This window comes from Etheostoma cragini, chromosome 4, assembly GCF_013103735.1.
Source record: "Etheostoma cragini isolate CJK2018 chromosome 4, CSU_Ecrag_1.0, whole genome shotgun sequence".
Classification (NCBI taxonomy): Eukaryota; Metazoa; Chordata; class Actinopteri; order Perciformes; family Percidae; genus Etheostoma; species Etheostoma cragini.
In genome coordinates, this window is record NC_048410.1 from 26,406,277 (window position 1) to 26,469,928 (window position 63,652).

The 63,652-nt window shown below is 39.7% G+C and overlaps 5 protein-coding genes and 1 pseudogene across 5 annotated transcripts in view; 1 reads left to right on the forward strand and 5 right to left on the reverse strand.

Moving 5' to 3' along the window:
• The window catches only part of stmn3 (stathmin-like 3), a 16,333-nt gene extending 7,540 nt beyond the window's left edge, over window positions 1–8,793 (reverse strand). The window contains exon 1 of the mRNA XM_034868895.1: window positions 8,528–8,793. Coding sequence (XP_034724786.1) covers window positions 8,528–8,558 — 31 coding nt within the window. The 5' untranslated portion in view covers window positions 8,559–8,793. The remainder of the gene's footprint in view (window positions 1–8,527) is intronic.
• A 3,864-nt stretch (window positions 8,794–12,657) lies between these two features.
• On the reverse strand, window positions 12,658–18,189 carry arfrp1 (ADP-ribosylation factor related protein 1). Its single transcript, XM_034868297.1, has 7 exons — window positions 17,811–18,189; window positions 17,380–17,467; window positions 16,444–16,526; window positions 15,209–15,290; window positions 14,923–14,993; window positions 14,220–14,320; window positions 12,658–13,247 (listed from the first exon to the last, which is right to left on the reverse strand). Exons 1-7 carry the CDS (start codon window positions 17,901–17,903, stop codon window positions 13,160–13,162), a joined length of 606 nt encoding a protein of 201 aa, XP_034724188.1. The 5' UTR covers window positions 17,904–18,189; the 3' UTR covers window positions 12,658–13,159.
• A 5,090-nt stretch (window positions 18,190–23,279) lies between these two features.
• On the reverse strand, window positions 23,280–34,685 carry LOC117942674 (acidic mammalian chitinase-like). Its single transcript, XM_034868274.1, has 12 exons — window positions 34,681–34,685; window positions 28,538–28,579; window positions 28,067–28,093; window positions 27,751–27,955; window positions 27,375–27,431; window positions 25,825–25,990; window positions 25,609–25,733; window positions 25,383–25,506; window positions 25,112–25,294; window positions 24,867–24,983; window positions 24,635–24,767; window positions 23,280–23,601 (listed from the first exon to the last, which is right to left on the reverse strand). Exons 2-12 carry the CDS (start codon window positions 28,560–28,562, stop codon window positions 23,351–23,353), a joined length of 1,413 nt encoding a protein of 470 aa, XP_034724165.1. The 5' UTR covers window positions 28,563–28,579; window positions 34,681–34,685; the 3' UTR covers window positions 23,280–23,350.
• A 19-nt stretch (window positions 34,686–34,704) lies between these two features.
• Window positions 34,705–35,724, reverse strand: LOC117943445 (annotated as a pseudogene).
• A 10,359-nt stretch (window positions 35,725–46,083) lies between these two features.
• On the reverse strand, window positions 46,084–55,256 carry chia.1 (chitinase, acidic.1). The gene is made up of 12 exons (XM_034868276.1): window positions 55,192–55,256; window positions 54,777–54,830; window positions 52,750–52,779; window positions 52,415–52,619; window positions 50,916–50,972; window positions 50,643–50,808; window positions 48,990–49,114; window positions 48,746–48,869; window positions 47,620–47,802; window positions 47,002–47,118; window positions 46,658–46,784; window positions 46,084–46,413 (listed from the first exon to the last, which is right to left on the reverse strand). The coding sequence occupies exons 2-12, from the start codon at window positions 54,793–54,795 to the stop codon at window positions 46,205–46,207; spliced, it is 1,362 nt and encodes a 453-aa protein (XP_034724167.1). The 5' UTR covers window positions 54,796–54,830; window positions 55,192–55,256; the 3' UTR covers window positions 46,084–46,204.
• Window positions 55,257–56,342: 1,086 nt separating this feature from the next.
• LOC117943446 lies at window positions 56,343–57,587 on the forward strand. Its single transcript, XM_034869586.1, has 2 exons — window positions 56,343–56,622; window positions 56,856–57,587. Exons 1-2 carry the CDS (start codon window positions 56,493–56,495, stop codon window positions 57,494–57,496), a joined length of 771 nt encoding a protein of 256 aa, XP_034725477.1. The 5' UTR covers window positions 56,343–56,492; the 3' UTR covers window positions 57,497–57,587.
• The last annotated feature ends 6,065 nt before the right edge of the window (window positions 57,588–63,652 follow it).

A 63,652-nucleotide genomic window follows, 5' to 3' on the forward strand; every position in this document is an offset into this window, starting at 1 on the left:
GTTGAAAATCGGCAACTTTCTCTCTTCAGCGTTTAGCTTAGCGAGGCACCATTTAAACCATTAACACCGCTGGCTCAGACATCCTTGCCAACTCCCCCCTTTTGTCTAAATATGGTCACTTCCGGCTCCAAGGCGACGGCAAAAATGCAAACTTCTGGTTTCAAAAACTCTACAAACCAATGGATGACATCACCGATGTTATGTTTATTATTTATTTTTATAGAATATGAGCAGTGTGTGCAGTTGTCATCCAAATGTGGTGGAAAACAGTATTCTTATGACTGCTGAAGTCACGTAATATTTCTATACTGTGTTTATCTACAGCAGCAGCCTGTTAGCTGATTCCAAATAACGTTAGCATTGTTGTTGCTATTGCTAACAGGAGTTAACAAGTTCTATTTGGTGGCAGTTGTTGAGCTTGCTAACTTAAGAGAGGAGTATGGTGAACACCACTGTCATGAAAAGTGGAATGAAATTAAAGTGTTAGGGAAAATGCCAGAACGGAACAAAAACAGACTCACAAAAAGAGCATTTTGGAAAATAATAAATAAATAATGATTTTATAAAATCAAATTCTGTTATTATGAAAGTTAAAGTGACAATATGTAACTCTTAAATGTTTCTGAAACATTCTGTTGTTTTTCATCTGATAATCATGAATGATCATGATGGCCTCTAACAACAAACGTGACTAATAGTGAAAAGAACGCTATTTTTGTTTAGTTTTGCTGGCCTGGTCTGATTTTTCCTGGGAAATCAAAAATGACTTTTGGCAGGTAGAGAGGACTACAGAGCACACATTCAGATGGGTCACAGATTTTGGGGTAACACATGAAAAGACTGCGGTGCAAATTGAAGGTAATCTTTTTTTTTAATCATTTAACATACATGGCTCACATCAACATCACTGATAAAATGTCATGCTGATCTGTACGCAGATGACACAGTGCTGTATTATGCACGTTCCTTTAACATTCTGCAAGAGTTGCTTAAAGACCTAAGACTTAGTATTAAAAGTGGATAAAACAACAAGGTTTATGCTATTTTTCAGAACCATAACTATAGATTAGACTAAACTACATATTTCCACTATGAACAGTCACAGAATACAAATATCTCGGCATCTAGATTGACTAAAAGCTTTCATTCAACTGTTATGTTGAGAATCTGTTTTGCCAACTCAGGCAATAAGTTGGCTATTTCTACAGAAATAAAAACATCTTTCCCACGATTTGTACGTTAAGGGTTATTGAGGCAGTTTTCATGTAATTTTTAGACTACAGTGATGTGATTTATAGAATCTTCATGCTATTTAACTCTTAAAGGAGAGGAAATTAACATGTAACACTGTTACAAATTAACAGCAGCCAATTACAGCACAGTGAAACAATCCTTTTAATGCCAGGAAGCTTTTATAGCATGACACAAACTACAGCAAATTACAGGGCATTTCAGGAAAAGTTGTTATTTTTTCGGATGATTCTGAATTATTCACACTTCAAATTCCCTTTCTGGCTGCACAACCTACTGGTGCTTGCTGCTGTCAGTAAAAGTGTTATTGTGCCCCTGAACCTTTTTAAAGCACCAGCATTCATTATAGGATCATGAGGAAATAATAATACCTGTATAGAATCACTCATATTTCATTCTGCTTAAAACAACCCATCTGATGAAATAAATAATCTGCACAGATTCAGATGCTGTTTGCATAGAGCTCATTTTATGTTCACATCCAAATACTGTATTTACATTTAGTTATGTCCCCTTTTGAAATAATAAGATAATCTGATGGGTGATCCAATTGATTAAAAACATTCATTATTAGAATATCTTGCCCTTAAAAGCTGCCTTAATTACAATATGACACAGACTGTTTTCATGAATCATACGGACATACCATACAGCTAAGAAAAGCTGAAGGAAAATTAACTTTTGTCGGCTAAACTCAACTGCAACGGCTGCGATAACACCCGTAACCTCATGGTGCTCTATACATGGCTGCCAGTGACAGCTAAACCTTACAATTCAGTATATAAGAATGTCCTGCATACTATCTACTACTATCTTTTTTAACACAGCTTACCACCTTAAATGGCAGGGTCCAATAAATATTGCAACACCCCTTCTTCTAATTGTTAATGAAGAAAACAATACTTTCTCAATATTACCTCTTGTAACTTCAAACGTTCTATGCAATCAAGATAGGTTTCTTCCACCAGTGCCATATCTATTTATTTTCTTCTTTGAGAAGGTGGAACCTCATGAACCAATGGTGTATTCAAAGTACAGACCTGACTCTTATTTACCATTTGCATTTTTTTTTAAACCAATCACAATCGTCATGGGCAGCACTAAATTCTGCATGACGCTGCTGCAAAAAAGCCTTGGGAAGGAACTTGTTTTGTTGGAACAGCTGTACGTTCAAAATTTGCATGAGAAAACTCAGATTGGACAGATAGTCTAGTTAGCTGTCTGGATTAACCCGGCAGAGATCTGAGGAGCAGTTAACCATAGTCCCCATAAATCCACTGGAGTTTAGAACGCAAACAAAAAGAAAGTGGAAGGAAACGGACGTTAGCAAAAATACATGCATCCGGTGGAATTTCCTGCAGCATCGGAGCAATTCTGGAAGTGGAACGTTGAGGATATAAACTAATATGCACCTGACTTCTTCCACAGAGGCAGCCCTGCATGTCCCGGCTGACTATAACATGGGTTATTATGCACTCATTTATATAGGTACAGGTATAAAGAAATGAATGAGAAGAGCCTGAAAAATGTTAGAAAAGAAAGTGCAGCAAGATAAAGTTAATCAGGTGTAGACTGTACAGCCAGCTGACACAACACCTTAAACATGCTCAGTATTCATTCATACTCTCCAAGGAACTCAGTGGATTATCTCATTACAAGTACAAAATGTTCCTGTGGTGTCCAGGGCTGTGGCATAGGCAAAAAAGATCTCAAAGTCATTCAACAGGATGATAGTCAGATGCAACAGGCAAGGTCACGGCATGAAGTCCAACCTGTTTGGGAAGAAAAGCTTCGAAAGCTATTTGCATACAGCACCAACAGGAAATGATTGTGTGTTGATAACAGGGCAAAAGACTGATAAAACAACTGAACCCGAGGAAGTTAACTTCTCAAGTATCTAACTTCCGCAAGCCACTGTGAATATTTGAACCAACAAACAAGCTCCAATGAATTTTTGTCATCTAAGAAACAGGCATGGCAGGTAAACACAGTGAAAACAGCTTCACGATCAAAATCTGTTTGTCTAACACTGTTCGCCTCGTCAGCGGCGGGGTGGTGGGGGTGCACGCAGGACAGCTGCTTTGCCTAGCTTGTTTCTCCGATAATGATCCAGATGTCCAATGTAGTGTTTAATGGGGCTTAAAACTGGATATAAAGCCAATCTATGACAGCTTTTGGCAGACAAGCAACGCTGACATATGCACAAAGGGTATGTGATGCCATCAACGGACAACCACATATAGGTCTAATTTTTATTTTATGCACATCTTTAACAATGTCCATATTAATAATTATTACCATTTTCAAGTTTCTCACAACCGAGCAGGACATTTCCAACTAATAGTTTGTGTTATTGTTTTTTTATTTATAACAAATGAAAAACTAAGCTAATCTACCTCATTACGACTGTGTTGGATGATTTTGATTCACAGTGACCAAAGTCAGACACCAAAGTCTCAGCAGATTTTGGATTCAAATATAGTTGAATCTGGAGGGTGCATGGGAGGATGTGAGAACACCTTTTTTTCTAACTTACCCCGCTCACGTCAAACCAGTTGGAAGAGCACAGAGAAAAAGGAACTGTGTCAGTAGGATCCTATTATTCTTAGTAAGAAACTGCCTGAGCAAATCGGTTCATTAGCCTTCTTGTGCATGAACAATGAAAGGGTTTACATAAGCACTTATTTTAGGTATATTTAAACAACCTGTCCACTAAACGTGCAAAGGGTGTGTGTGTGTGTGTGTGTGTGTGTGTGTGTGTGTGTGTGTGTGTGTGTGCCTTGCTGATAAACCTGCAATAACAGCCAGTCATGCTCCCAATGGGTGTTACCAGGGTGATACCATTGAAGTGTAAGTAATTGGTCTACCTCTCAACACCTCAAATAAAATCCATTAGGTGAGGGATTTTTTTCAATATGTGGTCCGGGTCCAACCCTGCAAGTCACAAAGAGGATTCCAGAGGTACCCCAAAAAACAATGATTATTATTATAATTTAATTCTGGTTTAATCAAATGTAAAGGATCTCCATGACAAAAATAAGTATGACCGTTATAATCTTCATCACACACACTATTCCAGTTGAAACCGTTTACTCAGACAGTTTCCTGTGTGGTTCAATGGGTGTCAGTCTGAAGGTCTGTGACATTAAATGTTTCAATTAGAGACACAGTAACATCCATTATACATTCCACATACAATCAGGTGCCAGTTTATAAGGTGCACATAGTAGTCCTACAATTTATTCTACCTTCATGAAGGTTGGAATGTTCAATTGTGTTCAAGCTGTTTTAGAGAGGTGATGATTCTACTGTTGGATCATTTTGGAGGCTACAAGTGCTGGTGAATTGTAACAGCAACACTTCTCTGTATAATCCAAAACAGTAACTGACAACCAAGTGAACATTACACGTAAACATTGCTCCAGGCCGAAAGTTTACTTGCACCACATTTGATGTGGAAACACACCCTCTGCTGTTCATAAAGGCATGTACCGATTGGTTGGAACATGTCATTGACTTATTCTGTACTGTTCAAATCAACTTAATTTATATAGCACCTTTTGTGCAAACTTGCAGCTCAGAATGTTTCACAGAACAAAATAATTGGAGGAATTGTTGGGCCTCTGTATACTATGGAGACCAACTCTATCTGTAAAGTGTCCTGAGATGACTCCTGTTGTGATTTGACGCTATAAATAAAATTGAATTAAAAAATAATGAAGTGCCAAGTGCAAAGTGCTTAGTTGCTAAGATGGATGTTTTCCAAATGAGAGATACATTTGTTGAGAAAACATTGACTTTTCCACATGCAGGTCAAATTTAGTCATGAATGATGCAGTCTGGACCAACGGAAGTACATTTCCAGGACATTACACACTGAAAATGGCAAGTTTGGAATATTTTGATAGCCTGCTTGGTTCTTTTGGGGAATGATTGTAAAGATTTACAAAGAATATGTTTACACATTCCCTCTCTAACTGGGATGTTTAGGGACCGATTGGTGGGATTAAAACAATTTAAAAAGTGGTTGTATCGCACTGAAAGCTAATATTTTGTCAATAGCAACCTACACCTGTCATCTGTCAAATACACTTGCATTTTCAGCTTTGAACAAAACCGTTTAAGCCATATGAACTTCCCACAACTTTAATATTTTACTATATATTATGAATGGTTTTAGATGGATTGTTACAGGGTATACATCTTTGTAAATGTCTGTTAACAACTAATTGCCGTCATCCTGAAGCGCGAATGAAGCGGTTTTTGAAATATCATGCTCTGTGGTTGAGTCGGCCATTTTTATAGCTAGAACGTTAGCTTTTTTCATTTGTATCATGTTTCTATTGTGGAAAATGTCGTTTCACTAGGTTTTTACATGGGTTATACCACTGGACATCAGAATAATGCCACCCGACCCTTCAGTTTCTATAGGATAACATGAGAAAACTTCTGGGAAAAGTCTGGGATTGTAGAGAACACTAAATGGTCTACAGAACAAGAGTGCAGTCAAACCTTTAAATTTAAAACACTCATTAACAATTGAAAAAATGTGACCGCTAATGAAGTTTACTTTTGACAACCAAAACTTGTTTATTGGCTGTAAATCCGCAATAAAAGGAAATAACAGAAAGATATCTGGCTAATAGGAGGAGGTTAAAATGCTCTATGTGTTGACCAAAGGAAGTCTGTCTATCATCATCACAATCGGAGAAAACTGGAATCCGTCCCGCGTTTCAATTGTCCCGGCTCTTCCCTACACACGAAGATACACTGGTTAGAGCAAATTAGATTTAATCATATCTCAGCTAATTTAAATAACTCATGTTCAGTGCTGGGAAATATACATTCAGAACGTATTCCGTTACAGAATACAGTATACATGCCCAAAAATGTAATTTGTAACGTATTTGCATCTATCCATCTGAGCAACATATTCTGAAAATAATGCTTACTAAACATGCCTATTCTGTTCTTCTGTTTTAACTTGCTGAAAAGGCTATGGCCTACTACAAAAATCTAACCACAGTTTTTTAATTCTGCACCAATGCTGAATTTCAGGAAAGAGACTTCAGGCATGGTGTTAGGGGACCACTGAGGTCTATATAAAAGCATCTAAAGAGTACCATGTCACCTTTGAAGAAATACAAGCAACCAAGAGCGTAATTTTCTCCTATCCCAAAATGTATGTGTGGTGTAGCCAGATCTTATCCTGCAGTGCTGTAAAGATAGGTCTGGCAATGGAAGGAAGAGCAATCACCACAGGGTTATTTATTATTGAGATGCTCATCAGGATGGATTTTATAGTCCCTCTCAGTGTCCCAACCATGTGGTTCATTATGGAATTCTTTTCTCCTAGACACAGAGCATCATTACACAGAGGAAGAATTTCTTCTTCATAGAAACACTTCTATATGAAATAGTGTCTCCAAATCTGCTGCAGTCAGCAGTCTATTCCTTTCCACCCAGAGAGTAATCATCTGGGTGAAGCAACCACATCATTAAATAGTTATATTATTATTTTATACAAGCTTTGCCCCGCCTTTGAAACAGCTGAAGACTTTTGTTGTCCGATGTGGTTAAATTGTCTAGTAGAATAGCCTAGTCTGTATCCACGACAAACTTTAATAGTCCTTATGTAAACAATTCTATTTCAAAATCTTTAGGATGCACTAATAGCGGAATCTAGAGTTATTGAACTGGGCATTATGAACGGACATATAAATGCGAGCACACCCACAGGACTGCACTGCAGGCTCAAATGACGGTTCTCCCAAATTCCTGTAGCTCTAATAACAAATATTATGACTGTAATTTATCATTTGCAGTATATTATCTTTGTATTATCTTATAATACATCTTAGGGCTGTATGCTGTAATGACTGTAACGTGGATGTTAGGTTAAAAACGTCTCTGTTCCCTAACTGCCGGCTATTGGCTTATAGCTAACGTTAGCGGTAGCTAGTAGCATGACACTATGAATGTGAGCAGACCCACAGGACAGCACAAGGCTCCCATGAAGGTTCTTCCAACTTCCTGTAGCTGTATAATAGATATAAAGGCTGTAGTTAATCATTTGTATTAACCCTATAGTACATTGTACTACTACGTACTGTACTGATCCATTCTGCACATGAGCGTAGATGGTTTAGGTTAGGCATTGACTTTGAATGTTAGGGTCAAGGCCACTCACAGGAGTGTATCAACATTTGGATTACTTGATTTTCTTTCACTGTCATTTTTCGTAGAGACTTTAGTGATATTTTAAATTTGACAACAAAATGTCCACTGCCCCCTCATGGCCTTATTACTGTTGCATTTGTCAGCCCTAACATTCCCAAAGTTGGTTGAAATCCAAATTAGCATTGACGAGTTATGAACTGTTATATGCATCAAGCCACACCTTAAAAAAGTATAGTAACCAATTACAGCCAAATGGAAAGAAACACCCCAAAACAAACCCATGTTCTGTTAAGAGTCATCTAAATATGGTTTGTATTGCTGAAGATCAGATGGAATGTATGCCAATAGAAGCAAAAGATAAGAACTTTAGAGGCGGAATGGGCGTGGCCTATACTAGTAGAATCAGCATCATCCAATGGACACACCGTTCAAAGAGTTTGATACGCCTCAAAGTTCATAAGGCTAAGGTCGAAAGGTAAAACACATAATAACTCACCATATGATGGAGATATTGCCATATTGCCATGATAAAACCATGTTTTAACACGTTTAAAACATTTCTAGATAACGCAGCTGTCCATAAAGTATAAATACTTGTATAGTGGCACTTTTAGTTGAGATTTCAGCTTTTAAACATTACTCCCAAAGATTTCATTTATAAATTGAATTGTTTTACCAAATTATATAATATCACTGATACATGCTGCATAAAGTCTCTAGAATAGTACTGATAATAATGCTCGGTCCGTCGACAGTCTCAGTGTGAATCTTTGTTTAGTTTGTTGTGTTTTCAGCTGTGGTTGTATGCTACTGGAGAGGAATGATAGATAACCTGCTGTTTCTGGAAGAATCTGGCTGCGCCTACATGCGTATGAGACTATGGGAGGGTCCATTATCTACATCAGAGCCCCAGCGCAATGAGAAGAAAACCCCAGTTGCCATGACAATTACACAGATACACAGACCCGTTTGGCTCTCGGCATTATCAAATAGACTTACAGAAATAAATAGGCAGAACATCCCCCTTCCACTTGCGCATAATAATAATAAACAATTTCAACTAATCAATGAGCTGGTGTGGAGCATGTCCTCTTACCTGATACTGTGCTGGCCATTGTTGCTGACATGACTGTGGAGAAAGAGGAGAGGGCCGGATGATGCTGCTGGAGGGAGGAGAGGAGAGAATGTGAAGGATTTAGACAGGAGGATCAAGAAAGAGGAGGAGGAGGAGGAGGGGTGACAGAGGGAGAGAGGGAGAGGGAGAGGGAGAGAGAGAGAGAGAGACAGCGCCAAGATGGGCTTGAGTCTATAATCTATATGGTGCAGTGCACAAGTCTATGTGAACAATGGACAACCAGTGGGAATTGTGTGTGTGTGTGTGTGTGTGTGTGTTTGTGTGTGTGTGTGTGTGTGTGTGTGTGGGCGGCATCTTTTCTGTGCCTGAAAAGTGAAGCATTCTATCTCATTTCCAGCATGCTTTATTAACATCCAGCATGGGGCGACTCCTTTGCCAAACTCAAAGGTGTTTGATATTATCCTAAGTTTTAAGTCTTAGTAGTGATATTATATATAGATGTAAAAGAGTTAGTCTGTGTCTTTAGATGGTGTCAGACGTTAGTCTTTTCAGAGTCTTCTAGTGGATGGTAGGCATAACTTTTACAGTGAGTGACATGTCATGCAAGGAATAAAGTGGTTATAATTAGCACACAATTGAACAGTCAAACTTTTATAAAAGGCAAGTCAATGGCAAATGAATACTCAAAATTGTCCTAACTTTGGCAGTGTATATACAGTATAGCCACTTCAATATATTAGTTTGTGATTTTTGACACCACAGAGGAACATTTGTAGATCCCTGTACGCAATATTTTAGAGTTTAATGCACCATGGTGACAATGGGGAATAATTAATAATGTAGTACAAACTGAGAAAACACTGGAGTCTAAAAAGTAATACACATAATGTATTTATTTCATTTTTTATTTTTCTTATTTGTTTATTTCATTAAGAGGCTATTAAGTAACTTTTCTGGTGTTAGCTGAGCATTACTAAACAGCCTCTAACTGAACTTGACAACGTTGTTGTGACATGAGCAACCTGTCTGACAGTTGTAAGTTTTCTAGTAGCTGTGCCAAGAGAAATCTCAATCATTCCCAATCTTGCAGAGATGGAAAGCGTATGTTAGGAGATAACATAGGCGCAGGCTAATTATTGCTAACTAAAATGCTAGTTAACATTAGTAACTAAACTTAAACACCTAAAAAAGTCGAAACTGGCTGCAAGCTTCTCGTGTCTGTACGGTAATTTGTTGACTATGCAACAGCAAGTCGGTGGTTATGACACAATTGTTAGCCAATTTTTACAGAAACGTCTGCTACGGAGACAAAATGTGAGCTACAAGGTAAAGGAGGCGTTTACAAATTGTTGTGTTTCTTTAGAAATAAACAGTGGACAAAGAGAGTCTTTCAACACTTCAGATGTAAAGTTATTTACTGTCAAAGTAACAGCAAAATGAATGGCAGTCTCCAGAATGCTAACGGCAGGTGATGGCTTCTTAGCATCAAAATGGCGCTATAGGAGGTACGCTTTGAGGAGACTTGCAACAACCTTGGTCACAACCGCCTCCGATTGGCCAACCCTTTCGTCGACTGGGTTACAGGTGGATAGCATCGGCTACAGACACAACAAAATATTAAACCTTTTTCAAACCCTTTGAACCTGTAAAAGTTCACAAACTCTAACTTGAAGCTCTGAATTTGATTTAAAAAAAAAATATATATAATTATAATTTGAGCTGATAACTTGAGCCCCCAATAAAAAGGGTCTTAAATTGCCATTGTGCTGATTGTTGAAAGGACTGTTTATGTCAAATTTGCTAGATAAAGGATCCTAGCTATGGAGCCAAAATGTTTATATTGAATAATACTGGGAATCAACAGGACATTATGAGCAACACATATGGATAAAATAACCAAAAAGAACTTTGACAATGGTTTGAAAAAATATAGGTTCAGCTCATAATTATAAAATATGTCCTCCTGTTTCTTTTCACAGAATTCAATGCAGGTCATTTTTCCATTGACTTATTTGTGGATGTCACAAATATTTGTCTTGATTTAAGGTTTGTATGGGTGTCTTTCATCATGGTTCTTCACATTAACTAAAGTCACATTCCAGCCTGTACTCTCACCCACTCTGTTTAATTGGAGCAAACCAAACCATCACTACCCAAATTATCTTTAACATTCTGTAATGTGATGGTGGTTGTAAGAGAAAGTGCACTTGTCTTTATGTGTAGCTATATCTGTTATTTCAACACTTTTCTTTTGTTGTTTTAAATTTTCTTTAATCTTTTTGTGAGTTTCAAAGTGCCCATTTTATGAAAAAAATCTGGGATTTGGGGTGTTATTTTGTGTCTCTGGTGCTTCCAAACGCATACAAACTTGGGAAAAAACTATCCATGCTGTTTTGAGTGAGATACAGTTTCTGAACGTCCTCTGTCTTCAGTCTCCGGGTGAGCTGTTCTAAATCTCCACAGCTTTCTACGTCACTAGCCGAGACGGGGTGGCTAACCTGTAGCATGCTAGCAGTAGCATTCTAGCTCATTCTCAATGGCAAAACACTGCTACAACACACACTAGTTCACCATAATCACCAAAAGAACTACTTCCATGTCCCTGTTCTGCCGGTATTCCACAAATGCCCCTTGTTTAGAAGAAGTCTCCCAGCTAATCCTGCTTTGGACTGAACAAACCTGGAGAAAGAGTTATCTAGCTGATGTGATCTTACCTTGCTACTGCACTGGTGTGACTCCCAACAAAGATGGTATAGAAATGAGATGTCTCATTCTGTAGCTAAAAAAAGAGACCTCAACACACAGGGTGAAAACAGGATTTGCAGCAATGTGCAGTATTACAAAAAAATGTTGTTTTTTGAAATGAAACCATGTAAACCTATTCTGGTACAACCTCAAAATACAATTATGAACCTAAAAATGAACATTATATGGGCGCTTTAAGTGTGTCCTGGTTTTGTGATGGGCTGTTTAAATTTAGTACGGTATGACGCCCAATTTCCACCTCACATGACCATGTTTCAAAAATTAAGACTAAAAAAAAAGATTGCAAAAGTTTTTAGCTCTTTGACATTTTCCCACTGCTGATACAGACATGCATTAACTGTTGCTCCCATTTATGACCCTTGATCATTCACACAATTCTAATGTTACTCTTCAAATTCTTTAGGAGAGCAACATTTTATGATAATCTGGTTTATTGCTGGCTAAAACCAAAAGCAAGAGGCACAATGTCTATTTCTGCTAGGGGTTGACATGACCTTGAATGGAATCATGACAGGTGACTGAACACACATTTCCAGAAATGCAAAAATTCATATATATAATTAATTATATAGATAATTATATGTTCCTTTATGTCATCAATGGGTTTATATTCTCCCTATCATCATCATTCAGGCATTAAAACAATAAGTACAAAATAATGTCAACAACCAAATAGCTGTGCATAATGACAATAGATTATGTTGTGTTTTGGAGAGTCGAATATAATGACATCTTACATTTAAACTCACTGATTGCAGTAGTAAAGTAAAAAATGTACGAAATAGAATATAATCAGCTGTCACAGCCTGATACAATCCTGAGTGAGTTGTGACAGCAGGACACATTAGTCAAACTAAAAGATGACAGAGTTTGTTTCTTTAAAATCAGAGATTTATTTTTATCATCTTCCATATATGTGACTGACATGAGGACGTCAGCTTTGTTTTGTTAATCTTCACTTCATACATCCCAAGTTGACCTACTCGTATAAAGTGATTCTGCAGAGGTCAGAAAGATTTCTCAGTTTTCAGCACACTATGTGCATGTAGTTGTTACACATATAGTGTCCAGTTACATAGCTCAAATGTCTTTGCCAATTATGGACATTAACATTTCCAAAGTCAATAAAAAAAGTTTGCTTTAAACAAACTATAAATGTTTTACAGACACCCAAAGGATATACAGATAACATAAAAGAAACCTAAAAAAACAGTTTAGTGGCCATTGGATCATATGTGTACCACACACACAAGTGTGTAAAGCCTGTTGCTGTTTTGGCTGCTGCAAGAGTCTGTATGGAGAGCCACGGAGGACTAGGAGCAAAATGATGCTAAACAATAGATCAATAAACACTGGAAAGTATAGAACTGATAGAGTAGTTATTCTCTCAACATGCCCTGATTCTACTACACTGGATTCTTTGTAGAACAAACAGCAGTGACGATGCAGGAGTTTGACAGTGATAATGCACATGATTGAAAGAAAGTTATATAATATGTATGTATAAACACTATATACTGTATGTCATGTAAGAAATAATGCTCCAGGGAAGTCAGTCAGTGAAGCTCTACGCAGAAAGTCACAGCGAGTCCAGCCAGCACCCGAGACTGCTGCTCACACACGAAGCAGAAGAAATCACAACACTGCTTCAAAAAGTGAAACACGGGAAAGAGTCCATTCAAAGCACATCGGAAATTATGCTTGGTGATAAAAACATACTGTCACACTCTGTCTGGAACAAACTCCTAAAAGCAGATATCCAGACCAATGTCCAATGTCGCAGCAAACACAAGGAGAGAGAAGAGTTACAGACTCCAGGGCTTACATGGAATGTCCTTCAGGGGAAACTCACAGCCCAACATAAGCGTGAAGACTGCTGGTAACTTCTTACGTGATGTCCTTCTGTCTGGGTGGCCTGTGAATGTTTCGGACCACACATTTCACCATCCACTCGATGCCTTCGTTGACTCCATCCCTGAACCAAAACAAGTATGTAATTTAATTACATTTTTCATTTCTTCTGATGGGGGGTGGGGTGGGGGGTCCCCAGTGGTGAAATCTGAGTTCTCCACTGAGATCCATCAGCCTCCAGACAAACTCATATTAAACACAAATCATTTTCATCTGTAAAACAAGGAAATGTGTCCACTACACTGTCCCCGTAGTGCCATATTCTATTGAGAGGTTAGCAATGTGCTTAAAAATGAGTTTGGTTTTGATTTTGCGGGACATATTTCAGGAAGGCAACATGAGGTGTGTTATATTAAGGGACTGACACAACGAGCAGACGGCACACAACTAGTGACAACAAAGACCGATTGTGAAGTTGCCTTTCGACCAAAATGAGGCCAAACATTTTCACTCAAAAATAGAACAACGGGAAACCGGATATATAAAACAAGTAAATGGTCCCCTGCTTGACTTCCCGTTGGGAAGACTTGTTTAAGTCCCCCGTACGGAGTGTGGATTTGTAGCTGAAGAGATGCTACTTCAGGCACAAACAGGTGCACTGCCAGGTGGTCTTGAGCAAGGCACCGTACCCCTCCAAACCCCTCAGGACTCCAGCACTGGCAGCCCACTCACTTTGACATCTCTCCATTAGTGCATAAATAGGTCCTGAGCATGTGTGTATTTCAGGCCTGTGTGTAGTGGTTATTAACAAAAAACAGAGTGTAAATTGTAATTTCCCCACTAGGGATCAATAAACAGTATACATTATTATTATTAAAAAAAACAAAATAAAGAGCCAAACAAAATTCATCTGGCGATAGCAAGCAGCTTTTCAACGATGTGACACAAGAGTGTGAATAAAAAAGTTATCTCTTGTTGTACATTTGCACTTCTATGAACATTATGTGTGAGAATAGACATTCCAAAAGCAACACACTCTAAAAGAAGGCCACGAAATCCTGGAGGAACGGACCATTGAACACAGTAGCAGTCTTACCCTGTTAGGGCCGTACAAGGCTGGACTAAACAATCCCTCTTGCCGATCTTCGGGGCAGAGTCACTGAAGGCTGTTTTAATGTCTGCCACTGACAAACAGTCCTGAGAATAGAGCAGAAACAAGACATGACTAGACAGAACTCCACACCAACCATGCTTATCATAATCTCTTATAATAGTTTAGTATATTCCGGAGAAGACTTAGGCACGAAGCCTTCTAATTGCTTGTACAGTCCAACCAACAGTTCTAAACTTAAAGATTTTACATTTCCAATTAAATTAAATAAGCAAGAAGCAGCAAATGTTTACATTGGACAAGCTTAGTGTGAACAGACGTCCCGAAATCAACGCAGTTGTCCCGAATCCTGAATCCTTCCTAAATTGTCCCGAATGCTAGCAGCCAGCTACATACTGTATAACAGCACAACTGTACAGACCAACACTTTGTGTTTGTTTTAGCTGTTTCATACTGACACGGAGTTCATGATTTTATTATTTGTATTATTGGGTTAACATGACAGACAGTTAAATTCCTGCATAAAAATTAAAAAATAATTTCAGTGCAGAGTTTTGAATTTCCTGAAACAACACATTGGGTTAGTGTGAATGGAAGGTCAAACCGCAGACAATAATCAGTTTTGGCTTTTAATAATTCTGCATTAACCTGAACACCGCCTCAGTGAGTCAAAGAGATCATACAGTACCGGTACGTCCTGCTTGTTGGCCAGCACGAGGAGTGGGACACCTTCTAACACCTCACTGCTGATCATTTTCTCTGTAAGGGGACAAGAGTTACATTATTGATTTAAAATTTAGCAAACATAACACACAAAAAAAGCAGTTTGTGTTGGTTTGCACTAAAACACTGCTGCTACTGTTTTCACTGAAGGTTGAACTGTCAAACTAGCCAGTCAACCACAATATCATTATTTAAGTAGAAAAAAGTTGCAGAACATTTTATTCACTGGACAACAGACAAGCGTTACTCACCGAAGGCCTCCTTTGATTCTGACAGGCGCTCTTCATCAGTTGAATCTATCACATAGATGACTCCATGGGACTCAGCATAGTACTAAATATAAACATGAAGAATATCAGAGCAGACTCCTGGGCTGAAATAACAACAGCATAGCAATGCTAGCCTCATGGTACAATTGCTGAAGGAGGAAATACAAGTTAATCCGTAGTATTAAAGCCACAGGGAGGGAAAAGTCTGATTTGCAACTTTTAATTCATAACGTAATGAGAAAAAAATGTAAAAGTCTCAATATTTTACGAAAAGTCATCCATTTCTTTGGCAATAAAGATGAAATATCAGAAGGAAAAAATCACAGTATTGCAAGAAAATGGTTGCAATTAGAACTAAATTACACATTATAATAGGATAGGGTACAGGACCACTTACAGTTTGTGACATCAGAGGCGGACAGTAATTTACTCTTGGAGGTGACGTTAATAATTACAGTAAACAAATGCAATGTTTGGCAGTAAGTCAGAGTTTACCATGTATGTGTTTAATACTGTTGCAAGGCAGCCTGCCTTCCTTTACATCTGCTCTCTTCTTCTTACTTATTCACAGGTGTGGATTGGACCAGATTCAGTACTTACGCATCTCTAACGTGCCCCATTAAATGGGCACTGAAATCTCTGATTCAATATCCTAAGTCTACGATGATGACGTGTTCAATCGTTGATGTGTTTGTCATGTGCATGAAACAGACTGTTAAAACAAACTTCCTCCAAGGGACATTTAATATCTATCCATCTATCTTACTGGTGAAACTTCGGGTCATCCCCATTCCTAATTTGACAAATGAAAGCTGACAGCTTGCTCTCACCTGGTTAAATTCTCAAAGACTTTGTTCTTAAAATATTGGGCTTTTTTCTTGCAATACTTCCAATTAATTCTCAATATCTGATCATCATTTTCACCCAACTGTGGCTTTTCTACCCATTAGCATTAACATATAACTCATCTGAGTCCAAATAAAAATGTGGATTACTGGACATCAGGGCTTTGGTTTGATTTGGATTTGGGCAGTTACACAAAAAGAAGAACAGAGGATTTCAAAAAGAGTGTGTGTGTGAGTGTGTGTGTGTGTGTGTGTGTGTGTGTGTGTGTGTGTGTGTGTGTGTGAAAGAGAGTGAGTGTGAGTCTGTGTGTCAGTATGAGGCTGGGGAAGATTCCACCTCAGGATTTTATTGGTGTTGAATTCCTCACTCACTTTGTCCCACAGAGACTGGAGCTCCTCCTGACCTCCCAGATCCCAGAACATTAGACGAGCCTTGCCCACATCAATTGTACCAACTGGGAAGTAAAGGGAGATATTAATGAGAAATGTTAAACTGCAGAACAGCGGGAGGAATAGGGCTGGGCAACATATCAATATTAATAAATATTGTGATAGGAGACTAGATATAATCTTAGATTTTGAATTTTTTAATATGACAAGTATTCTCTTTTCCTGGTTTTACAGGCTGCATTACACTAAAGTAAAGTAATTTTTTAACCTTACTTACTTACTGTTATGGCAGTTCTATTATTTGCCTTTAACCACGTAGTCATTATATCCAGATTAGCAATATATAACAATATATATTTGGCCACATATATTGTGTTATTTGATTTTCTCAATATCGCCCAGCCCTGTGAAGGAATTAAACACCTATTGTTAATTATAAGACAAGCAGTATCAAGGGATTATAGACTGAAGAGGTGAAGTAAAATTAAGACTGAGTTTGTCTTTTCAGAAATAAACTACACACTAATATACTGCTCCATAGAAATAATTCGTAGCAAATCAGAATTATTGTAGTTAACCATTGAAAATAAACCAGTTTAAATATTACAATTCCATTGAGTTTGGCCGCAAGTAGTCATTGTCCACTCGGCTTAGGGCTGCATGGTTAATCAAATTTTAGCAAAATCGCAATATAGACTGGTGCAATTTCCAAATTGCAGACGGGGTCTTGCCAATAATGATACAAAAATTTGAATTCCCACCAATATCGTGAATCGTATTGCTATCACAACATCAGTCAAAAATCAAAATTAGATATTTTCCTCATATCTTTTAGCCCCAACTCAGCTGACAACAGCTGTAACTGAAGGGGATCCACCGGGGCAGTCAGCCTAAAGACATACTGGAACATCCACTTACTGTTCAAGCCAACCGTGGTTGTGATCTTTGATAAATTCATTCCTTTATAGTTCTTACTGAACTTTGTTTTGGTTTGTTCCAGAAAGGTCTGCAAAAGGGAGACAACAGTAAAATCAATAAACAGCTAAACACATTTATATTTAATGATTCATGACATATAACGTTAGGCTACCACCAGGCAAGTATAGCTACACACTTAGTAGGTATGGGACGAAGGTTTGAACGAAGGTGCATCAATTAATGACAATTTTTTATTTATTAAATTTCACTTTTCACAAAACAATGTGGGCATTTATGGCCCAGACTGACAGACGCCAAAGCCACATAGGGATGAATGCAGCACAACATAAAATAACACAATCGACAATACGAACCAGTTAACGTTAACGCTAAACATATTAATTTAAATTATATATGTATATGTTACTTACTGTTTTCCCAGCGTTGTCCAGTCCCAGGATCAAAACACAGAACTCGTCCTTCTGAAACATGTACTTATATAATCCAGATAGTAAAGTATACATCTTGACACAAATTTGTAAACAACAAAAGTAATGCTAGTTGCTAACTAGTGTTGCCTAAATTAGCTTGCTATCATAGCTTAGCCTAGCTACATATGAGGCAAACAGCTGCATTATCACCAGATTAATAAACACGTCTATAGATGCAAGTAACCGACAGTCGTACATTTAGCAAACAACTCAGTAAAAGTCGACGTTTCTTGTTAATTTCCTAATTTAAAGCTCTCTTACGCCACGGACGCGACGTGTAATCTAACAGGAAGTACGACTTTCTTCTTCTAAGTGTAAATGTTGGCAGTTTAGACGCCACTAGGCGTTTTACTGCCCTCCTCTGGAAATCACTTTAACGAACTGTAATTCAGATTTTCACAATAAACCGTGTCGTGTAAGAATTGTAAAACTAGGCTACTTTTGTGAATAAGTGATGGTTGTAGTTTTGTCCCAATAAAGATTTTATTAACCTTTATTGCATTGACCTACTAACAAACACATATTAACGGAAGAGTTTATTGAAACATTGTATAGTTTGAGTCTTTTTTCAACAATCACAAAACCAACCATAATAATGTGTCATGGTGCCACTCTGATATATACTATTTTTTACAAACAGTGTGGAAAGAAACTGGTTAAGTGGAATAATACTTAATGACATAAGAGACCACCTGCCAATCTTAGTGACTCACAATTGTAATTAAAGTGGGAAAAGGAGTGCAATGCGATTAAATTCAGGAGAATAAGAACCAAAGAAACTATTTCTTTATTTAGAATTGGAAGGAAGTTAGCAAGGTAGCTGACCTTAACCTTAGCAATAACAACATTATTTTGTAACCTTTTTCAAAAAGATTATCATGGATAATGTTGGATAGATAATATGGATGTTCTATGGACCTGCTGTTTTGGACACCTTAAGTTTATGGATTTTTTTGTTGTTAAATAAAGGTAATTTCTTTTCCTATTGTTTCTGCATTTGGGTTCAACCTTCACGAACACAACAAAAGGATCTGACCTAAGATGGACCCACCAGAGTTCAAGCTTCTCCATTACCCCATGGACTCAGATGGTAAGCGGATGACTTATTTTTGTGGTCCTTTCACAAGGAGGATCCCTCCTTTGCCAGGTACCTCATGGGGGTTCGCTTGCCTACTTCCCAGTCTGCTAACACCTTGACTGGTGCATTGTTTGTTGCCACGCCTGCCCCTTTGCCTGCTTTCCCAGAACTTTTGTTAGACTGCCCTACTGCCGACGGGTCAGCAAAACCCCCCGACCAACAGCAGTCCTTTGAGGGTACCTGCCTGGCTATTTTTTTGGAGAACCATGAAGGCCGCAAGAGGGGATGTGGTCGATATGGGTCCCGGCGCCATGCACAACCTCTATCCATCCCAAAGTCCTCGCTGTTCAGCGAGCCAGAACACGTGTTGTCCAGTGGACCGGAGCACGTGCTGTGCAACTGTCCAAAACCTCTGCTGAAGTGCAGCCTTCCAGAACCTCCGCTGACGTGCAGCCATCCAGAAACTCCACTAACGTGCACCTTTACTGAGCCACAGCTGACATGCAGCTTCCCAGAGTCCTAGCTGACATGGAGCTTCCCAGAGTCCCAGCTGACGTGCAGCTTCCCAGAGTCCCAGCTGACACGCAGCTTCCCAGAGTCCCAGCTGACACGCAGCTTCCCAGAGTCCCAGCTGACACGCAGCTTCCCAGAGTCCCAGCTGACACGCAGCTTTCCAGAGTCCCAGGTGACACGCAGCTTCCCAGAGTCCCATCTGACGTGCAGCTTTTACAGAGCCAGAGCGGACCAGTGTTCTTTGCTAACCATAATCCCGAGCTGATCATTGTTCCCAAGCTAACCAGTGTTTCAGAGCAAGAGCTGACCAGTGTTCCTGAGCTGACCAGTGTTCCAGAGCCACAGCTGACCTGAGTTCCGGAGTCTCAGCTGTTGTACAGTCGTCCAGAGAAACAGCTGACGTCCAGCTGTCCAGAACCTTAGCTGATGTACAGCCGTCCTTAATCCCAGCTGATTTCCGGCCGTCCAGAACCTTAGCTGAGTCTATGCTAACAGCTCTCAGAGTCTACGCTGACAGCTCTCCCGGAGTCTACGCTACCAGCTCTCCCAGAGTCGGACCGGCCTCCTAGAGTCTATGCTGACCAGTCTTCTAGAGCATCAGCTGAACAGTTTCCTGGTGCTTTTGTTGACCATTATCCCAGACCAGCGTCAGAGCTCGACACCTCTGAGACTGTGACGTTGCTCGGCATTTCAGAAACTGTGCCGCTGCCTGGCACCTCAGAGACAGTTGCAGTTGTCCAGGACCGCCCACACGGCCGCCCTCCCTCTATCCCAGAGTTCCCCCATCCCTGACACCCACTGTCCTAAGTCCCTTATCCCCAGGTTCCATGGTCCTCAGTTCCTCATTCCCTGTGTTCCTCTGCCCTGGGTTCCCCAATTCCCAAGTTTTTTTTGCCCTCCCTGGGTTGACTTTGTTTGTCCCTCCTCGGTCCCCCTCCGCTCTACCTAGATTTAATTTTTTGGGACATCTGGAACCCGTCCTTTAAGTGGGGGATGATTGTGTTTGTGCACTGTTCTGTTTCCTGTTTTTTGTCGTAGTCCGTGTTTCCTCCCTTGTTGTCTGGTTATACTTCCTGTCTTGTGTTTGTCCCGTCAGTGTCTGAATGCTCTAATTCCTGTTTTATTTTTGATAGTCTGTTTTAAGTCTAAGTCTAAGTTTAAGTTTGGTTTTATTACCTGCCTCGTGTTTTCCAGCCTCGGCCCCAGTCCTTCTTGTCTCGTTGTTTTTTTACCAGCTATTTTTGGACACTTTCTGTTCTATGGACCTGCTGTTTTTGACCTGCTGTTTTTGTACAACTTACGTTTTATGGATTTTTTTGTTGTTAAATAAAGACTCAAGCTAATTTCTTTGTCTCTGCATTTGGGTTTAACCTTCACCAACTGTATGTCAAATTGTGTTGAAAATAAAAACTATGCAATGGGGATTTTCATTGATGTAAAAAAAGCTGCATTGTAAAATGCAGCATTGCAAATAGGATATTAAAAACAAAAACTAAACAGCTGAACAATAAACTGCTGGTGCAGCACGCGTTACGCAGCAGGCTCATGACATGCTCCGGCCAGACACTGTACTGTCTCGTATTAATTTGCTTTGGCAGAATATAACCTGACATTGGTAAAAACAGTAGTTTTCATCAGACTCACCCTGGGTCCGATTAATTAAGTCTACTGCTAACTTAAAACACCAATGTGGAAAGGATTCTTTGTTAACATTAGCAAATTGAGATGGATCAGAAAAATAGGACATAGATCAGCTTAGTGTATAAACTAAGCAAATAAATTATTCCTATGTAGAAAATCACTTAACTGATCAGCAACTATCTTCTCAAGGATCTTGGAGAGAAAGGGAAGGTTAGATATAAGTCTCTAGTTGGCTATGACCTCTGGGTTGAGGGTGTTTTCTTCAGAAGAGGTTTTATCACAACTACTTTAAATGACTGTGGTACATAACCTTTTAATAAAGATATATTGATCATATCTAGTGATGAAGTGTTAAACACGGGTAACGCTTCTTTAGGTAGCCTTGTTTGGATGGGGTCTAAGAGACAGGTAGCTGGCTTAGCTGAAGAGACCTTTTTTAGTATAGATATTAATTGTTGAATTCTGTTGGATAAAAGTAGTCTCAATACATGTCAGGTCTTGTCCTTCTTTCTGCGATAAAAGGGGAGCCAGTAGAAGTTGAGGGCAAGAGGTGATGAATTTTATCTTTAATAGTCATCATTTTATCATTTAAGAAGCTCATAGAGTCGTCACTACTCAGAGCTATAGGAATAGATGTTTCAATAGAGCTGTGACTTTCAGCCTGGCTTCAGTGCTGAAAAGAAACCTTGGGTTGTTCTTAGTTTCTTCTATTAGTGATGAGTGATAGTCTGATCTGGCATTTCTGAGGGCCTTCCTATACGTTGTTGACTGTCATGCCAATCTAAACAAGATTCTTCCAGTTTGCCGTTTTTACTTTCAATTTTTCGCATTGTTAGATTGAATTTGCGAGTTTGAGAGTCATATCAAGGTGCTTGTTTTCTTTGCTTCATTATCTTCTTTTTAAAAGGAGCAACAGAGTCTAAAGTCTTCTGTAGCAAGGCCGTAGCACTGTCTACAAAATTCTCAATTTGGGAAGGACTAAAGTTAACATATTGAGACCTCTGTTATATTAAGGCACGTCATTGAGTTAAATTCAGTTGGAATATCTTCCTTAAATTTAGCTACAGCACTCTCGGATAGGAATCTAGTGTTGTAGTCTATCTAGAAGTATTAATTTAATTTTGTATGGTTGGGTAGTAAGAATTCTAAAGTTATTACCAAATGGTCTGAAAATAAAGGATTCCAGAAATACTATTAAATTTGGTTGATTTAAATTAATTGTAAAAATCTGTTTAAATGGCAAATATGAATCACAAATTTGAAAACAAAAGTTATTACACAATATAAAATGAAAAAATGAAAGAAATTGAATTCTAATAAAAATGTAAGGACATCTTTATTATATATACAAACTATGAAAATTAAATAATTAAGTTATTATATATACTGTATATCTTTTACTGCTCATACAACCTGTAGTGTGTGTGTGTGTGTATATGTGTGTGTATGTCAGCCTCCCTGGGGATGTGGCATATTTGGATTATCCTTGGTCTTCTTCTGCTTATTTTGTACACTCTAAAACATGCACACTGGCCACATAGTCATCCATGTTTATCTTACAATACTGATCATGCTGACATTCAAATTTAGTCCACCCCCCCTGTGTGACAGCACTAAATGGCAAGATCATTTTCCTAATCGTGATGCACACCCATGTTGATAGCTGACTTTGCAATTCACTAAGATAAGGCAGCCTAGTATAATGGCTCCTGCTCCTGGCACTTACCGGTACCTCTTGCTGATGTGAAGTTAGGTCTATGAGCTTTTGCATTTTGCTGCATCGGTCTCAAAAGATTTGTCCCTTTTTTATTATGCTTTTTCCCATCCACCTTTTTCCTTAAGTTTTCTGCTAGCCATTTTATTTGAATTGATTTCGGCAAGGCCGGAAAACGGTACATTTTTTGTCCTGACCTGCTCCCGTTAGAAATCTGTGTCTCCGGCCGGAGACCAATGACAAACACACAGATTTTCAGTCCGTCAGCTCTGCAGTTAAATTGTGTATTAAAATGTAGGTTTGTGGAACAAAGTACAGAGAAAGTAGAAGATGTATGTGAATACACAGAAATTACTGCAATGCAATCGGCAATCTATGTTACATATGTAAAAAAGACAGTACATTGTATTTATACACCACAAACAAGTGATTCATTCAGGTAAATAACAAAGTGGATGCAAGAGAACTTTAACAGTTAAGGTTTAATGGTTGAATTTTGCATCAGGTGTAATACATAGCAAGTCCACTCATGGCTTAGGGCCAGACACAGCACTTGCAGCTGTCATCAAATACAGATCCAGTTCCGCATTGTCTGACGTGGGTGATGCCACCAGCGCACATGTAGAAGCTGTTCTTGTCGTCTGGGTGAGGGTACAGACCGTCAGGTTTGCCGTTGCAGAAGCCGGATCCCGGGGGGTGGGTGGTGGTAGTGGTGGTGGTTGTTGCAGGGGAGGTGGTGCTAGCACCAGGTTTGGGGGTGGTTGTAGGGGGAAGTGGGGGCAGCACTGAATGGTCGAAAGAAAAGAAAGGGGTTTGAATTAGATAAATTATTGTTTATGTATAACTTGACTAAAACTCAAACCCCCTAGACGTAGATTTCGGGTGAGGGCGGGAGGGGATGCAGGGGATATGTCCCCCCCCCAATATTTAGAAGAGGTAGATTTCTTCCCTACTTAAAAAATTTGAAAGACAACCCACACCCCAAAAGAGATTGACAATTTGTTCAGGGGCTTAAATGATATACATATCCTTCTCACTGGTAAATCTAGCTTTCACAAAGATTCCAGACCCCCTTATGATGAACCACACGTCTTAATCTTGCAGAGCACATCTCTATTCTTTCTCTCTTTTGTTGTGAAATGAAGTTGCCTTCAAGTGCGGTAGAAAATGTAAAGATCTACAAACAATCGGACGGTAAACAATAATTGTGTCTACTTGTGCTAAATTGGGGGGTAAAAGAACACAACAGGGCCATGAAAAAGAAAGATATGATTGCTCAACATTTTCTGGGAGTGGATCCCCAAACCCCCCGGTTACAATGTGTCCCCACCAATGTTGAAAAAAAACCTACTCCTTTGCTTGTTCTCACTACCAATGCTAGGTCAGTGGCTCTCAGCGTCATAGACACTACATGAGACTTTTTGCATCAGTAAATAACACCAAAAAAGCCTGGCCCAAGCGTCGGGTTTTTGACGCACTGGGAGTGAAACTGTGTTAAATATCTCCAATAAATTACGAAGGGTGGCTCATTTCTGAGGGTTATACTAAGAGTTTTAACATGCATGTTGTCATTTCTTACAAGACAAATGGCATATGCTTTACTGGCCCTTATTACAGAGATACCTGGTGTCCAACTTAGTAACTTAAATACCATGCCCATGGTGCCCATTTCAATAAAACTTCAATTTTAAGAATATACCATACAATAAAGCTGGAATGTATAACATAGTAGCCAAAATAGTTTTGTCCTAACAGGATATAGCAAACGTTACTCTGTCTGTAAAGGAAAACATCTGCATGAAAATGCTTTGGACTTACCAATATTAAGAAGTTTGCGGAGATGACCCATTAGAGGGTGGTTGCCCTGTTCACAGAATCGCCCAGCAAAGTCATCCAAATCAAGTGCCCAGACAAAGGCACCTCCGAATTTGTGCTCCTGCAGGTAGCGCACCTGTTGTCGCGAAAATAAATACAAATTGGTTAAAATACTTTGCATATGCTTTGAAAGTGTTTTGTAAAATAAATGTGAGAGAGCTGACATGCCACCTACCTTGGTCTCATAGCTCTCCCTGGTGTCAAATCCCACCCACTCGTTGTTCTTGGTGGCATAGGGAACTTTCTGGTCGTCAATCCACTGAATGGTGGTGCCCTTCAGGAAGGTGCAGATCTAGACCACACACATCACCAAGTTTGATTAGCTTAGCAATGTGTATGTTTCACACAGGCTATTGCGTGCCAATGTAACTGAGACAAAACATCATATCCTAATGGCTTTACTCCTTATCTGAACTGTACCTCATAGTAGGCCCAGAATCCAGCTTCACGTGTGAATGGTCCGGCTGATGCAGGGCCACTAGCTGGGGCTCCAACGCCAGTGTTTGATGATGTCAGACGGAAGGTACGACCATAAGCAGCAAATCCCATCCTCAGCTTCTCCGCTGGGGTACCTTGGTCTCTCCAGTATTTCATGGCATAGTCCTAGAAAGAAAATTAAAGAGGTAAAGTAAAACCTTTTAGAAATGTACCACTCAAGTTTATTTTTCTTCTTTTCCAAATGTCAACTTACTGTGTTGAAGTAGATGAGGTCACCAAAGTCCTGGGAACCACGGAACAGTGGGCTGTTATGTCCAGTAAACTGCTCCCAAGTTCCGTGGAAATCATAGGTCATCACATTTATGAATTCCAGGTACCTAGAAATAGAGGGGGGGGGGGGGGGGGGGGGGTATTAATTGAAAAACTTTGTTAAACTCCCAGTTTTCTCTCTCAAGAGGTATTCACGACAGCACACTCACTTGGCAATCTCAGCAATCTCATATCCAGCATCAATGGTTCCCTTTCCAGCAGACACTGCAGCAGTCAACATGAGCTGAGGATTTCCAGTGGCCTTGGCCTCAGCTGCGTAGGCTTCAACAAGTTCCTGCAAATACAGACAAAAGAAGAAGTCAACATGATGTTAACCGTAGAACAGTAGCTGGGAATTGCAACTAAACCGAGATCTCGTTACCCACCTTGCAGAGCAGAGTAAACAGCTGTTTGTCCTGTGGGGGACTTCCACGAGCACCAGGGTACTCCCAGTCCAGATCCAGACCATCAAATCCGTGAGTCCTCAGGAATTTGATAGAAGACTGGATGAACTTCTGTCTGTTGGCTGGAGTTGACACCACAATGGAGAACCTGCAGGGAAGATTGGGTTCAGTTTTCATACTCGATACGATCAGAAAGTAGGTAACAGCCTTTAGATTCATGGTAAGAACTGACTAAATTTTGATTGGAAATATGTTTAATTAAAACTTTTCTATTTTTACACATGGACTTTAAAACTAGCAAACCACACTATCTGTTTAGCCAGCTGTCATGATTTGTTCTAAACACTCAGTAAAGTACAAACTGGTATTAAGTAGTGTAGTGCTGTAAGTCAAAGATCAGATCAGATCAGCTAAATCTGTATACTTTTCAAGTAGCTATCTACAAATAACTATGTAGATTTATAAAGGCTATATTCTGCCTTCAGTTGAAATTCCATTGGACTTTCAGGATGTTTGAAGAATGTAGTGGTCAGATCATTGGTGACATAACTCCAAGCACTCTGTATTTGTATATGTGCTACCAGGCACATCCACAGACATTTCAGATGACAGGGGCTTCAGTTAAAAAGAGCCCTTTTCATAATTATTTATTTAAATTACTTTTTTAACAAAACATTAAAGATATTAACACAACTCTAACTGCCTTTTGAATTTAATTCCCAATCACTAACAGATTTGTTTAATACTTAACAGATTATAAATTCAATTCACACAGGTCCTGTAAATTATTCCCAAGAGCAGGCAACAGCAAAGGAAACTGTTTGACAATGTTTCAAGTTTCAAGTACATATTTATGAAAAACTGTCTGCACGGGGTAAAAAATCGTTTTACTTGTTTTGGTGTTATTGTAATAAACTCACTAAGTCATAAACACTTTAAAATCTAAATCTAAAATCTTCACATTAACGAAAAAATGGTTTCTGCTGTTTTGTCTCTTTTGCAGGATGTAGGTCTTTAACTGGCAAAGTTGTGTGGTGATCTGTTGTACTGATTTTGTTTATCCTATTTGCCTGCAACCTTGTCCAATGTATCCAGATTTGCGCATTTAATTAGTTAACGCCTATTTTGCACATCAATGTGGTACTTGTGGGGATTTTGCAAAGGGAACTATAGTTTCACTATAGTGTGACACTGACTGTTTTGTGAGACGCACAAGTTCAAATGAACTTTCACGTGGAATGTACAAAGCTCTCTGTGTCTTTAATTAATTATGGGTATACATACATAATTTAACATTCATTACACACAAAAGGGAGGGCATCGGTCTAATCAGAATAAATTCAGATGTATATTCCTTTATGTATACAGTATATAAATAAAAATATACAGCATAGATACACTATATGTTTTTTTAAAACACCCCAAAGAAGGGCACTTTCTCTCAAGGAGGAAAAGCAGCAGTTGTCCAAGCACCCTTTGGTGTCTATCTGTGTACTTGCCAGCATTTGATTATGGTCTAAAATGTTACTCACTGTGCTGAACCAAAGTTCCATCCACCAACAGCCAGCAGGGTCTTCAGATGAGGATTTCTGTAAACAACACAGAGAATACGTTAAGACTATAAAACATTCTCACCACACTTTGTTCAAGCTTGTAAGTGCTTGTAACAGCCTACTAGAACATTGTATCGTTTAGGCTCATATTCTGCAATTGCATTTTCCAGTAGGGAACATCTCTGAATCTTAAGTCATTGTTTCAGCAAAGTCGCCATTTCAGCAAGCATTACTCTACTGAAGGCTTCTTATGCAAGGCACTGAATGTCTGCTGGCTCCACAGGTTATGCAGCCCAGCCTGACCTCTGACCTCTCCTGTATCTGATGCAAAGTTCTCTCAACACTGGCCACTTACTTGGTCTTTAGAGCATTAAAAGACTTGTAGAGGACATCATCATTCCACTCGTAGGTAACCAGCTCATTGTTATGGTTGATGATGGAAAAGGCGTAGATCAGCGTGGTGCACAGGAAGGGGTCCACATTTTGTGGCAAGTACTTTGCCTCACCAGGTCTGTACTGGGACCAGTTGGTGAAGTAACAGACCAACTGTGTGGCAGATCCTTTGTTGGAGTAAAAGCACATTACATTAATGTCAGTCATTGTATACAAGTGAAAATTTAAATCTAATTATGTTTAAGTGAATGACGTATAAGTGAAGTATTACAACTTACCCAGCTGGCACATCACCAGACATAAGCCTAAGGAATATAGAAAAGAAATAGTTAGACAGATAAAAGAACATTTTGGAATCTATTATTATGAGTTGTATTTCTGTATTTTTTTAAGTGTCCCAATATAAGTTACGTTATGATTTGACACTACAAATACAATTTTAAAACATTGATTTAATTAAGTTAAACAAATGTATTCAGTAGATTCTGTTTTATGTACATAGCCCTGTTTTACAAATCACAAATTTGCCTCAAGGGCTTTTACAGCCTGTCAAGCATATTGCACCCTCTGTCCTTTGACTCTCAAGCTAGATAAGGAAAAATGCACCAAATAGCTTTTTTATGGAAAAGAAATGGAAGAAACATTAGGAAGAGCACAACATAGAGGGATTTTGAAGGACAGACATGAAACTGAGGATGTGTGTGTTAGTGAAGTAACATGTAAATACAGCACCAACTGAAGACAAATACCTGCTAGAATGGTGAGTCTCGTCATCTTGAAGTCACTTCTCACTTTAGTTGATTACTACAAAGACAAAAAGTGACCCAGGGTCTATGATTGTAACAACAAAAGTAAGCCACCATTCTCAAGATAAACCCATTTAAAAATGATAACTTAAAGTTATGGTGTTCCCTTGTGAACTCACCTTGGGACTTGATGAGAGACAAGAAAACGACAGAAGAGTTTGGCCTTTTATACAAGGGATTTTGCACTGAGAAAGGAGGTGGTGGCGCAGCCTTTGATACATGCAGGTAATAAAAGTCATGATTATTAGAAGATGTTTTGATAAGATCCTGCATAGTCTGAACAATAAGATGTGTAGACAATAATTTACAGCATGCATGCAACACATGAATGGGTTGTTATTGAGGTCAATATAGATGGCTCATTATCATGAGCCAACATGACCTGAGGAGCATAGTCCTGATATTTCAACTCCATTTTGGATAACTGTCTTCTTGTTAGTCTTGTCAAGTTAACATGACTATAGGTTAAAACATCACTTTTAAATTGATTAATATATCCCTAAATCAACTGAACAATAATATTTGATCATTAAAACAAATCAAATCGTAGTGTATTAAGATGGTTCCGTTCCCTTTTTTGGTTTCATATTACTGAAATGAAATACCTGGCTTTGATTTTTATTGTTCACAAGTCATTTGATTACATCCCTGTGCTCTGGTGGTCATTATTCAATCATCTATAGTCATTTTCATGAAACATGAAACTGATATTAACGTCATGGTCTTTTCATGTTTGTTGTAACAATTAACAATATTAAATTAAAGACTTTCAAATAAATGAGTGAAAATAAAATTATTACACAGCAGCTGTCTTTGCCATTTTGCTGTCATTGGATAGTTGACAGTGGAGATAGAGATGCCCTCAACAACATGTTTACATCATAAGCCTTTTAGGTCACATGTTCATTTGATTGAAGTTGTACAAAATAAAAAGAACAATTATTATATACAAAAATGTTTGTTGTAGTTCAATTAAATGTACTTACGAGCTGAAATACAACATCTTGCACTAAATAAATAATTTTAAGATAAAAAATGTACAATCAGCATGAAGTGCATAGTCTCCTTTAAATACTCGTGATGAACCTACAATTAAAATAAAATAAAAGATATTCACCATGTGGATATGTTTTGACTGACTACACAATATTCACCAAATCTTTGCATGATTAGAGATGAGTTATGTAATAGGTCTGTACAGCTTTAAATGAACAGCTTTGATTATGTTATCTCTTTCATTCGTTGAACAATGGCCATGACCATTGACCAGCAAGATGTTCCACAGCCACAGGGATCAGCAGCTGACTTGGAGATAAGTGTGGAGCTGAATAGGGCATTCTGGGTGATGTGGTAGTCACAAATGTAGAAGACAAAAACAAACACAGTAGGTAGACACAACAACACCTGCATAAGACCAATTTTACATTTAGACCTTACTCTAACTCACTATCATTTACAAAGACCCAACTCCCCGAAGAGCAAGCATTTAGTGCACAAAAATCAGCCAGTGACAAACTAGTAGCTATATTTAAATAATTTTAACCTAGTGAAATAAAATATAAAATATTGACCACAATAGAAGTGTTTTAGACAATGTCGGGATGAATTGAACTATAATAATCAAATAAAAAATGTTGGTGTTTGATGATATAAGGGTACCAACATTTTGTTACTCAGTAATTCACACATTTGACAAATTACTTTTAGGTATACCCCATCAATTATTTATCCTAGTAATTTATTGAGTAGTTTTTCTATGAATGGGTCCACATTGTTTATCACACCTTTGACACCACACAGTTCTACCAGTAGTGTCCTGTTTCAAGTCTATGGTAGTGTCACACTGTTCCTTTGATCCATAGGTATTATGCAGAGATTTGCTGCAATGCACCAACAAAGACCGGGGATGAAATAGACTGCAAGCTAGTAAAGATGGATCTAAATGCTGGATTTAAATTACGGTTTTAAAATTTTTTAATGAGGAAAGAAATGCATTGAAAACATTTGCTAGAGCTAAAGGATCAATGCTGTGTCAGGAACGGGTTCATTTGACATTCTACAAGAACGTTTGTGCACCAATTTGTATGATTTCCTTCGTTATTCGGCCTGGCTGGTCACGTGACAACTGGTCACGTGAAACAATGACATCCATGCGAGCGGGAACATACTTTTGTGGGAGGTGCTGCAGTCCACTGCACACGCACATGTCCTCATTTTCATCCATTGCTAACGTTAGTCTCTTCAAAGCCATTTCCGTTGGAACAACATGATATCCGCATTTCACACACACCAGGAAATGGAACAAATGCAAGTGAATAAACTACAATGGTTTTATTAGCACACTAATAAAACTTTCAGTTAACAGTGTCCAAGAAACAACAGGCAAAGGTTATCCAAAGACAGGCAATGGTCAAAAAACAAAGAGAAGCAGGTACTCAGGAAAACAGCAAACAGGAAAAAAACGCTTAAAGGATGCACAATAGGAAAACAGACGAGCTTGCACAAGAGTAAAGGAAAGATTCAACTTTAATACACAAGACAGGGGAGACAATGAGACATAGGTGCAACGCAGGTGCAACAGATAGGGGTTATAGCGGGGACAAGTACAGTATGACCAGACAGACAGACCAGGAAGACAGACCTGAAATGAGACAAGACTGTAAGTTTCAAAATAAAACAGGAAATGGAAAACTAAACAAAAACATTAAGCATCTCAACACAAAGACTTGACACAGGGATGTGACATGACAGTACCAAGTGGCAGCAATTGCTATAGGTGACCTGGGCGATTGCCTTGTGCCCAACCCATCCACCCCAAACTCCTCCCTAAAATAATTGATTGTCAAGCTCCAATGCATCAGCAGTATTTGTTGTGTATACAGCAATAAAAATGTGGAATACAAACAAATACTTCAAAACTGAATGCAGAAATGGTTCATGAAAACCAAAGAATTAAACCAGGAGAGGGTGTCTAACTATTTATTATTAATTTTAACCCCTAGTGACCCTTGTGTCAGTTTGTATTTTAGTGTCTCTCACCCCGCAATAGTAGGTGATCTCCTAACCACAGATAATGGAGAACAGGTGCGCAAACCGGATTGATCCAGCAGAGGGTATTGATGTCTCCTGATTAGTTGCCAGGAGGGCAGGAGCCATTTTAAAGCCATCGGACAAGAACTCTTCCCTCTCTCTTCCCTCTGCCATTTCCAAACATGTGCCTTTGTATAACTGTTTGTTGTGATTTAAGATTGTGTAAGTAAGGGTTCAGCCTGGTTTTGTGCTGCTAGTAGCAGCGTGGTAGGAGTGAGAAGTCCTTTTTTTTTGTTACCTTTTTTTTGGAGAAGCTTAGGTTATAGAGCCAAGTATTCCCATAGCTCTTAGTAGTAACGCCTTTATGAGATTCTTCAATGATAAAATTATAACTATTAGAAACAAAATTACTATCAATATAATTCAATTGATTCTTCGTCCAAACCCTCAACCTGCCTGTTAGACCCCATCCCAACTAGGCTACTTAAATATGTTTTACGTTTAGTCAACACTTCTCTACTAGATATAACCAATGTGTCTTTATTAACAGGCTATGTACCACAGTACCTTAAAGTAGAAAAAGCCCAACCTTGATCCACACGTTTTAGCCAACTACAGACCTAAATCCAACCTTCCATTTCTTTCTAAGATTCTGGAGAAAGCAGTTGCCAAACCACTGTGTGAATTTCTGCATAGCAACAGTTTATTTGAGGATTTTCAGTTGGGATTTAGAGTTCATCATAGCACAGAGACAGCACTTGTGAAAATTACTAATGACCTTCTAACTGTATTGTAACTGACTCATCTCTATACTGGTGTTATCATATCTTAGTGCAGCATTTGATACCATTGACCATCATATCCTAGAGACTGGAACATTTAATTGGCATTACAGGAACTACTCTAAGCTGGTTTAAGTCTTATTTATCAGATCAATCTCTGTTTGTTCATGTTAACGATGAATCCTCCATGCACGCCAAAGTTAGTCATGGAGTCCCACAAGGATCTGTGCTCGCTCCAATCCTGTTCACTTTATATTTGCTTCCTTTAGGCAATATTATCAGGAAACACTCCATAAACTTTCATTGTTATGCAGATGATACTCAATTATATCTGTCGATCAAGCCTTGTGAAACTAATCAGTTAGCTAAACTTCAAATGTGCCTTCAGGATGTTAAAACCTGGATGACCTGAAAAAAACTGAAGTCATTGTTCTGGGGCCCAAGCACCTTAGTGACGCATTATGCAAAGAGATATTTACTCTGGATGGCATAACCCTGGCCTCCAGCACCACTGTGAGGAATCTTGGAGTTATCTTTGATCAGGACATGTCCTTAAATTCCCACATAAAGCAAATTTCAAGGACCGCCTTCTTTCACCTACGTAATATTGCAAAAATAAGGAATATCCTGTCTAAAAATTATGCTGAAAAACTATTTATTTCTAGGCTGGATTACTGCAAATCTTTATTGTCAGGTGCTTGAAAAAGGCCATAAAGACTCTTCAGATGATCCAGAATGCTGCAGCAAGTGTTCTGACAGGAACCAGGAAAAGAGACCACATCTCCCCTGTTTTAGTTTCTCTGCATTGGCTTCCTGTAAAATCCAGAACAGAATTTAAAATCCTTCTTCTTACCTACAAAGCCCTTCATGGTCAGGTAACATCTTATCTTAAAGAGCTCTAGTACCTTGCTACCCCACCAGAGCACTGCGCTCCCAGAATGCAGGATTACTTGTGGTTCCTTAACTCTCCAAGAGTAGAATTGGAGCCAGAGCGTTTAGCTATCAGGCTCTTCTGCTGTGGAACCAGGTTCCAGTTTGGGTTCAGGAGGCAGACACCATCTCCACATTTAGGAGTAGATTTAAGACTTTCCTCTTTAATAAAGCTTAGAGTTTGGGCTGGCTCAGGAGAGTCCTGAACCATCCCTTAATTACGCTGCTATAAGCCTAGACTGCCAGGGGGACTTCCCATGATGCACTCAGCATCTCTCTCTTCGTCTTTCTCTCCATCTGTATGCAACCTCATCCCTTTAATGCATGTTGCTAACTCAACTTCTCCCTTTTTCCTGAAGTCTTGTGCTCTCTCGGCCCTCTTCTCTCTCCTCCTATCGTTTCCTGCTTGTGTTTCTGGCTCTGGAGCTGTGGAGTCTGGATCAGTGGTTGGAGTCACCTCCTGCCTCCATGTTCCTGCTCAACACCCTCTGCTGATTTCTCCATGTCTTTCTCTGTCTCTTCTCTGTCTGTCTGTCTGTCTGTCTGTCTGTTTCTCTCTCCCTCTCTGTCTCTTTCTCTCACCCCCAACCGGTCGAGGCAGATGACCGCCCACCTTGAGCCATAGTTCTGCTCGAGGTTTCTGCCTCTTAAAAGGATGTTTTTCCTTGCCTCTGTTGCATAGTGCTTGCTCTTGGTGGGAATTGTTGGGTTTCTGTAAATAACGTCACAGAGTATGGTCTAAACTGGCTCTTTTATGAAAAGCACAATAAGATAACTCTTGTTGTGATTTAGTGCTATATAAATCAAATTGAATTGAATTGAACTTTGTTTTCCAAAAACGTTACAAGAGTTTAACTCTCGAGGGTAATTTAACTTTTCTTGTCTTAACTCAAACATATTGGCTCATAAAAAAAAAAACGGAAGACTTACCAACATCCATGAGTGGGACAGCAGCAAATGGGACAGCAGAGGAGGGCTTCACAGAATTCTCCTTTAGAGTCATCCATCCATCCATCCATCCATCCATCTTAATCCGCTTATCTGGTAATGGGTCGCGGGTGCAGCAGCTCCAGCAGGAGACCCCAAACTTCCCTTTCACTTTTTTTGAAGTGTCAAGCCTAAAACAATACTGGACCCTACATTTCTCAAATTGTGCGTCTTTTGCACAATTGCACAAAGTCTTTTGTAATGACTCCAAGCCCAAGCTAAGATACCTTGATGAGATACTGTAACTATGTCATCAACTGGGTTATTATCTCAGACTTGACAAAGTTGTAGTTGTAGCTGAGTAGTCCTCTCCATAAATGGCTAAAGTGTGAATTGGTTAAATAAAGGGTATTGGACCAACTTGACTTATGTATTTCTGCATCATTTGTGCCATGAGAATTTAAGAATGTTCGGGGCTCCAAAGAGCACCACTATATCTCTTACAGCGTTGAAGTAGATGAGGTCACCACTGTGATGCGATCTACGGTACAGTGGGCTGTTGTGTCCAGTAGCTCTCTCCCAAGCTCCATGGAAGTCATAGGTCATCACATTGATAAAGTCAAGATGCCTGAAATGCATATGCAATACTGATTAACATGAGCAACTGAGCCCTTCATCAAAAACAATGATATTATTAAAATAAAAGTATTCCAAAACAATCTGCAGTTCTTATCAATCTCAGAAATCTCGTGTCCAGTATCAATGGTTCCCTTTCCAGCAGACAATGCTGCAGTCAGCATGAGCTGAGGTTTGCCAGTAGACTTGGCCTCAGCTGCGTAGGCTTCAACAAGGTTGTACAAAAATGTAGAGTCATCAGTGCATTATATTTGTTCCCAATGGCTCGAGAGTTCATGACCCACCTTGCAGAGCAGACTGAACCGCTGTTTGTCCACTGGGGGACTTCCACAAGATCCAGGGTACTCCCAGTTCAGATCCAGACCATCAAATCCATTAGTCCTTGGGAATTTGATAGAAGACTGGATGAACCTTTGACGGTTGGCAGGATTGGACACCTTGATGGAGAACCTGAGGGAATTTGTTCAATGTTAATAGGACTTAGCAACATTGTAGGGTTGGGTTAATTGGTGAAATAGCACGCCATCTTGGAGGCAGTGGCTGGAGATCATTGAAAGCAAATCTTTGGTCAGAATTACACATAACCATGTAATTTTTAGACACTTTTTTATTGCTCAGTCAGTGCCAGTATAAAGTGTAGTTGTATGACCATGTCATTGTTTTTACTGAAAAGTAACTTACCCAGCTGGCACATCACCAGGCACAAGCCTAAAGAGAGGTACACATCAGAGAATGATTGCAGACATACATTGTATAAGGCATTGTGGTTATAAAAGCATTGAGGCCTGATGGCTGTTTACCTGCTAGAAGAGAGAACTTGGTCATCTTGATTTGAAAGCTCAACACTTTAATTTCTTTTTTAAAAATAAATAAAGTAAACAATTTGTCGAGTACAAAACAAAGAAAATCCAAATGAACATGTTATTTAGGAAGTATTAAGATGATTCTTTTGTACAACCATAATCACAAATCATAGTTTCTCTTGAATCTTTAGAACTGTTTATGTGTTTTTGAAGAAACAAATATCAATCAAAGTTAGTTACCCTTTGAATGCTTAGATTTCATATATCAATGTAACTACTGTCTGTTTTAAGTGGATTTGGCCACTCACAATAGCAGCAATAACATAAATAATGCCTGCGCCATGTTACTAAAAACATCATTCCACCAAAGAAACATCTCAATGATTACTGATGAATAATGGTAAAAAAGTTTAATTTCACGTTTCCAATCCAGCCCTAAACACAACTGCAGTTATTGTCTCAATTTACAGAAATCAGACATAACTTGAGCTAAATACCGACAGTCTACTCAAGTACAAAAGTACTACAATAAAGGAACAAGAGAGGAAAAAGAATAACTTGAAAGCTTACTTTGGGATCTTCAGAATGAATCAACGTGTATGAGTGTTGGATTTTTTATTGCTTACAACACTGTGGAGCCTAATTCCTCCTCACATACCATGAAAGGGAGTTGAGCTGTAAAATGTCTACTGTAGGTACAAATAGGAATAAGATGAGTAACATCAGACTTGGACTGACGGATGGAGATAAGCTATAAGCATGGAGAAAGTGTACAAAAGCAGCATTTGTGTATGATATGACATGACTCAAATTAGGTCATGACATAAAAGCTTGCATTCTTTAAGTACTATCAGCTGGTGCAATTGTTTGTTACCAGGGGAACACAATGACAACACAAGGACATTGTTGCCTCACATTGACTTGTTTCAAATGGTCCAAGAGTAAGTCATGTTGAATGTCTGCTTTTCAATGCTAGTCATGAAGAGTGAAGTTTTTTACTAACGACTGCAACTGGAGAATTTATATGAGGTGCCGTTAGGGACATAATTTAGAATTACCAGGCATTTCCATGTATTTTTTCTCTCACACACATATGAAACCAAATTTATTCACACACTATACTGAAAACCTTACACACCTGTAAGTGAAATGCTTTTGCGTACACAACTGAAACACTCACAAACAACTGAACGTTTCAGGCTCACATACACAGCTGAAAGGTTCTTACACATTATGAAATGTGAAATGCTTTTTGGTATGCAAGCATTTTAGTATGGTATGTGAGAGAATTTGTTTAAAAAAGTGTGCGTTCCTTTGGCAGTGGCTGCACCGATTCTTAAGGTTAAGGTTAAGGTTGTTTTGGAGGCCTTTGAAGTTTACCTGACACAAAAAAACATTTCACTTGCATGTGTAAGAGCTTTTTTCACTTGTGTAAGTGAGCATACATTTTCAGTTTTTTGTGTGAGAATGTTTCAGTTGTGTTTGTAAAAGCATTCCACTCTTCTGCTTTCAGTGCAGTGTAAATGAGTTTGGTTTCATGTGTATGTCAGATGTAAAGTACATGGATATGCATGGATAACATGAATGAATAACATTTTCAACAGAAGATGGTTGTGGCTTGGAGTTAGAGTGGTCGCCCCAAACCAATAAGATTGGTGGAATGAACCCAGGAAAATATATGTAATACAATATATACATGTAATACCCCATCATGACATGTTACATTCCATTAATACTGTTGAAGAGGCATACGTGTAAAAGCTGTAGAGCCATTAATAGAATGTTAAGCCACTTAGAGGTGGCAATGAAAAATAGCTGCTCCTTGAAACATCAATGAGAGTGAAAAGAAAAAGTAAAAGTTGGAGGACCGTAACACCAAAAAATTAAGCTGAGGCAACCGTTATGGCTTGTTATCACTACGAGTGCCTCTTTTTGAATATTCATTTGATTGGTTGCACTTTATTTCATAGTACACTAATAAGGCGTGATTAGAGTACCTTTTTTAGTAAACACAAATATTTAATTAAATAAGACCAATCTTATAATACCATCTTTATTTAACAATAAACAAACAATGTTATGTCCTGATTAGACAACATACAGTATTCCTTAATTATGCTGAAATAAGAAATTGCATATAATGCTGTTTTAATAAAACATACTCTGTATTAAATTTGACCAAAAGTAGACAGTAAACAAACACACCCTACTTAGACAGCATTTTCCTACATTGTGCAAATTGTTAACCACATGTAATTCCATTTTATGTCAAAATATACTATACTTTGACACTATCATCATCCAGTTACTAATTATGAAGAATTCTGAGACAGAGTATAAGTATTTATTTGGTTTCTAAAGATATGTAATTTGCTATAATTATGCCTAATATAGTGTGTTTCGGTTTTAATAGGGCACTGCAAATGCAATGTCTAGTTAAAGCATAATTTAGATGTATGGTTTCTAGCGTATAACTGTGTTTGTTTTCTGTCTAATAAAGACCACATCATTTCTAGTTTTGGTCTAGTTTGATACACAGTAATGCTCATTATGTCTTATCTATGTACTAATTATAGCATAACTTTTACACAAAGTACACCTCATTACGTCTTTTTAATGTATTGTAAAATGGAATGTGACCATTTGGTCCATGGTTAAAAGTACTCAGCTAGGTCATGTCCTTATTGGCTCTTCTTCTTCTACAGTGAGATGAGCAGATTGATATCAACCTCATGTTTGTGCATTAATAAAGACATTTGTTATTGGAGTCAGGACGTGTTTAGCCTGGCTATGGCTAGGCATCAGCTAGCCATAAATATTAACAACTGTGATTTTGGATGGAGTAATATGTTGGAGCCACAGTTTCCAGTATTTCTGTGCAGATAGCAAGGGTCTCTGTATAGACGTGTCTGTTCAGGTGCTGATTACCAAACCAGATGCAAGATATTCTTCAGTGAGTTTTTCAGAGTAGTTTATTTTTTTCACATTCTGCAGGACCATAGGCTGTAAAAATAGGGGAGGTAGCATCCATGACATCATCCATTGGTGTGTGGACTGTAGTTTCCGAGCCTCAATTTTGGCAATAGGGGCTTCGCAATCTTTTTTTCTTTTTTTGCAAAATGATGTGACGGATTTTGACGAGAGGCTGGATTTGAGGAGAATGATGCTGCCAAGCCAGTGTTGTTTATGGTTGCCATGGTGATGTGCTAAGCAAATTTTCAACCCATCTGAGGCAAGTCGTCCATTGGATCCAATTAAGATCTACAAACTTTCCCTTAAGTGGCCAGCTAACTATAGAAGTAGCCAGCTAACCTGGTCACCAAATGTTAATTTTGATGAAGTGAAAACACACAGTGAGAGGGTCAAAGTTTAAGGACAACATCCAAAAACAAGGTTAGATCTATTTTAATGTACACATGGTCATGTTTAGCGTTGCTAGGTTACTTAGCCTCTGTTAGGATAGAGGGTCGGTGTGTAGCCATGCCCCCAAAGCATCTACAGCTTTATCTTCATGTTTCACAATAATTTACAAAATGAACATCATGCTGTATTGAAGATAACTTGAAACTAGCAATTAAGACCATACACTCATTATGAAAATGTTCCCTAGGTGATAAATCAAGTGAGAAGTATTGCCATTTTCCCAAAGACTTCTACAGTCATTGTTTTGCAACTAGTAGAGTAGCCCCCTGCTGGAAATGAGATAGAATGCAGGTTTAAGTAAGACTTCACCTTTTAGACTTGGAAGCTTCATCCATTGATTTTACAGTCAATGGGTAGGATGGAGTTAGGACAGCTGTTAACCCCTGCTTCCTTATTTATTAAGCTAAGCACCTTTTGTTTTGCTCTAACCCCAGATATGAGATGGCGATTGATCTGTTTATCCCTAAAAAAGTGAATAAGCATGTTTCCCAAAATGTGTGCTATTACTTTCATGCTGCTTTCCAATGGCAACTCCCTCTCCCCAGGACATTAATGGACACTGAACTGTCCAAGGATCTGTAGATCATTTGACTAATAACTGTCCTTGCATGTCAATGCATGCATAGACACAAATTGATGTCTTAAACTATAACATGTAGATTACTTATTCTCTCTTTTGTAGTGAAAAGCTGAAGAATATCAATCATGACCATCAAGGAACCTTGTTATTACAGCAGAAATAAATGATTAATGTTTCTATTGATAACTAAGTTAAACTTCAACTCACATATGTACATGTTGGGCGTGACTCTGTAGTTTCTTCGACATGGTTTTGTATTTTCCAAAACAGTTTCATAATGAATAGCCACCAAAGTCCCTTAGTCAGTTAATTTAAGAGAGAGGACTGGATCTTAAATCAGTTCTCTTATCACTGACTGCTGCAAAAGCAGTTCCTGCCTCATAAACACGTATCAAACTACAACTGTGTAACTGCACCCTGTCCATGCATTTGAAAGTTGATGATGAAATCTGAACATATTGACTGCTGCAGAGTTTTTGAATAGTACTGTATGAATAAAGATGATTACTGTCAACATTGTTGTTGTTGTTAAATGCACATGGTTAGCATCAACATATACTTACTTGGCATTGGCATGGTTTTATTTCAGTTAGCTTAATAGTTGGTTTGATGCATTGAGAGATGATCTCATGGAAAGTTCCCCATGCCGATCTCTAGGTATGGTGAAGGGTATGTTATGATGTGTGTTTATGTGTGTGTGTGTGTGGGGGGGGGGGAGTAGATAGAAAAAAAGATAGATGGATAGAGAGAGAGAGAGACAGAGAGAGAGAGATAGATCGATAGATAGATAGATAGATAGATAGATAGATAGATAGACTGATTAGATTGATTGATTGACTGACAGACAGACAGAAAGACATAAAGACAGACCGACTGACTGACTGACTGACAGATAGATAGATAGATAGATAGATAGATAGATAGATAGATAGATAGATAGATAGATAGATGCCTCCCTGACGTTAGGAGCTCATAGAGGGGATGAGCAGGATATGAGGTGTTGAAGAAGAAAGAAGAACTTCTTTGCCCACTTTACAGTTTATGAGATTGTGGATTCAACTGATGGAAACGGTTTGCCAATGGTTGAATGTGTTATAAACAAGCCGCTGCATATTTTCCTTGCATGACCGTGCTGCTGTATCACAATGTAAGAGACGATGTGATGATGATAGACTCAATTAGGGCTGAGTAGAACTGAATGAGTTGTTGCTTGAGCCGGTATTCTTTTAAGCTGTCGATGTCAATCCACAGCTGATGTTGATCTTTTGCAGTGTTTTGTTAAATTTCCACTTCTGATTATTGCTAATGAGCTTTCCAATGAATGTGAGTCACTGATGGTGATGGTATTCATTTAAGTACGGGTGTTTTTTTATCTGGCATGGCATCACCTTATCATGGTGGAGAGGTTTGTGTGTCCCTATGAACCTGAGAGCTGGTAGGGTCTCCCATGGCAAAGTGATCTCAGCTGAGGGGCCAGACAGACAATGGTTAAAAAAAAACATGAAAAACAGAGGTAGAGAGGGAGTGACCCTGCCCGGAGGAGGCCCGGGGCCCCCGTCTGGAGCCGGGCCAGACGGGGGGCTCGTCAGCAAGCGCCCGGTGGCCGGGTTTGCCACGGAGACTGGTTGGGCACAGCCTGAAGAAGCTACATGGCACCCCTAGCTCCAATCCCATGGGCCCACCACCTGTGGGAGGAACCCCTAGGGTCGGGTGCGCTGCCATATGAGTGGTCGGCGAAGGTCAGAGGCCTCGATGGACCAGACCCGGTCCATCGGGAGGTGTGCGGAAGGTGGAGCGCTACCAGTTAGATCTGGTGGGGCTTACCTCTACGCACAGTCTCGGTTCTGGAACCGTTCTCCTGGATAAGGGTTGGACTCCGTCCTAGTCTGGAGTGTCCCAGGGTGTGAGGCGCCGGGCGGGTGCGGGGATACTCACAAGCCCCCGGCTGAGTGCCTGTGCGTTCAGGTGAGGGTTGGCCTCTGCCAGGGCTGCGCTTTGTCACCAATCCAGTTTGTAATATCTATGGACAGGATACTGAGGCGTAGTCGTGGTGGGGAGGGGTTGCAGTTCGGTGGGCTCAGGATCTCATCGCTGCTTTTTGCAGATGATGTGGTCCTGATGGCGTCATCGGTCTGTGACCTTCAGCACTCACTGGATCGGTTCGCAGCCGAGTGTAAAGCGGCTGGGAGGAGGATCAGCAGCCCTAAATCTGAGGCCATGGTTCTCAGCAGGAAACCGATGGAGTGCCTTCTTCAGGTAGGGAGTGAGTCCTTACCCCAAGTGAAGGAGTTTAAGTACCTTGGGGTCTTGTTTGCGAGTGAGGGGACCATGGAGCGTGAGATTGGTCGGAGAATCGGAGCAGCCGGTGTGGTATTACATTCTGTTTATCGCACCGTTCTGACGAAAAGAGAGCTGAGCCAGAAGGCGAAGCTTTTGATCTACCAGGCAATTTCTGTTCCAAACCTTCACCTATGGTCATGAAGGCTGGGTCATGACCGAAAGAATGAGATCCAGGGTACAAGCGGCCGAAATGGGTTTCCTCAGGAGGGTGGCTGGTTTCTCCCTTAGAGATAGGGTGAGAAGCTCATCCTGCTCCTTTGTGTTGAGAGGAGCCAGTGGAGGTGGTTCGGGCATCTGGTAAGGATGCCTCCTGGGCGCCTCCCTAGGGAGGTGTTCCAGGCACGTCCAGCTGGGAGGAGGCCTCGGGGAAGACCCAGGAGAGATTATATCTCCAATTTAGCCTGGGAACGCCTCGGGATCCCCCAGTCGGAGCTGGTTGATGTGGCTCGGGAAAGGGAAGTTTGGGGCCCCCTACTGGAGCTGCTGCCCCCCTGACCCGATACCGGATAAGGGGATGAAGATGGATGGATGGATGGATGGATGAAATGCAAGTCAATGATAATTAACCCTAGCCTCCTGCCAGAAGGGAGGGAGATTAAAAGAGTTTCTAGTCTAGTATTAGGACTGTTGTGGACAGATGTGGTAATCATTTTTCTGGTCTGGTTGGTGATTAGTATGATAATAGATAAGGATTCTTATTGAGCTGTTGTCTAAGGTCACTGGGCTGGTAGCATGGTGTGATGCCTAATGTTACATCCATTGGTTAAATACTGTAGGATCTCAGGATACAGATGAACTGGAGTCTAAAGGGACATGAAGCGTTGTCTTCCAGAACAAAGGTCTCTTCTTAAGATCTATGCTGACCTGACTGGGTGATGTACTTACTGTGGCTAGTTTTCTAATTGGGTTTGGTGTTATTGGTGGGCAGATATGATAAGTCTCATCTACAGCCACTGTCAATGATTTTTAAGGTCAAAGTACAAAATCCCAGATCACATGGTTATTAGGATAAGCATTTCTTTTAAAATCTTATTTTTGAATAGAGTTCACCAATCAATGTTTTTTAAAAATAAGTACGAGGGTTGTTATCTGTTATCTTTAAACTTTACTGTATACGTTATTAAGGAAACTTTAGTTTTCTAATTTAATGTATTACATTTTTTAATTCAATTTCAGTCGAATTGAACCTTTTGAGGCTGAATTTGTCCAAAAATCATTGAGCTATAGAGATAGAATTACTTGGTGGACATCTTTCAGTTATGTTGGCCATAGCTATCCTGCAGTCCCATCCTAAATGACTGATGCATTGGGATAATCCTTTTAGATTTATTTGTATCAAATGGAGCACTGTTTTATAGATTTTAATAATATATGTCAATATATGTCATCTGTTTTGTTAATAACATTTGTTTTTTTGTTCAACACATTAAGATGGCTATTGCTAAAATATCATCAACAAATGTGCTCTTTATTAGATTGTGGTTAAGGTTAAAATCAAGACATTTGATAACTTACTTCCCTTCTGGTTACACAGGTGACGCAGAACCGGTTATAGTTCAATTTGGTATATAAAACAAATTCTGTTTAATGTTAATTTCAAACAGGACCGTGACCTCAGTGTCCTGGGTAAATGTCCTGTTTGTTTGCTCTTATCCTTCATGTCTAGCTCCTATTATAATTACTACAGCCGCTAGAGGGCAGCGCCACCTAACAATAAGACAAAAATATTGGGTCATAACAGTTGATTGTGCCAAAGTCATTTTTGAGAGAGGAAAGTCTGACAGAATAAGAGTCACTAATGAAGTGAAATGCAGCTAAGTGTGCTAGCTGGTCCTTAGAATAGAACTCTGCTTTATTTTGACTGAAAGCTTTTACCTACCGGCTAGCCTTTGCTAATATTAAGGGGTAGAGTATGACCTAAAACAACAGTCTGGAACCTATTCTCATATTAATGAACCATCTTTGAGAGTCAAACACAGGTCATAAACAAATGTCCACCATCAACGTTTGCTAGAGACTGGAGCTGCTGTTGCCAGACGCCATAAAGATGTGTTGTGTAGCCAGTACATTGTACATTGACTACATTGACATTGTTTGAAAAAAAGGATACATCCCGAGTTTTAGAGCAAATTATGACATGACCTACAGCTTGTTGTAGAATATTTTAAGTAGAATATTTTGCGTGTGTGTTCTTCACGGTTTAGGACAGTTACACTGTTACAGGGGATCAAATTCATCCTCTTCTACATCTGCCTTGTCTGTGAGATGGACACTTTTCAGTTCAGTTGCATTCACTGTAGAAACCTCATTCGGAAAAAAAGGTTTACTGGACTTTATAACAACAATGAACATCAGTGTGTGTAACAGCAGCGTCAATCCACACAAACCTATCCTTTCTCAGGCATCTTAAATCCCCTGTAAGTATGGTCTAATGGCGTTAATAGTCCATTACCCCATCTTACCCCAAACCTGCTGTTTTGTTGCTCAGTAATGGTTGTACTGTAACAATTATTTCGTGATTGCCAATTTGTTGTTACATCAATCATTTGCTAACATTAGATAAAGTCTTAAGGCTTGTGATTGGTAATTGTTTGGTTTAGATGATCCAAATTGTAATTATGTAAGTAAGTATTGGTTGGACTGAATATTTGTATTACTTTTGAACTGTTAGTTTTCATCATTTGACCCTACACACGTTCATAGCAACAAAAAGGACAAGGGGGGAAACAGACATTTTTTTATGACAATAATTCCTTATTGTGCGTGGTTAACTTCATAGGCCGTGTGTTTGCATAATTGTAATAGTTATGTCACATGACAGAGACAGATAACCAAACCTTGTATCCTTTTTGTTCTTTACCCATGTACCTGCCCCCTTGCTATAAGTGCGGTCTGCTCTGTTCAATTTTTAATTGTATTTTAGGTCATTTTTAACTTTATGTATGCCTAATGTATTATATTTCTTTGGCCCTCCAGCTTTTCTCTTAAGTGGCAGTGTCACTTGTCAGGCCACCATTGTATATAAGAACCTGTCAGTAAAAATAAAGGTGAAAAAAACAAGATTTTTACATGAGTGAAAATCTTTAAGAGGGTTTGGTCGGAGACTGATTCAAATGGGTGACAGATGAATGTCAGGTTGGGGCACTGTTTCTTATAAAATCTGAAACCAACCTCTGAATCTGACACATATGTTAAATATGGCTATTTTTCTTCCTCTTCTTTGTGCCATGATAACAAGGTAATTTCTGTACAACATTAATCTGCATACATCACAGGTCATGAACACACACCTTTCAGAAAGCTTCCACTTACAAAGTTGTGACAGACACATCAGTGGAACATGTAAGAACTCTTCTCACGGAAAAAGCCACCACGAGTATCGATGCTACTTTTTGAAACAAGATTCCCTGTTGATACAAGCAAAGGGGCCCACATACAAATGGCTCAACACAGCCCTTCACAATGATTAATTTCATTGGTTTTCATCCCAGCACCCTTAATTTATCACGGAAACCCCAAGGTGACATGGAGGGCAAACAAATCAAAAATAAAGGCAAAAAAAAAAAAACATGTGCTGGGAACACTTTTGCGAGATCTTGACTGTTTTGCGAGATCTCAAGTCTTTTTAGTTTGTGTTGTCATAGTAACATGCTCGTTCATGCGCTTCTTCTAGTTCTAGTATGTTCTCTTAATACAGCCATGGTATAGCTAGTTAGCTATGTGGTAAACTCACGAACTTGCGATTTAAAACATTCATAACGGTAAACATTGGGTTTTCATTGCTCCTGATCATTTACATGCGTATCAAAATAAACAATGAATGTACTTAGACAACCAAGGAGATGTTATCATGTCATGCTACTAGAAGAATTAATAAGGAATTAATGTTGGGAAGCGGAGAATAACATTCACTTGCAATTTTAATTAGACATTTTAATGCAATTAAAATGTCAAAATACAAAGACTAAATGTTGACTGTTCTCATAAAAAACAAGAATGATTGTACTAAAGTAAATCAGGCATAATATTTATCAGGTCATGTAATTAAGGTTTTTCTTTATTTTGTTGCAGAAAGCTGTAAGACGGCCACAAAGAGCAATTTTCTCATTGGTTTACATTTGGTTCCTGTTGTAAGCCAGCACACAGTCCAGTCTGTGGCTCAAGGCCAGTTGCAGCACTTGCAGGAGTCCCAGTAGATGAGGCCGGGTTGGCAGCGGTGCAGGTATGTGTTTCCCTGGAAGCACTGGAAGTAGGTAGTCTTATCGGCTATGTTCTCATACAGGCCATCAGGGCGGCCACGGCAGAAATCTGCAATGGGGTCCCTGGTGGTGGTGGGTCTTGGGGTGGTGGTGGGCTTTGGGGGGAAGCCTGCAGAATCCGACATGGAGAAGTACAGGTTATAAATGGAATATAAATAGAATACAAATGTCAACAAAACTAAAACACAAACCCATTTTTAATTATAACTTTCCAAATACAGAACAGCAAATTGAATTGTTTTCAGCTTTCTTTGATTGCTATTTATTGCTCAAACAATTAAATCAAACAGTAAAAGCCATCACAGTGAGCGGAGATAAAATAGGTAATAGGTAAAATAGCTGAGCTACAGTACCCATTGACATCCTGAGGTGGTTGACGAGAGGATAATCTCCAGATGAGCAGAAATGTCCACCAAAGTCGTCCATGTCCAGAGTCCACACATGAGCCCCTCCCAGGTTGTTGGCAGTCATCCACTGGACCTACAGGATGATCACATCAGTAAAAAGGTGATTAAACAGCAGCAGCTACAAGCCTATCATTTGAGAAATGCTGTTATTAATTGTTATTAATTATCCACAAACATTTGAGATCATAATGTAAGGAACTTTACAAGACCATTGGATCACATAACGCATGATTGGGATTTTACTTTATTCCATTATTATAACTGCAGGTAATAATGTAGCTCCATTTTACCTTGGCAGAATAGCTGCGCTTGTCATCATAGCCCACCCAGGCACTTCCATATGTGGCATATGGAACCTGTTGTTCAGGGATCCATTCAGCAGTAGCACTGGAGGCAAAGTCACATACCTGGCAGACATACACAGAGTTAGATTAAACAATGCCTGGGATGGAGATTCTCTAGAGTTGGTTTTACTATTTTACTAATTAATTTACATAAAAGGAAAAGTCCACCCTTTTTAACTTTTATCACTTTAGATCCGTTCAATTGTCCAGAGGTCTATTTGAACCAAATGTAGAAGGCTGTTGTGTTGATGTTGGGTCACATTGTTGCAGTGGAGTTAAACTTTACTTATGTTTAGGTGTAATAAAAAACAGGTGTGGTATCAGATCCTGGTCATGTTAGGGGGAGAGAAGAGGCACCAGAGGTTGCAGCAGTAACCAACAGTTCTTGTGTTATGAATTTAGGTTTTGTTAATTACAGATATGAATGTATGAATGTATGTCTGTATGTATAAATAAGGCTCAGGTGGACCAGTGATAGCAGTGTAAACTTATACCGTACATTATTGAGGAAATACTGGCTTTCATCATGAAGTCAATTGAACATTAAATTCATTTGTAAAGTACCTCATAGTAGGCCCAGAAGCCGGCAGTGCGAGTGTAGGGTCCGGCGTCCGCGGGGCCGTTAGCCGGTGCTCCTAGGCCGGTCGCAGCGCTGCTAAGTCTGTAGGTCCGTCCGTAGGTGGGGAAACCCAGCAGCAGCTTCTCAGCTGGGGCTCCCAGAGCCAGCCAGTAGGACACACTAGAGTTCTTAGAAAAAGGACAAAGGAGACAAACACTACAGCATAAAAATCAGCTAAATATTTTTTATACTGTCCAGAATAAGAATCAATGATACTTTTTTTGATTGCTGGGGGAAAATTGGGATTTGTTATCCCATTCTAGAAATATACAGATAAATTATGTGAAACATATGTACAATCTACTACAATGTATAGCAACTCGATATATGGAAAAAATTGACAGAGAAAATAAGTTAAAGTATGCATACAACAATATATAACAGTGTAAGTAATAACAGTGACGAAAATGTGATCTATTGTGGAGTAGAAATATTAATTATTAATGCCAAAGTTAACTAGAGTAATACCGTGGTGAATTATAAGTGTAGCATCAGCACAGAGTAATTAGTCAGCATTGCACAGTTAAAACATATGTCTTATAAATGAATCATGGCTTTACAGCTGCTGACAGAGGCCAAATGAGTGCCAGTCTATGAAATTTGATGGCCAAAAGCAGGAATGACTTGCTAACATTGGAATAGATGTCTCCGGGTAATGTAAATAGTTGACCTGTGCTGCTGACAGCTAGGTCTGCAGCTGTCAGCTCATTGTTTATGGGTCAAGCATATAAAAAGGCAGAGAGCAAACCAGGGAGTGCACATTGGGCTCACACTCAAATGGTGGAAATAGTATGACTTTAACTGAATGCTTATGTCACTTTGTGCCTTTTAGATACTTGATATCTATTTGCATATTTAATATTATATCAATTATATACTCATTGTCACACTGTCCCCTGGTGGTAAAAAAAACAGTTAGCGTATTAACCCTAAATGTTGTTCTCAAAAGTGAGACACAGTTTCTAAACTGCATTTTGGACACATTAACAATGAATATACAGTCAAAAACACAAACAAAATTGTCAAAGAGGGTGCATAGTTTACAGTTATCCTGCTTTGTGTGCATCTTACGATATTGTGATAAACGTGTGTTCCGGAGTCCACAGGGCTGGGGTACAGAGGGCTGTTGTGTCCAGTGGCTGCCTCCCAGTGTCCATGATAGTCATATGTCATTACATTGATGAAGTCCAGGTGACTGGATTTTAAAAGGGTTTCTTTTTAGACTGGCAGGAGTACAAGTTTTACCATATACAGAAAGTGTTTCACTACTGATATTGAAAAAACAATCCATTGAGTCTATTGAAATTAAACTTACAATGCAATCTTTTCGACTTCGTATGCTCTGTCGATGTTGGGACGGAAAGAAGCAACGTTGGCTGACAGCAGCAGCGGAGTCTTCCTGTTTTCCTTGGCATCGTCCTCAAAGGCCTTGGATAGCTCCTGCAGGCAGAGCCGACAAAAACAACTCAGATCCTCCACTTTGGATTGTTTCTGTCTATCTCCAACTACAGCAACACAGGATAGACCACGAGAGCAAAATGTCCAACGAATCAGCGTTTGCCGAGAACATCGGCAGAGCCCTCCTGGTGGCTGTACAAACTTATTCAAAAGCGACAGCCTCGGGGCCACCGCAGGCCACCTCGGTAAGCATGTTTTCCAAATCACGGAGCTAGCATTGTATTGTTGTCAAGGTAGTAGCAAATCTCTACTGGCTAGCTACCGTTAGCTAGTTTGGTCGTTAGACTTGACAACACTCCAATGTCAGCTACGTGTTTTGGAAAACATGCATACAGAGGTGGCCTGCGGAGGCCCTGAGGCGGTTGCTGTCGTTGTTGAACAAGTTTGTACAGCCACCAGGACGGCTCTGCCGATGTTCTCGGCTAACACTGATTCGTTGGACATTTCGCAGTGTGACCACATTTCCATATTTGTCCCATTCTTGTCCCTGAAATGTACATTTTAAAACCCTACCCACGATCTTTTCCTAAACCTAACTGTCACTTTCTTGGGCAGCATGTCAGTTAAACGTACATCCCGACTCAAAGAGTAAAAAGAATATGCCACGAGTCCAAAGCAAGTGTGTCTAAATATGACAAGAATTCGGACCAAGCGCATCAAAATATGACGCCAAAGCTGAGGGTCCCGACCCAGAGGGTCAAAAAGTGATGCTAAAAGACACCTGACCAAGCATTGCTTTTTGACGAAATGGGAGTTAGGACATTCATGTTCCCCAGAGGATAAAGCCTACTGACTTTGCTGATCCTCTATAGCTTTTCCCCTCGCGCCACCATGAGGTTTGGCAACAGATTCATGTCTTCCTCAGAATCAGTTGTGAGCTCTTCCCTCTTCATCTAGCACCACGATAAGGTTTACAATGTAAATTTGTCCAGTACTCTGTCAAGTGAGATTTGTGTTGTGCTAATTAGGAAATGTTACAATGCTAATCTGCTAAACTATGGTGAACATGGTAAACATTATACCCGCTTAGCGTCAGCGGGTTAGCATTGTAATTGGGAACATTTACATGACGCAACATGACATTAGTATTTAGCTCTAAGCACCACTGTGCATAAATAGCTTCACAGAGCTGCAGGCCTGGTTGTAGCCTCTTAGTCTTGTTAACTTGTTTAGTAGTTTTTCCCACAGTATCAAACAAATACAAATGAGTCTATTTTTTGTATTACAAATAACACTGTAGCCTCAGTGAGTGGGAGGTTTTAAGATTTGGTGGTACTCTTTAAAGCCATTGTGTGGCATACAGCAATGCACATGCTCCCATGAATCTGGCACTAACACCCTCAAATGAATAGTCTGGAAGCTGCATGGAATGCACAATTTCTCAAAAGGATTGCCATATTTGCCATCAACATAATTGTATAAATACTATAATCACATAAAGGTCCAACACTAATTCACACCACACTATTGAAACACTGGGATACACCACTAATTTAAAGTCCATGCTAACCGTGATCAGCAGAGTGAACCTCTCCTTGTCCTGTGCTGGGCTGCCGTTGTGTCCAGGATATTCCCAGTCCAAGTTCAGCCCATCAAATTTATGAGTGCGCAGGTAACTGATGGCCGACCGGATGAAGGCAGCACGACCATCAGGCCTGGCTACCATGGAGATGAATCTGGTGGGATGTATAAAAGAAAAATCCTGCTACCTCCATTCTGGTGAAACAGCAGCAGACAAAGGTGTCTGACCTCTGAGTTAAATGTGTGTAATACTTAAACTTACGGGCTTATTCCATTGGTTGTGCCTCCAACAGACAGCAGAGTCTTCAGTTCAGGATTACTAAGAGCAGAAAGAGAGACAAACAAAATTTTAAATGTTACCCACATCATTAAACACGTTTCTGGTCAAAGTTATATTGATGACATAACTCATGTACTTCAACACTTACCTTTTTTTTATTGGCTGATTTTCTACAGTTAATAGTTATAGGATTTAGATCAGACTCTTCTTTGTTGCAAACATTGTGATTGTGATGAACCTTAACTCCACATTGTATTTTATTCTGATTGCTTTTTTTGGTGGGAAATCAATGCTATTGGTTGCAATTTACGTCTGCCATATTTAAACATGGACCAGGTGATTTTGTATGACTTTGCCTGAGGTAAATAGCTCAATACAATTCAGTGAGCCTTTTTTAATTTGGTAAAAAAACAATGGTTATTCAAGGTTTCACCTGACAGCTTTGACTATTTAACAATTCTGTCATACTGTTCACATCATAATTACAGCAACAACTGTAAAACCTATAGCTGAATTATCTTGTACTGTACATTTCGGGTTTTGGGTCACAGATAATTTTATCCCTTCTTAGCATACTACCTATTGGTTTACTGTTTATTCAGTTCATTCATCGTTATACAGTATACATCTACAAGTATTTACCTTTAACTGATCTGATCAAGAATGCTGAAATCAGTGTCAACTCACAATTAAAGATCTGTTTTGCAGTTTTAAAGTATCTCTGCTGGCCCTGCAGGAGGTTTATATCTGATACACTTGTTAGCCTGTTAGAGCACTTAGATAATTTGGTGCAGGGCTAAGTTATGATCCAGCTCCTGTTAGACACACGTAAAAAAACAGTGTAGCCTTCTCATGTGGGCAAAGCTTTGAAATGTGACCATAAATACATTTGAACATAAACTTGAAACAGGTCAGGCCTGTGCAACGTCAAATCAGCAACACTTTGTGTGGCAAGTTCTTATGACCTTCAGCTTATAAAGTAATAAAAGAAATGTGTGTACAGAGGTGTCATGATCAAAACATTGACTTATACTGTGTTTTTGTTGGCCGTTTATTCATTATAAGACATAGTTGATATGGTCATAGTTGGCCCCTACAATCCTATATGCAGATCTTTTGCAAATGTCTGTCAATTGTATAGATTAAGTTTACTCTACTTACGGAAAAATGTACAACCAAAATAATATAATGTTAGGCTTGGCCTCATGACAGTCTAAATGACATGACGTTGTGCTCATCAATGAGGTTGGAAATGTCTCATTATTTCTGTATAATCAAATGGAAAACCCTTTAATGCTTTTAAAAATAAAACATAAATGTATGCCAAATTTTACTTGACAACTGAACACCTTAACAAGTGTACATTAAAAGGTCTTATACTCCATTCCACTCCCCCCCAAAAAGTAGACCCTTGAGGAGACATTGAATACTGGTATTGTTTTAATTTGAAAATGTGTATTCAAGAAATATACAAAACTTACACATTTTTTAGGTAGCTGAGCTTGCTGAATTGCTCTTCATCGTTCCACTCGATGGGGGTAATCTGGTTGAAGCTGTTGATGGTGGCCAGAGCGTAGATGACGTGTGTGCACAGGAAGGGGTCGATGTTGTCTGGGGTGAATTTGGCACTGCTAGGCCTGTACTGGGCCCAGTTGGTCATGTGACACACCAGTTTATTGGAGGAGGCTGAGGGACGACAGTAGGACAACAGCAATGAGCCATTAAGTGCACATGTGGTAGTTCTCAAAATTTGATCTTAGTGTTAAAAAGAGTCAATGCCTGAACTAATGCTTAATAGTAAAAAGCTAATTCTTACCGATGTGCAAAACGAGCAAAACGCCCAGAGCTAGAAGAAAACAGAACACAGAAACAGAGAGAATTTGAGTGTTTGGCATTATGTGATGTATACAGTAAATCTAAATGTCCAAGAAAGAAAACAAACAAAATCGAATGCCCAGGGACCAGAGGCCGTATCACCTATTTTAAGTCTTGAATTAAGAATTTAAAATAGGACTTTTCCCAATTTGGTATTGTGGTATGGCTACATAAAGTCAGAATTAATACTCAATAAGTCAGACATACCTTACCAACCCTGACGCAATATTTCTTTTTCTACAATGGCCTATATGACCTGCAATACTCTGCCTCTGATTGGTTATCCTGGTTACCCTAACCAATCTCACTCCTCCTGTGTATACCTAACTAATCCAAGCAACAGAAGCAACAAGTACTGGCCAATCCGAGGCAGTGTAGGGCAGGTCCTAGAGACAGAACACATTGAAGTCCCACCCCCACTGGAGTGAAAAACAACTCTCCCCTCTCCATTCACTTTATACTGAGTAAAAGGTCCTACTCATCAATTCTGTCTGCTAGTAAATGACAGAAAAATGCCTGAAAGCTGATGTGTATACACTAACAAGGTAAAAACCCGAAACTACGTTTTTAAAAGCCGCCAAACCAAAATACTGAGCATTTCATGAAAAAACGTCGCTGACGTATGCAGACATTATGCAACATGTTTTATAGTGTTATGTGGATTAATCAGAATTATATGTATGTTTTCAAGTGCCTTAGCTTGCTAAAAATTGTCTTAAAAGGGCGAAATTCAGCATGGCTGCTTCATCAAAGTAATGAAAGCTGTATGAACATTGTTATAGCACTTATGTATTATTTGTATCTTCCAATTAAAGTAGTTGTACACACAGTACAGACAAAATACCACATAGTGCATTATACAACAATAACAATGGCTAGGTTGGATAGCATCCCCCAACGCTGTCAAATAAACTCAACTCAACACCTTGTTTTTTGCTTAAAAGATACTGAAACAAACATTGAAACATACAAGAAATGGCGTAAAAACAATAGGTATTTGTCAGTTGCACCACAACCAGGAGAGCCCAATGTCGCTGGGTCAGTCTATCCTAAGCTGGTTGCAGATGATGGCTAACTAGCCTGTATCTGCTAATGAGCGTTTTGTCATCAAACTGCAACACATTGTTAAGATCTGCCATCAGCCTCTCAGTGTACAAGTTCTGCCTGTTGACATTTTGTAAAAGGAATCTGGTGCGCAAAACAACCAACTACAATTAAAGTGCAAGAACGATTAAATACCTGCTCATTTTAAACAATGGACAACTAAACACTAAAAACTACACAAATTGTTTTATTAGCCAATTAAGCTATTTAATTCCTAATATACGTATATCTGCAAGATTTTTATAAAGGATATTAGATACTTGATGTCATATTTTAGCATTTTATAACAGAGTGGCATGGACCTATTTGAAATGTGTTAAATGAGATAAATAATATTCATAATGGTTTAAAAATAAAATACGATTTTTCAAGCAATTTTCTTGATGATATTTCAGACAAATTTTCAATCTGAGAATGAAATCATGACAGTCTTGGTAGAATTTGGTGTATGGTGGTCATAAAACTCAGCATCAGCTGTTTTAAATCAGTCCTTTACCCATCTTGATGCTCAGACAAAATCAAACCTGTTTGATTTTATAAATTTGAAGTCTTGGTTGTAAAATCTTCTGGTCTGAGTGACATTGTAACAGATTGTCTTAAGATGTGAGTTGGTGTCAAACTTTGGTCTTCTAGTGTTCTTCAAAATGAGTACAATTGTGCTAAATGTTCAAAATTGTTAAAATACTGATGAAATCATTTTCAAATTCATGCTTAATTTTAACTGCTTCCCTTCACTTATGGCTCGGGTCAACAAGTCAACGTCTGAGTAAATGATATGTGACGTTTTTGGCATCCTATGACTGTCTTTGTGTGTAAATAACTGGCATATTGAATTTTTAAAAATTGAATTTAAATGGAATTTACCTGTGAGGAGTCTCGCCATTGTGATCCAAACAATGATCTGCTGCAGTAGTGAACCTGATGATCATAAAACATCGACCACATGATAATAAAACACATTCAAAACCAAAGCAGATTTCATGCTGCTGAAACAATTAATATGACATTTTACATGAGAATGATTTTTTTTTTTTCAGAATAAGCAAATACATCAATTTAATCAAATGTATTTTAATGGATATTTTGCACTGTTCTTTATATGGTTAACAATTTATTGAATATTCAACAATAATTCTTAAAAGGTATTTCATAATGCAAAGAATTGTAATTATTTTTCCTCTCTTTAAATTACAATATTTTATGTTTGCACATGAAGCACCTTGTAGCTAAATGCTAGCTGTATACGGCACAAATCTAAACATGGTGATGATCTCATTACCTTTCTTCAAGAGCAACTGAAGCAGAGTCCATAGCTCGGTGGAGGTGGGCCAGATTTATATTTTTCTCATTAATGACTAATAGCTGGAAGCAAAGTGCAGCTGATAAGGGCTCAGGGTGGGGGGAGTCTGCCTGACGTGCATAATGACCCCACTTCCAGTAATAGGCGAAACAATGTCTGAATTACACTTGCTGGGAAACAAGCTATCAGTTCACTTTTTACATCACAGCTACTGTAGTGATAAGTGTCATTAGTGTGCATCTGTAAAACATAGTAATAGGAAATAATGATTAATAATAATGAAATAGAAACTGGAAATGGCCCTTAGGGGCCCATTGTCTTATAATCAACCAATGTATCCAGTACAAAAACCTATCCAATCTAGTTTAGTTCACAGACTGGAGGCAAGGGGAAACTGTTAGCCCTGCCAGAAAACAAAGGCCTACTCCAAAGCTATATTTGCATCTATTTAGTCACCTATGTATACACAGGTCATCTGGGTTTTGTTCATTATTTGGACAGAGGCAACCTCACTATGTAGGTAGGATTTCTTGGAAAGTGTGCAATAAATGCAGCTGTTGTAGATTACAATTTTGTCAGTCACTTTGGTACATTCCTCACATCATCCTTGACATTTGCGAAACAGTTTCTCCTGAGGCAACACAGTGGATAAGTGGTTAGGACTTCTACAGCACAGCAAGAAATCCAGGTAGTCACGAGCCCTTCTGTGTGGAGTTTGTATGTTCTACCCACGTTTGCGTGGGTTTCCTCCGGGTACTCCGGGTACTCTGGTTTCTTCAAACCATGAAGACATGCATGGTATGTAGGACGACAGTTGAAAAATAGCCAATTGGCTAACACTGGTGCATTTACAGAAATGTTAATTAATATGCATTGTCCTAATAAAATAAATAATTAAAACAATTCTTACAAATAGCAAAATACAATGGATTACCTGCAAAAGCCAGTCTCTTCCTCAATCCTTACCGTACGTTCACACCGCCACCGACTTGAGCGTCTAAAGATACCGGAAGTCATTCATTTTCAATGGAAGCTGGCTTCTCTCAGCTGCAAGGAGCGGCAAATCTGTCAGCGTCGCGTTTTGAGCGTGTTGAGCGTCAATCAGAAAGTTGAAATTTTATGGTGTCAACTTTATGGTAATGAGCTATGACGCGGTTCAGCGGCAAGCAGGGGCTAACGCCAGCCGCCAATCGGAATATAGACGTCCTTCACGCTGACTGATTCCAGAGAAACATACGATGTAATCTTTCGTTCCTACCAAAACATTTGTTCCGAGGAAAATGGAGGAGAAGCTCATCATCGCTGTTGCTGGGTTTCCTATCATTTATGATATGACGTTGTTTGCGTATAGGGACAAGTTAGAAAAAAACGAGGCTTGGGATAAAGTAGCCGAGATAGTCGGTGTGTCCGGTGAGTAGGCAAAATGCGTGTTAAAACTTATCATTTTAGTGATATGCACTTAATGAGTTGTGTCAAACGGGAGGTTTACGACTACAACATCTGGCCCGCCATAAAGTTACCGCCAGTTTTTTCATTCATTCTTTCGGCATTTCATGTCATCTCCATTCCACTGTTCATTTTAGGTTGAAACGGTTTCAGACAGATACTCAAAAAATCAACTTTTTCTATTGTCTGTTAACTAGCTGATGATTGCAAAAAGAAATGGAAGAGCTTGAGGGACATGTTCAAGAAGGAAAGAAAGAAGGAAAAAGATAGGCAAAGGAGTGGCGCGGGTGCGAGCAGTGTCCGGCCATGGCTGTACAGTGCGGTCATGGGCTTTCTCAACCCTTTTATGGAGGACCGACCAACGTCCACTAATATGGGTGGAGGGGAAGTCTTAGATGATAGTGGACACTGGCCAGAGGACAGTGATACTGCCACGACCGGGCACAGTCAGGCACAAGAGCAGACACCACAGCTTCAGGCACAAGAGCAGGTACCACAGCTTCAGGCATCAGACAACACACCAGTGCAGAGAGCAAGCCAGCCCACCCAGAGAAGGGAGAGGCCCCACACCTCTGACTTTGAGGAGAGACTACTCACAGCATTGGAGGCTGTGAGCAACAGACCGGTACCTGTCCCCAGCCCGTCTCCTCCTCCTCAGCATCCTCCTAAAGATAGTGATAGTTATTTTTTTAAAACCCTGCAGGAAGACTTCAAAACACTGTCTTTGAGAACAAGGCAGGATCTCAAGTTTGAGATGCATCGCCTGGTGTATGAGGCAAAGTGTCGTGAGGTTGACCCTTGGGCTGAGGGGGACGGGGTGCAGCTGACAACACTGTGAGGGGTGTTAGTAAGCTTGTTACCCTCGCAGTGCTGTCAGCTACCCCCTGTTCTCTCTCCCTCATATGCACGTGTACATACACAGTATCATTCACACAATACACATAATTAAAGTTAATAATAATAATAATAAAAGTTAATAATAATAAAAGTTAATAAAAACAATAAAAGTTAATAATAAAAGTTAATAAAAATAATAATAAAAGTTAATAATAATAATAAAAATGTATACAAATAATAATAAAAGTTAATAATAAAAGTTATTAATAATAATAATACTAATACTAATAAAAGTTAATAATAATAATAAGCTCTGCAGTGAGGAAAGGGGTGCATCGTTAAAATAAAAGTGACAATTTAAATAAAAAAGTTAAGTTGTGAATTGTATTTTTTTTCCAATAAATATTGTAAAATATTTTCAACATTCATGGTTATGTGTTTATTCTTTTTAAATCCATGTTATATAGTTTAAAATTGTATAGGTGCTTAGCTATGGAAACTATGCTTTTTATGTAATTGGTGGCTCTTAAAAGAGCCGTTTGAAGCACTAGGCTTATAGTCGGGGTTGCCAGCTGACAGCTCCCTCGGTGGAGAAATAGGAGGTATATGTCTCCCGGACACGGATGGCCTCCCGTGTGGAGTTGTTGCTGCCAGCAGTGCCCGCCCGATAGTGGAGTTGGCCAGGACACCGCCATCACTCGTTCACCCGTAGCTGCCCACATCCATTACCCGAAAGCAGTATTGGGCATCTACCACTGCCAGAAGCACAACTGAATAAGTCCCCTTGTAATTAAAATACATGGACCCTGAATTGTCCGGAGCCTTAATTACCACGTTTCCCATCAATGGATCCAAGGCAGTTGGGGAAAGCCCACCGCTGGTAAAACCCCTCTGCAATGCTCAGCCAATCCTCTGTGGTGGGCACTGGCATGTACTCTTTTACCATGGAGTCCCAAATGGCCCTGCAGACCTGGGGGACAATGTTGGACACAGTGCTCACTCCCATATGATAGCTGGCAACAATAGTGGGATAGGAGTCCCCTGTGGACAAGAACCGCAGGCAAATAGCCAGACGCTCAGCAGGACATATTGCACGGCGGTAATTGGTGCTATTCATCATAATGAGCGGCCCTACTTTGGACAGCACGCTGTCAAACTGCTCCGTGTCCAGCCTGAAGTGCCGCTGGAACCTCTCGTCATCAAGCCGCAGTTGCTGCACCAGCCTGTGATATTCTCCGAATTGATAACGGTCCTGGAGGGTGTCGTGAACCCAAAATCTCAGAGTACGACGTCTTCTCCGCATATACAATACAGCAGCAGCACCAAACACAACTACTTCGCGAGGATCCATAATTATCCAATGATACACATCGAGGACAAGCGCAAAATATTCACTAAAGCGGGAATGCAATTCAGTTGCTCACAACACAGACTTGACCAATTGCTCTGTACGAACGCCCCCACGTCAGAGCGGCTAAAGCGTCACAAAGCTTCCCCGTACTTTTTGGCAAGCGTCCTTGGCGGGGCGGCCTGAGCTTTTTTGCAGCTCAAGTCGGTGGCGGTGTGAACGTACAGTTAGTTCAATTCAATTTATAGTATCAATTCATAAAAATAGTTATCTTGAGACACTTCCCTAGATAATGAAGTTTGGAGGTGTTTAGGGCCCAGCACAATAACTTTAGCTAACTGACTGGTTTCTTCTGGCTTGACTGATATCTATATTTGGGTGTCATCCGCATAACAATGAAAGTTGACTGACTGTTTCCTAATAATATTGACTAGAGGAAGCATATATGAAGAGAATAGAATTTGTCAATGCACTTAGCCTTGTGGATTGCCATGTCTAAGTTTAGCGCACTTGGAGGATTTATTGTTAACGTTAACAAATTGAGATTGATCGAATAAATACGACTTAAACCAACTTAGTGCAATTCCTTTAATGCCAATTACTTGTTCCAGTCTCTGTAACAGGATGGTATGGTCAATGGTGTCAAATACTGCACCAAGATCTAGTAAAATAAGTAAATAGACAAGTCCTTTGTAAGCAATTTTCACCAGTGCCGTCTCTGTGCTATGATGCTTTCTAGATCCTGACCTAAGTCCTAAGTATGTGTCAGATCTGGTTGTTCTTTCTAGTGCTAGTGCGTTTAAAGGTGACCCTTAAAAATTGCGAGTAAAAGGTGATGAATTTTATCTCCAATTGTTATCATTTTATCATTAAAGAAGCTTATAACGTTGTCACTACTCAGAGCTATATTACTAGTAACATGATCTGTTAGCCTGGCTACAGTGCTGAAAAGAAACCTTGGGTTGTTCTTATTTTTTTCTATTAGTGATGAGTAATAGTCTGATCTGGCCTTTCTGAGGGCCTTCCTATACGTTACAGACTGTCTTGCCAATCTAAATGAGTTCTTCCAGTTTGGTGCAACGCCACTTACTTACAAGTTTTCGCGAGATTTGTTTTAATTTGCGAGTTTGGGAGTTATACCAAGGTACTAGTTTCCTTTGCTTCATCATCTTCTTTTTGAGTAGAGCACCAGAGTCTAAAGTCGTCTGTAGGGAGGTTGTAGCACCATCTACAAATTTATCAATTTGGGAGCGACTAAAGTTAACATAAAGGTCCTCTGCATCCGATACATGCAGAGACCGGCGGCGTGGGCAAATCCTCTTAGGCGGCCATTGGCAAAGGCGTAACCCCTCTGCAGTCCGTTGGAGCCTCTTTGGAGGCTGGGCAAGCAGTCTAAGACCCTCTGGCCAGCCAGAACAGTGATTGCTTACTCCCTCTGGAGACCAAGCAGGCCGGCAAAGACAGAACCCCTAGAGAGCTGGGCAGGCCACGGGTCAGCGAGGCTGAAGACAGGCAACGGGTCAGCTGGGCTGGAGACAGGCAACTAGTCAGCTGGACTGGAGACAGGCAACGAGTCAGCTGGACTGGAGACAGGCGACCACTCAGCCGGACTGGAGACAGGCGACCACTCAGCCGGACTGGAGACAGGCGACCAGTCAGCCAGACTGGAGACAGGCGACCAGTCAGCCGGACAGGACAGGCGACCAGTCAGCTGGGCTGAAGACAGGTGGACCAGGGTCACCAAACAAGCAAACAGGATCAGGATTTGCGTTTCTACCAAATAGGCAACATGAATATTATTTGCCAACAAATTTGGTGATGCCATTTGGCCTTACCACCGCTCTAGTAGTTTTCCAGGCCCTAGTTAATTATGTGTTGAGGGATTTTTTGAACCGTTTCATTGCGGTGTACCTTGATGACATTCTCATCTATTCCTCCTCCCTGTCCGAGCATGTGTCCCATGTCTATCAGGTCCTCCAACGCTTTTATTTGTGTGGTCGCCCCTCTCACTAAGCTCATGTACCCTGAGGTCCCTTTCCGCTGGTCGCCTGCTGCAGATCTGGCCATGACTAAACTGAAATGTCTGTTTACCTCTCCGCCTGTGCTTAACCCTGGGGGCCCTGAGGCCATTTTTACAGTTTATTTTCCATCTGGATTTATTTGATAAAAAGCTTGTAAAACATCAACCATGTGGTCTACAGTCAATAAATGAACATCATTTTTTTTAGGACAAACTGGGTTGTCAGAATATTTGGGTTGCAGTGAGGTCACTTGCATTTTGAATATGGTTGTAGGGCCTTAAAGATAAATAAATAAATAAAATGGAACAATAATCTTCCAGAAATGTATTGATATCACAGGCAGATAATTAATTAATAAGCCATTTTCCTTTCTAAAACTCTTCTCATATGTCTTGGGAGTCACACTGTGAAGAAATAATCATTTATACAGTTGACAAAATACATGCATTTCTTCAAAGAAAGTCAAGACGCTTTTGCTCTCATGACATTTACTTATGCCAATAATAACATGTCATATTTATTAATATTACACCCACAACAATGCTATACAAGCAAATGTGTGTCTAAATAGTGCACAATTTGGCCTTTCATAGAATCTATAGGCCTTTTTGTCCCCTCTGGCTTTCCATACAAGAGGGGTGACTTTATCTCCCATTCATGGGCATGTACTTCCTGAAAAAAAAAAAAAAAAAAAAAAATACAGGAGAGAGAGACGAAGAGCAAAGGCACCAGCGGCACAAATCAGCCAAAACGCAATGAATTATGGACATAAAGTGGATCAATCTTGGATATAACAGTGTGGATTTAAAGCCCAAAGAGGCTGAAGTTCCAGGCTGGATAGAAAATCCCCTGTAGAGGCTAGAAAGACACGGAAAAGACCACCGTAATCGCGGAAACGTCAGGATTTAAACGCAACCGGAGGTAAGCCAATCGCTTATATCGTTCAACAGTTATTAAACTATGAATCAGAGGTGCTTTTTTACTCGTCGGCGAGTGTCTCGGGCTCAGAGGGTTAAACACCCTGACTGTTCTCTCCAGTTTATTGTGGAGGTGGACGCTTTGGCCTCTGGAGTGGGGGCGGTCCTGTCCCAACACTCCACCTCAGACTAGAGGCTCCATCCATGTGCTTTTATGTAAAAAAAAAAAACTGTCCCCAGCAGAACAAAACTATAACGTGGGTAACCGGGAGTTGTTGGCGGTGAAGCTGGCACTTCACCCTCTCCTGGGCAGGGAATAATGGGGGTTGGTAACCCAGGGCCACCTAAAAGGGGGAGAGACCAGTGGCCGAGGTAGTAAGTGAATTGTGAGCATATTCCACCAACGGCAGGTGAGACACCCAGGTGGTAGGATCTTGAGCGGCCACACAGCGGAGCGTGGCTTCCAGGTTCTGGTTAGCCTATTCCATCTGGCTGTTGGACTGCGGATGGAACCCAGACAGAATGCTCCATCAATTTTAACCGTCTTCCCTGTCCCTGCTGAGGCAAAGCAGGCCCAAACCATGATGCTGCCACCACCATGTTTGACAGTGGTGACGGTGTGTTCAGGGTTATGAGCTTTGTTGCTTTTTGCCAAACATAACATTTTGCATTGTTGCCAAAAAGTTTGATTTTGGTTTCATATGACTAGAGCACCTTTGTTTGGTGTCTCCCAGGTGGCTTGTGGTAAACTTTAAACAATACTTTTTATGGATATCTTTAAGAAATGGCTTTTTTCTTGCCACTCTTCCAGAAAGGACAGATTTGTGCAGAATATGACTGATTGTTGTCCTATGGACAGAGTCTCCCACCTCAACTGCAGATCTCTGTAGTTCATCCAAAGTGATCACGGGCCTCTTGGATGCATCTCTGATCAGTCTTCTCCTTGTATGAGCTGAAAGTTTAGAGGGATGGCCGGGTCTTCGTAGGTTTACAGTGGTCTGATACTCCCTCCATTTCAATATTATTGCTTGCACAGTGCTCCTTGAGATGTTTAAAGCTTGGGAAATCACTTTGCATCCAAATCCGGCTTTAAACTTCTCCACAAAAGTATCTTGGACCTGCCTGGTGTGTTCCTTGTTCTTCTAGATGCTCTCTGCGCTTTAAACAGACCACAGACTACCACAGAGCAGGTGCATTTACACAGAGACTTGATTACACACAGGTGGATTCTATTATAATTATTAGTCATTTAGGTCAACATTGGATCATTCAGATTCACTGAACTTCTGGAGCTTGCTGCACTGAAAGTAAAGGGACTGAATAATTTTGCACGTCCAATTTTTTTTAGTTTATTTTTGTTAAAAAAGTTTGAAATATCCTTTAAATTTCGTTCCACTTTATAATTGTGCCCCACTTGTTGATTCTTCACAAAAAATTACAGTTTTATATATTTATGTGTGAAGCCTGAAATGTGGAAAAAGGTCAAAAAGTTCAAGGGGGCCGAATACTTTCGCAAGGCACTGTAACTCATAAAGCACATACTATTTACATTTCTTCAAAATAAAGGCCCAAATAGCTTTTAGCCGCAACAATTGGTAAGTTTCTATCTTTTATGGTTATTCAATGATTAAACTATAAATGCTCGTGGACGAGCCTCTGGGATCCACAGGGTTGATTAACAAAACCATTAAAAGTCTTCCTACCAAACTTAGAATAAACATTATTACCGAACTTACTTCTCCGGGAACCATACCCTTATCGTGGTGGAGAGGTTTGTGTGTCCCTATGAAGCGGAGGGCTGTGTTGTCTGGAGCTTTGTGCTCCTGGTAGGGTCTCCCATGGCAAAGAGGTCTCAGGGGAGGGGCCAGACA

Coding starts and splice junctions, on each gene's coding strand:
- chia.1 (XM_034868276.1), bottom strand. Junction 50,973..52,414: donor CTCAGCTACCTAAAAAATGT/GTAAGTTTTGTA, acceptor TTCTGCTCTTAG/TAATCCTGAACTGAAGACTC. Junction 46,785..47,001: donor AGCGCAGCTATTCTGCCAAG/GTAAAATGGAGC, acceptor ATCATCCTGTAG/GTCCAGTGGATGACTGCCAA.
- arfrp1 (XM_034868297.1), bottom strand. CDS start 17,903: ATGTATACTTTACTATCTGGATTATATAAGTACATGTTTCAGAAGGAC. Junction 14,994..15,208: donor AGAATCAAAGGAGGCCTTCG/GTGAGTAACGCT, acceptor GTCCCCTTACAG/AGAAAATGATCAGCAGTGAG. Junction 13,248..14,219: donor CCTTGTACGGCCCTAACAGG/GTAAGACTGCTA, acceptor GTTTTGGTTCAG/GGATGGAGTCAACGAAGGCA.
- LOC117942674 (XM_034868274.1), bottom strand. CDS start 28,562: ATGACGAGACTCACCATTCTAGCAG. Junction 25,991..27,374: donor TGGAACTTTGGTTCAGCACA/GTGAGTAACATT, acceptor TCTTCCCTGCAG/GTTCTCCATTGTGGTGTCAA. Junction 25,507..25,608: donor GAGATTGCTGAGATTGCCAA/GTGAGTGTGCTG, acceptor CTCTATTTCTAG/GTACCTGGAATTCATAAATG.
- LOC117943446 (XM_034869586.1), top strand. CDS start 56,493: ATGGAGGAGAAGCTCATCATCGCTGTTGCTGGGTTTCCTATCATTTAT. Junction 56,623..56,855: donor CGAGATAGTCGGTGTGTCCG/GTGAGTAGGCAA, acceptor TCTGTTAACTAG/CTGATGATTGCAAAAAGAAA.